Source organism: Podarcis pityusensis (genome assembly GCF_964106645.2).
Source record: "Podarcis pityusensis genome assembly, chromosome: 8".
Classification (NCBI taxonomy): domain Eukaryota; kingdom Metazoa; phylum Chordata; class Lepidosauria; order Squamata; family Lacertidae; genus Podarcis; species Podarcis pityusensis.
This window is the reverse complement of record NC_138033.1, coordinates 85,245,251-85,315,289: the sequence shown is the minus strand read 5'-3', so window position 1 is coordinate 85,315,289 and position 70,039 is coordinate 85,245,251. Positions and strand designations below refer to the sequence as shown.

At 47.9% G+C, this 70,039-nt stretch overlaps 4 protein-coding genes across 9 annotated transcripts in view; 3 read left to right on the top strand and 1 right to left on the bottom strand.

Moving 5' to 3' along the window:
• The first annotated feature begins 33,471 nt into the window (after nt 1-33,471).
• On the top strand, nt 33,472-39,651 carry FAM136A (family with sequence similarity 136 member A). The gene is made up of 3 exons (XM_081017639.1): nt 33,472-33,632; nt 35,805-35,945; nt 37,320-39,651. The coding sequence occupies exons 1-3, from the start codon at nt 33,546-33,548 to the stop codon at nt 37,506-37,508; spliced, it is 417 nt and encodes a 138-aa protein (XP_080873765.1). The 5' UTR covers nt 33,472-33,545; the 3' UTR covers nt 37,509-39,651.
• Nucleotides 39,652-41,115: 1,464 nt separating this feature from the next.
• On the top strand, nt 41,116-44,729 carry SNRPG (small nuclear ribonucleoprotein polypeptide G). The gene is made up of 4 exons (XM_081017654.1): nt 41,116-41,249; nt 41,613-41,635; nt 42,243-42,367; nt 44,556-44,729. Exons 1-4 carry the CDS (start codon nt 41,218-41,220, stop codon nt 44,604-44,606), a joined length of 231 nt encoding a protein of 76 aa, XP_080873780.1. The 5' UTR covers nt 41,116-41,217; the 3' UTR covers nt 44,607-44,729.
• Nucleotides 44,730-45,367: 638 nt separating this feature from the next.
• On the bottom strand, nt 45,368-56,759 carry PCYOX1 (prenylcysteine oxidase 1). Its single transcript, XM_081017440.1, has 6 exons — nt 56,632-56,759; nt 53,836-54,042; nt 51,618-51,792; nt 49,827-50,038; nt 46,844-46,999; nt 45,368-46,542 (listed from the first exon to the last, which is right to left on the bottom strand). The coding sequence occupies exons 1-6, from the start codon at nt 56,732-56,734 to the stop codon at nt 45,893-45,895; spliced, it is 1,503 nt and encodes a 500-aa protein (XP_080873566.1). The 5' UTR covers nt 56,735-56,759; the 3' UTR covers nt 45,368-45,892.
• A 3,550-nt stretch (nt 56,760-60,309) lies between these two features.
• Nucleotides 60,310-70,039, top strand: part of TIA1 (TIA1 cytotoxic granule associated RNA binding protein) — a 31,574-nt gene continuing 21,844 nt past the window's right edge. The window contains exon 1 of one of the 6 annotated variants that reach the window (XM_081017482.1): nt 60,310-60,547. In XM_081017482.1, coding sequence (XP_080873608.1) covers nt 60,522-60,547 — 26 coding nt within the window. In that variant the 5' untranslated portion in view covers nt 60,310-60,521. The remainder of the gene's footprint in view (nt 60,548-70,039) is intronic. The other 5 variants (XR_013989668.1, XM_081017480.1, XM_081017478.1 and 2 more) reach the window with 5 other exon arrangements.

Below are 70,039 nucleotides of genomic sequence, written 5' to 3'. Positions count from 1 at the left end.
GCATGCAGAGGAAGTCTGTCCCAGCCCAGGAGGAAATAGGAAGTTCCAACTGGCTGGTCCAGACATCCCCTTTAATGTCCACTCCAGGAATGTTGTATTTGACTGCTTTGTGTTTCGCACCCCACACTTCTTACAGGAACACAAGGCAGCATTTTCTTGCAGGTCAAAGGTGTCTTCTTAGCACTTATTCTGGTAAGTGAACACTTTCCACCTTGATTTGTCTGCTAAGGATCGCCTGGGGAGAGGCTTTCATGCACCTGTTACTGGGCAGCCTTCCCCACCTGTCAGTCTCCGTATGCTTTGGACTGCGACTCCCATAACCCTCAACCAGACTGCTCTCTCATTTCAAGGCTCTTCCCTCCAAAGGAGGCTGCCCCATGGAAGATGAGCAAGCTTGCTTTCTGCTGCTCCTGTGGACGGGACCTGGACCAGTGGATTCAATTTGCAGGAAAGGAGATTCCAAATAAACACCAGGAAATACTTTCTGAATGTTGGAAGACACAAGAACTTCCCACGCTGGAGGAATGGCAGATGAAACTGATGGACTATATGGAACTGGCGGAAATGACTGGTAGAATCCGTGACCAGGGAGAAGAGTCGGTGGAGGAAGATTGGAAGAAATTCAAAGATTATCTACAGAAACACTGCAAAATTAAAGAATGCTAGAGTGATGTTGGATTAAAAATAAGTGGTTTCCAGCTGTACAGGATTCAAAGTTATAGATAGACTAAGATTAAAGATTAGGATTAAAGAAGTTGAAGGAAATGGAAATTTGGTATTTAAGAGGTAAAATTTTAATGCTATATTATATTAAGATTAAAGATTGGGATTAAAAAAGTGGAAAAGAAATTGCTGGACAAACAATTTGGACTGGAATACAAAAGAGGGAGGTATGAGGAGGTCCAGAAAATAAGTAAATTTAAAAACGGAAATGAAAAGGTGATATTGTTTTTAATTGTTCTGTTTCTTTTTTTTGTTTTTTGTTTTCTGTGTTTTTTATTCTTCTTTGGATTATGTACTGTGTATTTGTGTATTTCTTTTCTATGTTTTTCTGTTTAATCTTTTACTGAAATCTTAATAAAAATCATTAAAAAAAAAAAAAGAAATACTTTCTGAATGTAAGAGCTGTTCAACCATGGAACGAACTGCCTCAGAAGCTGGTAGACTCTCCTTCACTGGAGGTTTTTGAAAAGAGGTTGGATGATGGCCACCTGTCAGGGCTACTTGAGCTGTGATCCCTGCCTTGCAGGGGTAGGACTAGATGATTCCTGGAGTCCCTTCTGATTCCCCAATTCTATGAAAGAGAGGAAAGGAGGGTTAAGTGTGGCAGATAAGATGCTGTCCCACAGAAGCAGTGTTTCTGAGGACGCTAGGATCCTCACTGAAGTGACTCAGGGGACCATTTATTTCCCACAGAATATTGCTGCTTCCTGAAGGAGATCCAGAGCTCCTCTGCACCTCTGTTCTTGCCACGAGCAGCAACTGCAGAGAGAGCCCGGCTGTTTCTCCCCAGAGGTAAGCCAGGAATTGTTCCAAAGACAGGAGCAGGATGGGGGGGGGGTTGGGGCTGCATTTCCAGGGCTTAGCTGGAAAAAGCAGCTCACAGGCCACATGCGCAATCTGAGCCCATGAATCAGCTTGAGCTGCCGCAAAGACACCCGCCTTCGGTGCCCCCCTTACCTGTCATCCTTCCTGCCCCAACCCCACAGAAACAGGATTTATCCATGCAAGGCCCTCCTCGGGAACAATGTGCTCCTTCAATTAGTTTACATAGGTAGATTTTTTGCCACAAAATGACTCAAGACAGACAGTAATTCCTTATAAATTTTTTTTTAGCATGGCACAGGTGACAGAGTTTGTTGACCATTTTGGTCATTCCTGTGCTGCAGGGTAAATTGGTTGTTGTGGATGATGCTTTGTGGAGGCATCACTTATCCTATAATGGCCTAATCCAGACAAGCAACACTTGAAGGGCACAGCAGCACTTCAGATGGAGGCTTTCCCCAGGGAAGACATGTGCAAATTCCTTTCATGTGCAAACTTACAACAGCAGGGAGTTGCTTCCAGTTAGAAACACCCCCTCCCACCACAGAAACTTGGGCCCAATAAATGTGGAATACAGCATTTATGGCGTGCCTAACTCACCATCAGAGGGCGATAAGAGGGATATCAAAGAAAGATGGGTTTGACTCCATATGCTCTCAATTTATATCATTTATTAACAATAGTGCAGCACAGTAATAATAATAATTATTTTATTATTTGTAGCCCGCCCATCTGACTGGGTTGCCCAGTAATCTCCCTGCCACCTCAGTTGCAGCAGCCGCTGTGGAGAAATTATCTCAACTCTCTAGGCTGTGAGCTTAATCTGGAATCTAAAGGATTTTCCTAGCCTGTTGTGATGCCATGTGGATGACTGCATACAAGATTTAACATCTGTGCATGCATTTATGCTGGCAAACAACACTCTGGGCTGGAGCGCCCAGGAGGAGGATGGAGGCAGCCCCCGCGGGTGGCACAAACCCTCCCCTGCCACCACAGCTGCTGCAACTTCTCCTGTGGCAAGGGGTGCCCTGACCACCCACTGCTGCTGCCACCAAAGAGGCAAGGAGAAGCGACTGCAACTTCCAGGTTTGGGCAAGATCTTGCGGAGCTCTCATGAGATGTCGCAGGAACCCAGAAGTTGCAGCCAGGTGGCCTAAACTTAGGTCTGAAGAGCTGCTCATAATGGCCTTCAGAAGCTGGCCCCTGTCACCTGTCACACACCTTGCCTTGGGGTCTCAACACCTGGCACGATATGCGAGAGCCTGGCTCCAGTTGCACAAGCCTTGGGGGGGGGGGGAACCAAACAGCAGGCCTCCAGGTTCAGCTCAGCATTGCTTCCTGCAGCCCTAAAGGATGGGATGTTGTACACACTTGGGATGGACTCGTTCCAGCATCTTGCCATATAAGGCCAGGCAGTTAGTGAATCGATGCCAGAGGGAGCCCTGGAGGCCTGTGTCTCCCCAGACCGAGTAAATGCCCAGGATTCTGGTGCAATGACTTCACGGCCCTTAATTTAGACCACTCCTCACCCCGGCTAATGACCAGTAGCTGTCAGGAGGTGAGTAACCAGGGGGTCACTCCTCCTTCCTTCGGGTAAGGATCCAGCCCCGGTACACCACCGCCAGTCTCTTGCAGTTATGCTAGGCTGTCTATGGACAGATCTGGCTGCCCCCTTCTCCCTTGTGGCTTCACAGCTGTTCTTCCTCCAGTTATGGCTGCCTGCCATATATTCCTGTGGACAGCGAGGAACAAAGTTGAGTGCACACCACGAGTCAGCAAAAAACAGAAAGGGCACAGGGTGTTTTTCTGGGGCAGGGATGCAGAATTCAGTTTCCTGAGCATTCTCACATTCATGTTTGCTTTGAAAACAAGTTTCTAGCCCTTATGTTTTGTTTTGTTTTAAATAAAATATTTTTTATTTCTTGCATTTTCATCCCGCCTTTTTCTGCAAGAAACTCAAGGTGGCAAGCACAGCTTCTCCCCTCATTTAACAACAACCCTTTGAAATAGAATAGGCTGAGAGATTTAGTGGCTGGCCCAGGGTTCTCGAGTGCGGTTAATGGCTGAGTGAGGATTTGAACCCTGGTCTCCCAGGTCCTAGTCTAACACTTCCACCACTACACCACACTGGATTTGTACTGCTATAATGCCTGGCAAGGTCTCAGAGGGCTGCTGAATAAAATTTCACAGTGCCCTTCTCCAACTCTGTAACGAGTGAGAGCAGCAGAATAAGGGGGGCTTCCAAGCCATGGATTAATTTGCAAACAGGTTGTTGAGACGGCACAAATGGATATGGGGCAACAGGTTTTTTTTTGTTTTTACTCATCAGATTTCCCCTGGAAAGGGTAAATCTGGATTAAATGTGGGGGCAGGGCGGAATACAGGATTTTGAAACCACAACATGCACGCACAAGAAGCACAGTTGTCACAATGAACACCTGTCTGGAAGCACCCGAAATTGTGCAAAATACAAAAGGGCTGCAGAATCAACCCAACTGCCCAAGAAGCACAGAGAAGAACCTGCCATGTTTAAAAGACTGGGACCTTCTCAGCAGGGAGAAGCTGCCATTAGATGGGGCGAGGCAGCTGGTTTTGAGTGCTTTTAGTTTATTATTCTTATTCTTATTCCTCCCAGGGAGAACGACTCATGGGATTCTCTGCTTCAGATGCCAGACTAGCTGGGCCAGTCTTGGGCACAAGAAGGTATATTGCACCAAATCTAGGACAGCCTGGATGGTGTAGTGGTTAGGCTGCTGGACTAGCACCTGGGAAGCCAAGGTTCGAATCCCCATTCAGTTCTGCCACTCCCTGGGCGGCCTTGGACCAGTCACAGCCTCTGAGCCTAACCTACCTCGCAGGGTTGTTGTGAAGAGAACAATGAGGAGGAGGAGGAGGAGGAGGACCATGTAGATAATAAACGCAATAAAATGCAATCTTGACTGGAGGACAGGGGAGACCATTTGCTATGCGGCCTCCAGCAGCCACCCGTCTTGGGCCAGCCTTGGAGTCAAAGACCATTTCCAGCTGCAATTCCAAGAGGCTCTTGGAAGCGTTGAAGAGCTTGGACACTGCCTCCTCCCACCCTAAGCCTGTCCACATCTGACGGCCCTTTTCAGAAGCCCTGGGTGGGTGATGGCCTCGTTCAGCGGAAGGTCTTAATTTAAATCAGTGGTTTCCAAAGTGGGCAGTGGGATTACCTAGGAGAAGTTGGTAAGAGGCAAGTGGAGGTAGGGGGTGCTAGAGATGCAAAAGACCAGTGCTTTTGTTCTGGGGGTAGACAGGGGCATGCCTACCCCTAAACATTTTGTGAATCTTTGTACTTTTTCCCATTTACTGTATTTATTTCCCCCGATTTGAACTATAAAATGGAGATTTTCTTGAGCCGAAATGAGAGTACCCCTAAATGTTGTTTTTTGGGGGGGGAGCACTGCAAAAGACTATCAGACTTTGAAAAGATGGTCTCACTGGACCAAGTTAATGAGTTGAATTAATTAAATTACATAGTTGTAACTGGATGTTGAATAAATGCGCAACTCATTGTTACTGTTTGGAATTTTATCATCTTCCTTAGTGGGTCATACAAACCACTATTCTGAATAATGTTTTTAATAGGGCAGGGGCACTTGGGATGAGTTCATGGACCGGGGGGGGGGGTCCTGAAAAAGTTTGGGAACCATTCTGAGTCAGAAATCCTTTGTGATTGGCTGCAATTGTAAAAAGTTTATGTGAGAGTTTGCTCACCATCGGGGGGGGGGGGGTGGCGTGTTGTTGTTGCCGAGTTCTGCCCCTATGGCAAAATGTATAGATCTGGCATTGTTTGGTTCCCCAGAAGAGCTGGGTGATCAACCCACAAGCAGGTGGTGGAACTTCATCTCTCTCAAATGGCCTGCACTGAATTAAAGCAAACCGCAGCACTTGAACAAATGTGGAGGGTGTGTGTGTGCTTTCTCTTTCTGCAGTTTTATAAGCCCCGTCCCTGGAATCTTCCCTGGTCCTTTGAGGCAAGGGATGTGTTTTTTTCCAGGCCTGAAAATATGGCTCAGAAATAGAAGGCTGCAGGCTGCTTGAAGTCAGATGTGGCCCAGAGATGGAGCATTAAAGGGATGCTCAAGAACAGGGAACAGCGCTGCATGCCCACATTTAATTGCATGTTTGCTAAATTGGCACCCAAAAGGTTTTGGTTTTGGTTTGCTGGCTGCCAAAGGAATAATTCTGGTTCAAACAATAGTTTGCAGAATCCAAATATCACGAGCAATTAACTATTCCGCCCCCCCTGCGCCCCCCAGAGAGATTCTGCAGCTCTCGTTTCTTGAGTCTTGACTTGAGAGAGAGAGAGAGAGAGAGGTGGTGACAGTATGGCCTAGGGGTTATGGTGTCAAACCAGGGTCTGGGAGAGACCAGGGTTTGAATCCTCCCCTTGGCCAGAAAGCTTTCTGGGTGGCCTTGGGGGCCAGCCACTGCTTCTCAGCTTGACCTCCCTTGCAAAGATAAAATGTTGCAAAGATAAAATGGAGAGGAAGAGAACCAGGCATGCTCTATTGAGCTCTTGGAGGAAAGGTGGGCTATAAATGCTGGTTGGCAAGCGTCGTGACACCCGGGGCGGGGCGTACATAGCAACACCACACATGGCAGTTTGCCAGCAGCAGTGCTCAAGTGCCGTATGGACGGTGTCAGGATCCTACGTTCGCAGTTGTAGTGGCGACGGAGGGATCCCACCGCCGTCTGTATGGTGCTCCAGTAGCGCCGGCGGCAAACCGCTATGTACAGCGCATGTGCAGCGGCATTACATACGGCTCATGCATGTGACGCCGCACATGCGCTGTACATAGTGGTTCGCTGCCAGCACCGGGATCTTCTGCTTGCGGCTGCAGTAGTGAACAGAGTTTCCCCCACATGTGGCTGCAGCGGCGTGATGGCTGCTTGTGCCTCCGCGAGCCCCCGCAGGGTGGCTTCTTGTCGTCACCCCCCCCCCCAGACATGGCACCCGGGGCGCACCGCCCTCCCTGCCCCCTGTTGCGACGCCACTGCTGGTTGGTTGGCATCCATCTGTCCTGGGAGACCATGAAGGAGTGTGCCTTTGGAGGTGAAGCCAAACCATTGGAAGGTTGCAGCCCCTGCTGTGGCTGTAGAGACCAACACGGATGAGACATGTTTTGTTGCAGCTGGGGCAGATGTGGGTGTTCGATGCCCCGTGCTGTGTCTTCTCTCTGCACTCCTCCCATTGGTCACTCCTCCTCTGTTCACTGCCATTTGTAACATAGAGCTGGTCTGGCAACAGGCCTGGTGCCTGAAGCCAGCTCCCCCTAGAGCACATCCTTGGGGATCCTGCCTTCTCCCATTCTGTGGACATGGCCAAGCCAGCAAAGATATAAATGCAACAAACAAACAAACAAACGTGTGGTTTTGGCGTCTGTCCCGCTGGGCTCTCTTCTTCCTCCCGCTGGCTGCTTCTCAGCAGCACCACACATACTGTTTTCCACCAGGCACCTGCGGCTGGACAAGAGAAGTGATCTTTAACGAGGAGACCTACACAAGACCCCCTATTGAATCGACAGCAATGGTGAGCCTTGGATCATGGACTGTCTGCTTCTCACCTCTGCCAAAGGACAGACTTGGAGGTTGTGGAATCTACTTTGGGATTCTATTTTTACTAGAATCCTGAGGCCCAGCAACTGAGATTAGGTGAGAAATGGTGACTTGGGAGGTAGATGCTGATGCAAAATGGTGGTTTACCAGGGGAGCAGAGCCCTTTCCCTCCTGTATATACACCAGTGGTTGGGAGACCAGGATTCAAATCCCGCTCAGCCATGGAGCTCACTGGGCCAGTCACTCAAGCCCACCTTGTAGGGCTGTTGTTGTGGGGATTAAATGAGGAGGGAGAGAGAACTATGTGTGCCAACTTGAGCTCCTTAGAGAAAAAGGTGGGAGAGAGATGCAGCAAATATTGATAATAATTTTAATGCAGCTTCTCAGAGGGATCTGATATAATTGACTTCATTTCTGGGAAATTAAAACCCTGAATCTCATATAGCTCCTGTCGAGCCATTTGGAGGCAAGATTTGCCCAGCCACAAACAGAACTTGCGGCCCTGAATTCTTCAGTGTAAAGCATGACAGAAATAAAACACTCGGACAAATCAAGTAGGAGTTCTGCTGCTATAAAAAAATAAAAATCTTTTCTTAACCGTTATTTCCACAGAATAGCTTTGTGATGTGGTTCCCCCTGCTGGAAATGGGGAAGCCACTCAGAGTCTGTCTGCTCCTTTCGGATGCCAGAGCTCTTCCTCTCACACATCCCGCCATTAATCCACAAAAGTGGCTGCTGCAGGGTGTGCTGATGGCTTAGATTCCTTCCAAGTGGGGGCTGTGGGGGTGGGCAAATTCATGGATGATAAATCTATCAGTAGCTACTAGTTAGGGGCTTCCATCAGGATCAAGATGATTCTGAATCCCGGTTGTTGGGAATCCCAAGTGGGGAGGGGGCTGATGAGAACAGGATGCTGGACTGAGTGGGGAACCTTTGCCCCTCCAGATATTGCTAGGATACAACTACATCTCTTGCTCTCAGCCTACTGAAGCTGATGGGAGTTGTTGTCCAACAATGTTATGTACTGAGTTGAATAGGATCCAAACTGTAGCAGTCTGATTGGTCCTAGAACAATAGGATCCAAAATGCAGCAGTCTGATTGGTCCTAGAACAATGCAGCAGTATGATTGGTTGGCAGGAACCACCCAATCCTGCTCCAGATAGAAGTGAATCCACAACCTGATTGGCTTACAGTAGAATTCCAGAATTAGCCAATCATGTGCAGCCCATTGTGTAAATAATGTATATAAAGCAGATACTGTGAGGGGACAATTATTCATTCCTCCTCACCACTATGAGCTGAATAAAGAGCATGAAATCACTTGGCGACTCTGAGTATATTTCACTGGCGACGAAGGTGGGATCCCGCTGAGCTGACTGCCACACACAGCACCGCAGCACCGCCAACTGCCGCACCGCTGCCTCGCACCGTGTATCCAGGCTTCAGCTCCGGGGCACAAGGAACTCAGAATGGCAGCCAACAGCAGCTTCTCGCCATTCAACCCAGCATCTGGAGACTGGGAAGCGTACGCCTCCCGTTTCACCTTCCTCCTAGAAGCCAAAGGGGTCACCGACGAAGAAGACGCCAAGAAGAGGGCGATATTCTTCAGCGTCTGCGGAGAGGAGACGTTTGAAATCGCCCGGGCTCTCCTTGCGCCTGAAGACGTCGCTACTGTTCCATACAAAACAATAATGGAACAGCTGAAGGGGCACTTTTCGCCGCAGCCCTCAGTGGTGGCTCGTCGAAATGCCTTCTACGCAAAGCGGCAAGCCCCTGGGGAAACCATAACTGGGTTTGTGACCTCTCTCCGCCAAGCCGCCCGGTTCTGCAACTTCTCAGAGCTGGAGAACATGCTTCGTGACCGCCTCGTCGGTGGCCTGAAGGATGAGAAGCTGCAACGGCGCCTCTACGCTAAGAAGGACCTAACGTTCCAGGTCGCTCTGGAGGAGGCCCTGGCAACAGAAGCTGCCGAGAGGTCGACCCAAGAGGCACGGCCGAGCCTGCCATCCCAACCGAGGGTCCACCATGAAGACCTCACCGACGACTCAGGATCCGACAGGGAGGAGGTGCACCGAGTACAGCAGCGCACTCAAGCAGCGCACAGACCACAGCTGCCTCGACGAGAAGGAGGGAACTGCGCAAGCTGCGGGGAGAGTCACGAGAGGAGGACCTGCCGTTTCCGCAACGCAGAGTGCAGGCAGTGCAGAAAATCGGGACACATCGCCCGGGTGTGTCGGGCTCGGCCCACCCGACACCAGGCATCAGATGACCAATCCAAGAGCCCCAGGTCCCGGGGCCCAACGCACCAAGGCAACTCGACGGAGCTCACGGACTTCCAGGTATACCAGTTGCCCCACCCCAACGTAGAGAAAATTTATGTAGAGGTACAGATAGAGGGGGCCCCATGCCGCATGGAGCTTGACACGGGTTCAACTCTATCCATAATCTCGGCAAGGACCTTAAGGAAACTGTGTCCCACTGGGGGTCCCAAACTCAGGCCGGCCCCATTCACCCTCCGGGACTTCCAGAAACGTAAGGTCCCCACAATGGGGGTGGGGACCTTCAGGGTGCAATACCGAGGGCGGACGCGGCAACTGGACTTGCTTGTGGTCAAGGGCCCCTACATTAGCTTACTGGGATTGGCATGGTTTGGACCACTGGGGCTAGCTGTCACCGGGGTGAACCACACTAGCTTACAAGTGGACGTGGACGCCATATGCAAGGAATTTCCAGGGGTTTTCGATGGGAAATTGGGACAGTATACGGGCCCCCCCATTGCGCTACAGCTTGACCCCGCAGTACGACCGGTCAGGCTCAAGGCCCGCCGGGTCCCGTTCGCCTTGAAACCCCGTATAGACGAGGAATTGGACCGACTCGTAGAGCAAGGAGTGCTGGAGCCGGTGCCTAATGCTCCCTGGGAAACCCCAATCGTCACACCCGTCAAGCCTAATGGTTCGGTCCGCATCTGCGCAGACTACAAATGTACCATAAACAAGGCCCTCACGGCCCACGCATACCCAGTGCCAGTGGTCAGCCATGTCCTTGCCACCCTGGCTGGGTCGAAAATTTTTGGCAAGCTGGACTTGGCCCAAGCATATCAACAGCTGCCAGTAGATGAGGCCACAGCAGAGGCACAGACGATTGTGACGCACAGAGGAGCGTTCAGGGTAAAGCGGCTGCAATTCGGTGTCAGCGTGGCACCAGGCATATTCCAGAATATAATGGACTCTCTCCTTAAAGGGATTCCTGGCGTCACCCCCTTCTTCGATGATGTGTTGATTGCCGGCCCCACACCAGAGGAGTTTGAGGACCGCCTCCGCACCGTTCTGCACCGTTTCCAGACGGCGGGTCTCAAGGTGAAGCGGGAAAAATGTCTACTAGGAGTGCCTCAGGTGGACTTTCTGGGATTTATGGTGGACGCAGAAGGGGTCCACCCGACTGGGGACAAGGTACGGGCCATTTGTGATGCCCCAGCGCCCAAGAGCAAGACTGAACTTCAGGCCTTCTTGGGACTATTGAACTTTTACCATTCCTTCCTTCCCCACAAGGCGGCGGTAGCGGAGCCCCTACACAGACTCCTGGACAAGCGGGCCCCTTGGGTGTGGGGCCAGCGCCAGGAGGCCGCATTCCAGGCAGTCAAGGACTTGCTTGTCTCAAACTCGGTCTTGGCACACTTCGACGAGAGGCTGCCGGTGGTGCTAGCATGCGACGCCTCACCCTATGGCATTGGAGCTGTCCTGGGGCACCAACTCCCGGATGGAAGAGAGGTACCGGTGGCGTACTTTTCCCAGACACTCAACACAACCGAGCGGAACTACTCGCAAATCGACAAGGAGGGTCTGGCAATCGTAAAGGGAGTAAAAAAATTCCATGATTTCTTGTACGGGCGGCCCTTCACCGTGGTGACTGACCACAAGCCGTTGCTTGGCTTGTTTGCCCCCGAAAAGCAGACCCCCCAAGTGCTGTCTCCTCGCGTCCTCAGGTGGTCAATTTTCCTTGCCAGCTACCAGTATGCACTGATTCACCGACCTGGGAAGGCGATGGGCCATGCGGACGCCCTCAGCAGGCTACCACTACCGGAAACAGGCCCTGACCCAGCACCTGCACAAGAGGTTATGAGCCTGGAGCTGCTTCCCGACCGCCCCATTCAGGCACAAGAAGTTGCACACCATTCCAAGAAAGATAGGGTCATCTCCCGGGTCCTGGACTGGGTGTGGAGGGGATGGCCCAGCAGCAGCCCCGGGCCAGAATTCGCCGGCTACACAACCCGCAAACACGAACTGTCGGCCCACAAGGGGTGCCTGTTATGGGGAAGCAGAGTCGTTGTTCCCCAGCCCCTCTGCAAAAGGGTCCTCACAGCCCTACACGAGACACATCCAGGGGTAGTAAGAATGAAGGCCCTTGCCAGGAGTTATGTGTGGTGGCCGGGGATCGATGGAGAGATAGAGGCCTGGGTCAAACACTGCCAGGCCTGCCAAGAATCCCGCCCAGATCCCCCAAGGGCCCCAGTCCAGTCCTGGGAGTCCGCCCGAGCACCATGGTCACGCCTGCATGTGGATTTCGCTGGCCCCTTTCAGGGGAAAACATTCTTCATAGTGGTGGACTCCTACACCAAATGGCTGGAAGTCGCACTGGTACCGTCCACTTCCACGTCCGCAGCCATCCGGGTACTACGCAGGCTGTTTGCAACCCACGGGCTCCCTGACACTCTCGTCTCAGACAACGGGACTGCATTTACGTCAGGAGAATTCCAAACCTTCACAGCGCAGAACGCCATCCGCCACATCCGTTCGGCGCCGTTCCACCCTGCCACCAATGGCCAAGCAGAACGCATGGTGCGGACCACCAAGGACACCCTTCGCCGCATGACGCAAGGGGACTGGGAGTACCGCCTTGCCACATTCCTTCTAGCACAGCACAGCACCCCCAGCTCAACGACTGGCCGGAGCCCCGCTGAACTACTAATGGGTCGGCGCCTTGCAATCAGATTGGACCGCCTTCACCCCGATAGAGCTCAGGATGAGGTAGTGGTGGGGGAAGGCAGGAACCCCCGGACCTTCGAGGCCCAGGACCCAGTGTACGCAAAGAATTTTGGGGCAGGCCCAGCATGGGTACCCGCCACAATCACCAGGGTCACTGGCCCCGTGTCGTACGAGGTGCTAACGGATGGGGGGCAATGCTGGCGCCGCCACTGCGACCAGATACGGCGACGATTCCCGGGAGAAAACCAGGAGGAGGACAGGTCAGAGGAGTCCCAAGGGAACAGCGGGGCAGTGAGGCCCATAGAGCAGGAGGGGCCAGCAGGAGAGGCAGAATCAGTAAATACAGAGAGGACCCGTGAGGCCGAAAGGACACCGGAACCAGAACCACGACTGAGCGAGCCGGTTGCACCAGACCAAACAGCCGCATCACAGCCAGCATCCTTGGAACACGAGCCAGAACCCGGAGCCCGGACCAGGGAACACCCCAGGCCACAACGCACACGTAGGCCGCCGGCATACCTTGAGGACTATGAATGCGACCTCCCGGGCAGGACTGGAACTTAGAGGGGAGGGGTGTTATGTACTGAGTTGAATAGGATCCAAACTGTAGCAGTCTGATTGGTCCTAGAACAATAGGATCCAAAATGCAGCAGTCTGATTGGTCCTAGAACAATGCAGCAGTATGATTGGTTGGCAGGAACCACCCAATCCTGCTCCAGATAGAAGTGAATCCACAACCTGATTGGCTTACAGTAGAATTCCAGAATTAGCCAATCATGTGCAGCCCATTGTGTAAATAATGTATATAAAGCAGATACTGTGAGGGGACAATTATTCATTCCTCCTCACCACTATGAGCTGAATAAAGAGCATGAAATCACTTTGCGACTCTGAGTATATTTCAAACAACATCTGGGGGACCAGCCGTTCCCCACACCTGAGGTCATGGCAGTGAAAATAATGAATAGCGCTGGGGCAATAACACAACCCTGTTTAACACCTGATCCCACTGCGAATGATTCACTTTGACAGCCATTGTTATCTGCAATTGTTGCTGTCATATTATCATGGAGGAGCAGAATGGTGTTTACAAATTTATCTGGGCAGCCAGTTTTCAGAAGGACAGTCCACAGGGCATTACGATTTACAGTGTCGAAAGCCTTAGTCAGGTCAATAAACGCCATATACAGGGGTTGGTTTTGCTCTCTGCATTTTTCTTGAAGCTGTCGAGCGGTGAAAATCATGTCCACTGTCCCCCTAGAAGGCCGAAAATCATTTTGGGATTCAGGAAGGGTCACCTCGGATATTGTTAAGAGACTGTTTGCTAAGATCCTAGCAAGAATTTTGCTGGCCACAGCTAATAGAGAGATGCCTCGATAGTTTCCACAATCAGTTGTGCCACCTTTTTTAAAAGAGATTGATATTTTTGGCATCCCTAAAGTCTGCTGGGATCTCTTCTCTTTCCCAGATTTTTTCAATGAGCTTGTGAAATGGTTGTGTAAGTTCAATTCTGCCCACTTTGAAGATTTTGGCAGGTATCCCATCAGGTCCACTGGCCTTGTTGTTTTTCTTTTGGTTAATAGCTGTACACTTTGAAGACACTCAAACTCAGGATGCAAGGGAGAAACATGCTAAGAGGAAGGCACGCTTGGCAAATCCACACCGTGATCAACTCCCACCTGGAAACCAACGTCCCCACTGTGGAAGGACGTGTGGATCCAGAATTGGCCTCCACAGTCGCTTACGGACTCTTTGTTAAAACCGTGTTTATGGAAGACAATCTTACTCGGCTACAAGGGATCACCAAAGAAGAAGAAGACATCTGAGGTAAGCCTTTGGTCTGAGCTTGCGGGGATCCTCTTATGATCTTGTGATGGGATTTCTCTTGTGTGGGCCTGTGTCACTGAGATCACACAGGAGACGTTTCATCAGCAAACTATCCTGTATGCTTTGCTGTTGCTTCAGTCATTGCAGCATGATGGGTCTTCCTTCCCCTTTCCTTCTGCGAGGACCCTGTCTTGGTACTTTTTTTCAGTGGGGATTATTTACTTCATTGAGCAACAGAGCTGGTGCCGCAGGGAGGTTAAGAGCATGAGCTATGAGTCTGTGATCTTAGCTCAGCCTTAACAGAAGGGCCTTGTTTGCACATCATGGTAGATCCACTGTTCACTGTTTGCCATAAATGCTCCTCCTTGCTAGCGTATAGCAGACACAAAGCATGATCCTCGCCTTAGCATCACATCCAAACTGGGCATTGGGTTTGCGCTGCTCCAAACCAACCATGATTTGCAGCTGTGCTTTGCTCTTGGCTTAGTGGTTGCGATTTGCTTGAGTTATGATGCATTACCAACAAAGATGCCATTCTTGCATAGTATTTGTATATTGTACTGTGATTTAGATGTACCGTATTGGCCTGAATAGAAGCCGCACCCAAATATAAGCTGCACCTTTAAAATTCAAGGGGGGGGGGGAGAAAAAAGACAATACCACCTGAATATAAGCCGCGCATTTAAAATTCCACAGGCACTCACACCCATTCTGTTTTACTGTATATTTGTTTCAGCAGCGATATCATAAAAGCCAATTTTTGTAAGGTCGCGAATTTAAGCCGCGCTTTAACTTTCCAAGGTCGGAATTTGGGGGGGGGGGAGTGAGGCTTATATTCAGGCCAATACGGTATCGACACAAATGCAGATTCTACGATTCTGAGAGTTGCTACTATCTAAATAGCAATCCAATGCATCTCCCCATAGTGAGGAAGACCCCAGGTGACTTGTGGGCTGCCTGGGATGCCCTCTAGGGTTTGCCACTTGTGGGACACTTCAAGTCTCAGCTGCTCTCCCCTTTCACAGTTCCTCATCTTTGAACCAGACTTGCACTGGGAAGCCCTCAAACAGAGGGCTGCCCTCTGTAAAGTAGGACACAGGGCCACCTTCGTTTCAAGAAAACAAATGCTGGCCCCTGCCCGGGACGCAGTGCTAAGTCACGGATTGTTTCTTCCTACTTGCTGGCAGTGGAGGAGAACAGGCAAGATCAGCACAGTTTGCCAGGCTTTTACCATTTAGCTGTGATTCCATACCCGCCAACATTTTTACCTTTGGATCTGGGATACGTACATGATGCCTGCCTCAAATTGCCGGAAGCGACAGGGAGAAGCAGCAGCCGCAGGAACAGGGCTGCAACTCTCCTCCGCTGGGAACAAGGGAGGCAAGGACGGCCCCTGAAGGGAGGTCATCCTTGCAGCACCGGCAGCAGCACGGGCAGAGAAATCCGAGGGCTCCCTTGGACAAAAAACAAGGACACCAGCCAGGAAGACCAGAGCAAAACAGCAGCCAATAGGCTTGGTCTTTATTGAAGACTGTCGCGACAGGACTCCCACCTGCCACAAGGTGGAACAAGATGGAAGCCCCGAACAAAAGAGCCCCCAAACTTTTATTAGCTGCTAATCCCCATGTTACACCCCTCCCCAAACTACATCACTAATACATCACGGTTACATCCTGAAAGGAGAGGTTTGGTGGCAGTAATCTGAGCATCCTGAACCCTGTCCCATGGTTCCCCTTGCCCTCCACCAAACACCCATCAAGTGTAACAAAAGAGATATTTACATTTCCCTGTTTCCCAGCCACGTTAATCACACCCTTTTGTCTTCATCTGGGTTTCTTATTTCTGGAATGGCTACCTGTCTGGCACTCAGGTATCAGGATGCCAGGAATTATCACTCAGGCAGAGGGGCTGCTGAGTAGCTGAGCTCACCTGTCTATATGAATTTCTGAAGTTTTCCCAGTGAGCCAGTACACATACATTCATCGGTGAATTGTTACATTTGGTATTGTGCAGCAGAGGCCCTTTGGATAGGAAGAAACTGTGATGAAGTGTTTTGTGGGGACAAATCACAAAAGTCACAAAAGCGATTGTGCTGATTTTGGTAGTGGGCTGCATGTGCATGATATCTGCTGGAGGGGCAACCCCCCCCCCAACCTATACATAAATTCCTGCAACAAAGGGGAGCCAGAGCTGCTGGTTCCGGGACAGAATTTGGGGCTGGGCTGCGGCAGCGGTTGTCTCTCTTCTTCTTCCCTCTCTCCAGGAGCTGCTATGAGCTGCTCAAGGCTGGCAGTGGTGCCCATGGAGAGGCTCTGCTGGCCGGCTCATCCTCCTCCCCGAGCTCGGCGGCAGCGGTGCTAGAGGGGGGAAGTGGGACATTCCTGCATCCAGACGGAAGTTGGGATGCTTCCATGACTCGGGGAGTGTCCCGCTTGCAATGGGGCAGTTGGAGGGTATGTGATTCTTCCTGCACTGCAGGAGCTGGACTTGATGATCCTTTGGTTGCCTTCCAACGCTACAGTTCTATGAATCCATGGCCACGAGGGGCACCCTGGGCTGCTGTGTTCACCATCACACTCAGCCCCCCCCCCCCCCATAATATTGAGGAATAAATATAATAATAATAATTTATTATTTATACCCCACCCATCTGGCTGGGTTTCTCCAGCCACTCTGGGCAGCTTCCAACGGAATATTAAAATACAATAACCTATTAAACATTAAAAGCTTCCCTAAACAGGGCTGCCTTCAGATGTCTTCTAAAAATCTGGTAGTTGTTTTTCTCTTTGACATTTGGTGGGAGGGCGTTCCACAGGCAGGTGCCACTACCGAGAAGGCCCTCTGCCTGGTTCCCTGTAACTTGGCTTCTCGCAGGGAGGGAAAGGCCAGAAGGCAGTCATCCTTGCTTTGCATTCCCAAGGAGCAACTTGCTTTGCAAAGGTCATTTCCACCACAGAGTCGGGTTAAGACCCACCTCCCCAAATTGCCTTCTGCCACAGATTCCGCTTAATTTCTGCACTTCTAGTTTAGGAAGGAGGTTGGCGTAACAATTCTATTAGCAAAGCAAGCTTACACAGAAAGGATGTGGGTGCATTCAACCACCATTTCCTTTGGGTGTATATCATACCTGCTGCTCGATACAGATTCGCAACTTTGGCCACTCATTCCTGGAGGGGCTCCCCTCTCATGTCTCACAGCCATACTGCCTTGCTGTCATCGTTGACTCATTGCCTACCCTTCGTGCAGCCAAGTTGTTGTCCAATATTTGCTTTCAACATCTCCGCTTCCTGAGTGCCCGCCATGCTCACCCGTGCCCTTTCATCTCCTTTCACCCACAGCAGCCTTCCGGACTACGACTCCCATCATGCAGCTGTTCTGGGAATAACAAACGGCAAGGCAGAGTGGTCACTGCAGGAGACGGTTCCAGAAGACGGGGGCCTCAGTGGCGGCTGATCGCAGGCCAGACCGATGGAGGGGGTCTTGCTGTCTCGTGTCCCCCTCCACTGCAGCTAGGTGGACTGGTCCCAGTTCTGGAAGAGGCAAATGGCAGTCCCTGCCAATTTATCAAAGGCTTTATTGGGGGGGGGTCCAAGCCCCAGACCGTTGATGCCAGGCCATGGATCTTGTCCTCCTTTCACAGAATTGGGACCCCAAGGGTCATTCTGTCCAACCCCCTTGCAATACCGGGTTTCTTTCCTCATAAAACAATTATCTTTTCTTTTTCTTTCTTTCTTTTGTAATTTTTTAAAATTAAGTTTCACATAACAAATTTAAATTCAGACACATCAACCACCTCCTCATTTAGGATTCTCTGAATCCCTTGACTTCCCTCCGCCCTTCCATGGTTACCATTATCAATCCAATTTTCCACCTGCTTATCTTATTTCCTCTAAGTTGTTAAAAGAATATTGTCCATTTTTCCTTTTTTTTGTCCATTATAGTGGTACCTCTTGTTGCGAACGGGATCAATTCCAGAGCCCTGTTCGCATCCAGAAGCAAACGCAACCCACGTCTGCAGGTGCGCGGGTCGCGATTCGCCGCTTCTGCGCATGCGCGTGATGTCATTTTGACGGTATGCGCATGCGCGAGTGGCGAAACCCAGAAGTAATTCGCTCCGTTACTTCTGGGTCGCTGCAGCATGCAACCCGAAAATACTTATCCTGAAGCTACTTCAACCCGAGGTATGACTGTACAAGCATTACTCAAATCCTGCTAAAGTTTTTAGTTGTTTACAATGTTCTCTTAAATACATAGTGATTTCCACCCCCACCCCCCATTCCTTCTTAAAATTCTTCTCTTCCTGGTTTCTGATTTTCCCAGTCAGTTTCTCCAATTCGGCGTTGTCCATCACCTTCATCAGCCGTTCCTCTCTGGCTGGAACTTTCTCTTCTTTCCATCTCTGGGCCAGTAGTATCCTCACTGCTGTCATCGTGTACATGAATAGGTACAGAGATTCCGAGAGAGCAGAAAAGACTATTCATGATTATCTTTTCTTAAAGGGTTGCTGCTGGTGTTATAAGAATGTTAAGGTCTTGGATAAAATCGTGCTATGGAATTATGGAAACATCTAGGAGAGATGAGAGGCAGGACTGTGATTTGGAAAATGCTTCGGAATTCAGACCGTGGGAAGTCGTAAAAATAAGATTACAATTTGAAGACAATTGGACTTTTTTATTTTAGTTTTTTATTTTTATTGGATTGTGATTTGATATGTTAATTGGATGTTTTTATTGGAAAATTAATAAACACTCTAACATAACAACAGAAAAAAAGAATGTTAAGGTCACACACACACACACACACACACACACACACATATATATATAATGTTCATAAATGTACCAAGCAAACACATACATAAATATATGAACTACATGTCTGAAACCCACAGAAAAAGTCCTGAAACCATTTTGTCTCTCCCCAAATTGACCTCAAATATTTCTCTGCAAGGCCAAAGGAAATGGGAAGCCTCCCCATTGTTTCTTTGTTCACAAATCCTGCCTCAAGGGCACATTTAAGGTGTGAATAGGGTGAGCCTGTGACCTGTGACCTGGATTCAGGAATTAAGTAGTTATCATAACAAAAGAGTGGCCAAAACCCAGGTAATGCAGTCAGGTAACTTGGCAGACAGGAGATGAACAACACACTCAGGATTCTGTTTTAGACCGCCCCTTCTCTGATGTATGTATAATGTATGGGGGTGGTCTTGGGCTCTAGGGCGGGCCATTTAAAATGTCTATATAAGGGCTTGCGCGCCTGGTTCAGGGTCCTCCTCCTCTCTCTTGTGTGGGGGGGGGAGCACCCTATTGCAACAGCATTAATAAAGATCAAGATTACTAGCTGCTTTGCTTCTCAATTCTCTGGTTGGCCTCGGTTATTTTCTCCTACCGATGGAGAACCTACAAAGGACTCTATAAGAGCTCTTGTGTCCCCAATAAGGGAAAAGGAGCAGTTTTTGTTTACAACATGGTTTTGAGGTCTCATCAGCCTCCTGCCACCTTAATTTGTCCAGAGGCTTCCACTGCCCTGTGCAAATTTGTGCCACGATTTTATGCCCTGAGTCCTTTAAGCAGCTAGCAATGCTTAGTTGGATGAGGAGCAAAATATAACCAGCCAATTATATTTGTACCAGTATGGGAGCACCCTTCACTTCTGGCACTGATACGCCTCGCTTGAATCGGCATGTTTGCTTGAAGATCAGTCACTGAGTGTTCACGTTGGTAGTTCAGAAGAATTGCATTCATTGGAGTCTCCCAGGCAGGGTTTTCAAACAGAATCAATATAAATCGTTCTCTCGTGCCGACCAGCCTTCTTCCTTGGCTCCCTTTGAGACTTTCCAGTGTGTAGTGAGCTGTGTACATCTGGAGTCTCTTAAACTCTTTGACCCTACCTTCACACACTGCGGCCTTTGAACGGGGGACTTTTCCATCCATTCCGAGCTGTCACCCCTTGTTTTATTTTACCGGGATGGAACTTTTGCAAATATCATGAATTAGTTCATGTCTGCAAGAAGTACTTGGAAGATGTAATGTGTTTTCAAGCAGCAAACTGTTCATGTTAGAGACTCAGAAATTGCTTTCTCTGTCAAAGCTTTGCAGAAAGAAACTTCTATTCGGTCTTGCTGGAAGGTGATCTGATATTAATTTAATTTTATTATTTAGGCCGCTCAATCAGAAGAATATCTAATGAGAGTAAAATAAATAATAAAATAATTATCAATAAAGCACAGTTAAAGGCAGCAGTCTTAAAAAACAAGAACAACCAAATACAGATGACTGAATTATACGCCTGAGAAGGCTGTATTCAGATATGTTTTACTCAGAGTAAACCTAACTTAATGGACTTAACTCAGTCACGGTTATTAATCTGAATGGGTTTACTCTGAGTGAAACTTAGTTGCATGCCACCCATATTCTTAAAAGAAGGGAGGCTTCGACCCAGAATTGGTTGACCTTTTCCCTGAACGGGAGCAAAACCAGCTGGGAAGAGGCCTGTGAGATCCTGCAGAGGCTGCAGTGGGTGAAAATGTCCTCAGAGATGGGCAGCACAAAGCTGTTGTTGTAAGCAGCCCAGATATTAAATCAGCCGTGCATCTGATCTCCTCCTACAGGTCTGCTGGGAATTCTCATGCCTTTGGACTCCCACTGACCGGCATCTGTTTATAAGCATTGGAGAGAGGATGCTCAACAAGTTGGAGGCCCCTGTCCCGGGGGGGGGGGAGGTGAGACGCCCCTCCAAACCAGTGCGTTCCAGGCCAGAGTGGGAGTGGAGCTTCAGGCTGCTGGCTTGGAGGTGGGCAGAGATGCCGGGTCTAAGTGGGATTGGAAGTTTGGGGTTTTTCGGCCTCCAGTCTGAAATCCCAGAGAGTTGCTGGCAGTCAGTGTCGACAACACTGAACAGGATGCTCCAATGGTCTGAACTGATATACTGATTCCTATACTGATTCCGTGTGGGATGCACATCCGCAACCCGCAGCGTCCGCAACCCACAGCGGTGTGTCTGTGCATGCGTGGGTAGCGATTCGGTGTGTGATAGGAATTTTGTGGTCTTAGATATATGGTAATGTTCATAAGTGTACCAACCAAGCACATACATAGATCAGCACAGGAAGGCCAACCTGGAACCATTTTGATTCCTAAACTGAGCAAATGTTTTCTCTGCAAGGTCAAACTGGAAAAGCCTCCCCATTGTCTTTTCCTTCACAAATCCTGTCTTAAGGGTATGTCTGTGTTTGAATAGGGTGTGAGCCTGTGACCTGGCCCAGGAACTAAGTATTTATCACTACAAAAGAATGGCCAGGCTCCCCAGGCAATCCAATCAAGTAACCTGCCAGACAGGAGGTAAACAACGACAGGAGAAAAACAATATTCAAATTTCTGTTTTAGACCGCCTTTCTGTGATGTAGGTGTGATGTATCTGAGGGGTGGTCTTAGGTTACACCCCTTCTGTGATGTATGTATGATGTTTCTGGGGGTGGTCTTGATCTACAGGGTGGCAATTTCAAAAGTCTTTATAAGGCCTTGCACACCATTTTTCTGGGTCCCTCCTCTCTCCTGCAGGTGAGGGGAGCACTCTGTTGCAACAGATCATAAAGGCCAAGCCTACAGGCTGCTGTTTTGCTCCAAGTTATCCTGGTTGGTGTCTTTGTTTTTTGTCCAAGGGAGCCCTCAGACTTTCCCGTTAACAGGCGCGTCTGCCCATGCGCAAGGCACGATTTAGCGCTTCTGCGCATGTGCAACCGCCAGAACGCGGAAGCAACCCATTCCAGTACTTCCGGGTTTCAGCAGTCCGCAACCCAAAAAAACGCAACCTGAAACATCTGTAACCCGAGGTATGACTGTATTGCTATGATTTCAATAGTGCGTCTTCCAGTAGAATTAATACCTGCATCAAAAAAAAACTTACGCATGTAACAGGAGAGCACCTCTTCAGGTGTGGTTGCCCCCTGCTCCAGCTCAGTCCCAAAATAACTAGTGTAAGTAGCAATGCCTTTCAGGGGGTGAGAACCAGAATGGCTGGTACTTAACCCTCATTTGATCCACCTTCATGTAAGCCTCTGCGCATCACCGAAACTCAACATGAGCAGTCTTGTTGGAGGAGGAGGAGAACACCAGGGCATTGCCTTTGTTTGCAAAGTGCTTGACGTCAGTCAGTGAGTCGTGCTGAGGTTGGATAGATCCCTGATCCATGCATCTCTTTCAGCAGAAAGCAAGCACATTTGCTGTGGAAGAAGGCATAGGGAACTCACCTCCCTGTTGAAGTCTTTAGGACCCTCCCACCCAGTAGGCAGGCACGGGGCGGGGATGTCAATCTGCTTGTCTGTGGACCACATCAGATTCCAAAGCACTTTGGAGCAGCCAACCATCTCAGCCAGCCTCAAAGAAGCAGTGCTGAAGACAATGCAGAAATGGTACTTAACAGCAGTTAAACTTCCATATATGCATTAACACACCTCTCCTATGTATTCCGGCATTTCAGGGGGTTGGACTAGATGACCCTCAGTGTCCCTTCCAACTCTGCAATTCTATGATTCTATGCACTGACGAGTGTGTGGGGACAGGGGCAGCCCAAGGCACATGCAGTGGGCAAGACTACAGGTGGCAAATTTTGGAGAACAAGTGTCTAAGACATGAGTCAGCAAACTTTTTCAGCCATTCCACCGTCCCTCAGACCATGTGGTGGGCCAGACTATACAGTATTTTTTTGGGGGGGGGGAATGAACAAATTCCTATGCCCCACAGTTAACCCAGAGATGCATTTTAAATAAAAGCATACATTCTACTCATGTAAAAACATGCTGATTCCCAGGCCGGATTTAGGAGGTGATTGGGCTGGATCTGGCCCCTGGCCTTAGGTTGCCTACCCCGGTCTAAGATAAATAAAATTATACATCAACATATCACGAAGTCTCCAGGGCTTGCTTTGCTGAATCTATGTGTAAATGAGAATCAGGACTTGGTGGGTAAACCAGTAATTGGATTTCTCGTACTGGCAGCGCATTGTTATAGCCACATTCAGGAAGGACTTAAAAGGGGCAAACTTGAACGTGTGGTACAAGAGACCAGAGGAGGAATGACCCCACTGGGAAGAGTGCAAAGAGAAGAATCGCTATGGTGCATCTGCAACAGCACAACCAGATGCCGCCTCTCTTCCTAGTTCAGTCAGCTGAGCTTGGGACTCCACAGTTCTATGAAGCTCCACAGTTCTATGAAGTCGTGAGAGGTGGTCCCCATTTCAAACTGCCTTCAACTCCAGAGGCAGTGTGTCCCATTTTGCTGCCACCCTGCGCCACCCTCACCTGGGAAGCTGAGGAAGCAGCGTCACCAGTGGGGACGTGGCACCAGCAGTGCTGCTGGTTTTGCATGAGATCTTCCCAGAAACCAGTGGTGGAGGTGACTGGTTGGGGTGGCAGCAGCGCCAAATTTACGTATAAGCTAAGCAAGCTATAGCATGGGGGCCCCACTCTCTTGGGGCCCCCGAAAAATATACTTCTTCTTATTCATATTAATATACTTCTTCTTAATTGTATTTCAGTTCCACAATTACTTTGATAAAATACATATTTTGTTATGTGCAAATGGCTTTGTTGTTGTTTAGTCGTTTAGTCGTGTCCGACTCTTCGTGACCCCCTGGACCAGAGCACGCCAGGCACTCCTGTCTTCCACTGCCTCCCGCAGTTTGGTCAAATTCATGCTGGTAGCTTTGAGAGCACTATCCAACCATCTCGTCCTCTGTCGTCCCCCTCTCCTTGTGCTGATACCTATTAAAGGTAAAGGGTAAAGGGACCCCTGACCATTAGGTCCAGATCCGACTCTGGGGTTGCGGCACTCATCTTGCTTTATTGGCCGAGGGAGCCCGTGTACAGCTTCCGGGTCATGTGGCCAGCATGACTAAGCCGCTTCTGGCAAACCAGAGCAGCACACAGAAACGCTGTTTACCCTCCCACTGGAGCTGTACCTATTTATCTACTTGCACTTTGACGTGCTTTTGAACTGCTAGGTTGGCAGGAGCAGGGACCGAGCAACAGGAGCTCACCCCATTGCAGGGATTCTAACCGCCGACCTTCTGATCAGCAAGTCCTAGGCTCTGTGGTTTAACCCACAGCACCACCCATGTCCCAGGGAGGAGGAGAGGCCGAAGCAAATTCCTCTCCCCTCTCCCAATGTATTACCTCATCCATTTATTAGGTCCATAAATTATAGCATATATTCAACACAAAAAACAGTGACAATTTGTTGTTAACAGAGGACAGCTGGACATATAAAGGGCACCATTACCTTCAGTAGCTTAGGGCCTCGTCAAACCTAAATCCAGCCCTGGGTGGCAGTCTCTTCCGCTTCCACCACCTGAGGCAACTGCCTCGTCCTGCAGGCCAGCCCTGTTCAACTCCCCCCTCCCCCGAGCGATTATGTGTCTCCAGTCTTTGGGTTTCTTCTCTGGACACTGAATCTTTGGATCGCCCGTGTGTGATGATCATTGTATATCTGATGCCTTGGGGACATTCCCAGTTAATGCACCTTTGATTTGACAAGCAGCAGCAGACCGACATCACACATCAAAACGATTCTCTCTAGACAGCTTCCGAGATGCATCCAACCCAACATCTGGGCTCAGCGACTCAGCCGCTACGTACAAAGGGTGGAATTTGGAGTTCGGTCCTTTTCCACCACTTGTAACCCCAAGAAATGAGAGGCAAGCTAATCTTCAAAGGATCCCCCGGGAAGACTTCCATCCAGATGTCTCCCTGACCTGATGAACCGTCTCAGGGCTGCTGCCTTTGGCCCCCTTCATCCTGTTTTTAATATGAAGTGCTCAACTAATATCGACTAAGATGCTGTCAATGTTGGCAGGTCCTACAGAGCAGAATTATCAGTTTTCATATCCGTCTGGCCCAGGGAGACACTTGGCATCTTCCTTCAGAGCCCCCTGGGGAGATAAAGAGCAACAGCTCATCCAAAGAAGATAACAAGCAAGAGGTGAGGCACTGGGAGATGATATCTCCCTGTAAGTCTCAAGTGATGGTGGAGGACCATCTTGGGGATCATGATCACCAGCCTTTGAATTCTGTCTGGAGATGTCTCGTTGGTTGCCTGCACCCTTGTAGCATGTGCTGGCTGCCAGTTTGATCCCAGGCCAAGTCAAAGCTGTTACTATTAGCATATAAAGATCTTAGCAACTTGGGACAAGGTTACCCATGAGATCGCCTTATGGAAAGCGTAATGCTGGTGGTCAACAAAAGAAGTTTGAAGACTCTCGCAAGGCAAATCTAAAAAAATGTAGTATAACTGGGAAACACTTGCCTGCGAGTGCTCCAGTTGGAGAACAGCCTTTACCAAAGGTGTCATGGGCTTTGAAGATGCTCAAACTCAGAACAAAAGGGAGAAATGTATTAAGAAGAAGGCACGCTTGGCAAACCCTCACCATGATTAACTCCCGCCCAGAAACCTATGTCCCCTCTGTGGAAGGATGCGTGGATCCAGAACTGGCCTCCATAGTCACTTTATTTCTGTAATTTTCTTCTACTATGGAACCCAAAGGAAGTGGGATGCACTTAACAATGCATATGAACCCCATGTTCATGAAATTTGTGCATTTGGACCTGATGCCCATCACCAGTAATCAACAATGTCAGTTGGCTTTGTGATTATTTTTCCACGTTTAAAAGTAATAATATGAGAACTGGGTCTCCAGGAACTTGCTAAGGTTGTGCTAAGGACACCCCCTTAAGCCAGTGATGGCCAAACTTGGCCCTCCTGCTGTTTTGGGACTACAATTCCCATTATCCCGGACCACTGGTCCTGTTAACTAGGGATGATGGGAGTTGTAGTCCCAAAACAGCAGGAGGGCCAAGTTTGGCCATCACTACCTTAAGCTATGAGACCCCAGATTTCCTTGTTAATATGAGAAATCCCCCTGGTTAATTTTTTTGCTCCGTATTATAAAAATCATTAAGAGCAAGGACTTAATTGGTTTTCCAATCAACTGGTGGAGGGAAATATTTTGTGATATACAAGTAATGCGTCCAGATTGAGAAAGAGCCCACTATATTCAGGGAACAAAACCAAAGGGAACATAAAAAAACTTTTGCTAACTATACCATCAAGGAGGATATAACAAAAACAGTGAGAATCAAGGGACAAGTTAAGGTATATATGAAGAAAAACAAATAATGCTCTTGCAATGGCTTAACGGCTGAAACTCTAAGCAGAGAGTCTGCTGGATGAGGCCAGAGACCCATCTAGTCCAGCATCCTGTTCTCACACTGGCCAACCAGATTCCCGTGGGAAACTGGGAAGCTTAAATATTCATTGTGTGAAGAAGGACTTTCTTATCTGTCCTGAATCTTCCAAAATTCAGCTTCCTTGGATTTCCATGAGTTCTAGTGTTCTGAGAGAGGGAGAAAAACTTCACTTTCTCAATTCCAGGCATAATTTTACATACTTCTATCACGTTGCTTCTTACTTGCCTTTTTTCTAATCTAAATTGTCCCCAGTGCTGAAACCTTTCTTTGTAGGGGGAGTTGCTCCGCCCCCTTGATCATTTTAGCCACTCTTTTCCGGACCTGTTCCAACTCTACAACAGCCTTTCTTAGGTGAGGAAAATTATTCAAGGCAACTCCATACCTAATCAGAGAAGCTGGGATGAAGTCCAGGCAGGAATTCCCCTTTGCCTAGGAATTGATAGTGTACAACAGAAAGCACCGATTTTTAAATAGACCTGATTCATATTCTCACCCTGTTGCAACTGCCCGTTCTGTGGGAAGAGGAAGAAACGGAAACGGAAGAGGAAACACTTGACAATGATGTGGGAAAGGGACGGGAAGCAGCTTCACCTGAAGAACTAAAATGTCACAAACCAAAGAAGAAGCGGCACTTGATTCCAGTGAAACAAGAATCACAAGATGGCTCTGGCCTGAATGACATGAGTGACTCATAAGTGATATATGACTAAATATTATAGAGAAGGAAGAAAATAAAAACAGAAGGGTACCAAATGGGAGGCAAAATAACCTTTGAAAAGCCCGGAAGGTCTGCTATACAACAGATTGTGAGTCGAGGACCCGCCACCCGCATAAGAGTATAATAAGACACAGAGACACATTATTTTAGGTTAATGGGCAAAATAGGCCACAACTTTTATTGGTTAGAGCATGTGAGTAGTATTGGCTTAGGCACCGGATGAAATAGCAATACAAGACTCCACAGGAGACATATCAGGGTTAACAACCAATGGGAGGAGCTTGTTGATGCAAATACAACTGGAAGCTCCCCCATGATGTCACCGGGGGTCGTGCCATGGCCCTAGCCACCAGCAGGGCATCGGACAGGATCCACGACCGCCGGATTCCTTTAACGGAATACCCAAAAGAGGAGGGGTAGATGATGGCCCATACCCAATCCTCCGACACAGCACACATATTCCAGTGCCTAACCGCCAATACCAGAAAGTTGTGACGAATTGCTACGAGGAAGGCGGAAAAACCAAGAGGCAGGTGCCAATTTGCCAAATGGATAAAAAAGTCCTACCAGGCCCCTTGGGCAACCAAGGCAACCAACCGAAGTCCATAGCAAGGTCAATACGCAAAAGAAGCTGACCTAAGAGGGAGGGAGGGAGGGAGATCCGAAGAAAGCAGGAACAGGCTGGGAGCTGAGCGCTGCCGCGGCTGTTTAAATGCGGCTAGCCCCGCCCACCAGCCCCGCCTATTGGTCAGCTGGAAGGCTTGGCCGCAGCAGCTGAAGCAATCAAGAGCAGGGAGCTGAGCACGCCTTTCTACCCCTGCGAGAGGCTGCTCCCACTCACAACCCCTCCCCTCTGGGAGGAGGAGGTAAAGGTAAAGGGACCCCTGACCATTAGGTCCAGTCGTGGCCGACTGTGGGGTTGTGGGCAAGGGAGCCGGCGTACAGCTTCCAGGTCATGTGGCCAGCATGACTAAGCCGCTTCTGGCAAACCAGAGCAGCACATGGAAACACCGTTTACCTTCCCACCAGAGCGGTACCTATTTATCTACTTGCACTTTGACGTGCTTTCGAACTGCTAGGTTGGCAGGAGCAGGGACCGAGCAACGGGAGCTCACCCTGGGGCGGGGATTCGAACCGCCGACCTTCTGATCGGCAAGTCCTAGGCTCTGTGGTTTAACCCACAGCGCCACCCGCGTCCCAGGGAGGAGGAGAGGCTGTAGCAAATTCCTTGCCCCTCTCCCAACATATGACCTCATGGACAGTACCACAGGAGGCAGCAATGGTCACCAACTTGGATGGCTCTAAAAGAGGATGAGACAAATTTGTGGAGGAGGAGAGGGCTAAAGGCTCCATGGTCAGGGGCAGCAATGCTTCTGAAGACCAGTTGCTGGAAACCACAGGGAGGCCCACAGAGGAGGGCTCTTCTGCTCAAGTTCTGCTTGCAGGTTTCCCAAAGGCATCAGGCTGGTTATGGAGAGACCAGGGTGCTGGATTAGATGGGTCAGTGCCCTAATCCTGTAGGCTCTTCTTAGGTTCTTATCCTTAGAGGTGTGGAGCACTGAGGAAGAGCTCAGACACAGCTAAATTGTTGCATCGGTTGTGCTACCACCCCCGTTACACAAAGTGATGGAAGATGTTGATCACACCACAAGGTTCTCCCCTCCAGTGGGGAGCCTTAGGGAGGGAGGCAGGGTGGGGCGGGGGTTTCTTATTATTCCAGTAAGTTTCATCATTTCTGCATATTCCATAAGTTTTTGTATCCATTCTCCTTTTACAGGGACTTCCTCTTCTTTCCATTTTGGGGCAAGTAACATTCTTGCTGCTGTAGTAGCACACCTAAATAAATTTCTATACAATTTAGGTAGTTCTGTCCCTATAATTCCCAAAAGAAAGGTTCTGGCATTTTTTTAAAATAAAAGTTATTTTGTACATCTTTTTCAATTCATAATATATCATTTCCCAGTAAGCTTTAACCTTACTACAAGACCACCACATCTCATAAAAAGAACCTTCTTTCTCTTTACATTTCCAGCATTTGTTTGATTTAGGTTTATACATTTTTGCCAATTTACTTGGTGTTAGATACCAACAATATCTCATTTTCATATAATTTTCTCTTAAACCATAACATGCTATAAATTTTATATCCAAATTCCACAATCGTCCCCATGCTTCCATGTCTATATTATGACCAATATCTATGGCCCAGTGTATCACTGAGGATTTGAAACACTGCCAGTCTCTGCCCCTAGTGTGTATCAGGGTGGACACACAGAGCAGCCTTTTTTGGAATTTGAGAGCCTCAAATACAAAGGGCAGGCAAAAAGTGAAAGTACTGAAGACAAAATTAGGAAGAACTTGAGCGTGCTAAGGAGGAAGGTGGAGCAGCAATGATTCAGGAATTCCTGCGATTCTGCCTGGCTCACATTTTCTTCTCTTCCGCTCATCCCACTTGAAGCAGGAACCCTAACCTTTCCTAGAAAGAGGAAAGCCTCCTCTAGATTTAGGCAGCTGATTCAACCCATCTCTATTTTAGTCTTGCTCAGTCTGTGACGCAATGTGGGGCATCCACCTCTTCCTGGTTAAGTCTTTATTTGATCATGAAAACATGCATTTGTGATTCATTCCTTCCTTTGTTCATTCATTCATTCATCCCCTTCTGTAGTATCAGGTTCTTTTGCCTTTGACTTCATTTCCTCTGCCTATCACATCGTTTTCTGACTAATGCCTTTCCTGAAATCCCCACAACTGGAATCCCTGAGCAAAATAATTATTTTGCATGAGTGGCTCTTGTGACCCTGAAGTCTCACAGTGACCAGGACAGCGAATCGAAGGCTCCATCGTCTCTGGCCTTTGCCCTGGATGCTGGTGATCAGGCAACCCCTGAACTGGAGGGCGGCAGGCAAGAGGCCAGGAGCACAGGAGACGTGCCCTCTAGGAGACTCTAGTAGTCACATCCACACCATAAAGCACATGGTGGGATTTTTTCGGGGAAGGCAGGCACTTTGAATGTACAGTGTAGATGTGACTTGCTCTCCAGAAACTAGGAGAGATGAATTTGTAGGAGGCAGAGGCTCAAAAGGCCTCAGTTCACTCCCAACTCTTGTAGGAGCAGGTGGATCACTTGGCGTTTTCCATGGTGCCTAGGCAATTGACCTTCCTTGTTGCCCCCTGGCCCAGGGGAATCGGACCAGGCCAAATTCCTTGTGACTATAATCCTTCCCTAGCCTGGTGCCCTCCAGGTTTTATGCTGCTGGGGCTGATGTGAGCCGTAGCCCAAAACATCACCATGGTACCAGGTTGGAGAAGATTTTGCAGCAAGAACACACACATGCCATCCCCTCTGCAGTTTACAGAAATTAACCTGCAACATCTTTGCAAATCAGATTTGCTGAGTTTGTTGTTTTGTTTTAGAGTGCTGCCCCACCACACTGGAAATAATATTTAGCCAACCTTCCAGCTTCTGAAATTTTGACATGCGCACTCTCAGGTCTATTAGCATCACACCCATGAGGGCTAGAAACTAGACTGTCAGAAAAGAAATCAGGAGCGCTATTATAGTATAAACCACCCGCCATTTGGAAATGTTATGGTTAGAGTATTGGACCTAGGAGACCTGCTCAGCCATGAAGCTCACCTTTAGCTAGTTACTGCCTCTCAGCCCAACCTACCTCACAGGGTTGTTGAGAGGATGAAGCGTGTGTTGGGGGGAAGAACCATGCGCACCCCATTTGAGCCCCTTGGAGAAAAAAGGTGGGCTTATAGATACAGCAAATAATAAATATATAATAATGTAGATAAATAACTCCTGGCAAATCAGTGTGAGTTGAATGAATATGGGCACACACAACTTGTGAGGTGCAATATATGTGTAAAAAGCATTTGCAGCTGGACAGAGAGGATGTTTCCAAAATACTTGAGAGGAAGAGGCTGGGTCTCTGGCCCTTGCTCGCTTTCCTCGTTTTTCTACCTTTTTATTCCCAGGGCAGCCTAATCCTCTCCTTGGAAAGCAGTTTAGGGTAGGAACTCAAGAAAGCCGCTCTGTGCCTATTTCAGGGCAATCCTGCCCCCCAGTGGGAGACTGGTGTACAATGTACTTTCAGTCCTGCGTTCAGGGTTGGCTTCATCAGGTAGCTGGCACCAACAGAAAGGAAGTTCACCCCCTGCAGCCAGATATTTATTTCTGTGCCTAAATTGGTGGGGTTTTTTGGGGGGCGGAATTTAGGTCACAGCCACTGGCTTTGCACCTGATCTCCAAGGGGTCTTTTGCACAGGGGTCTAAGCACAGACATCCGGGTCTCATCCAGATCCCCACTTGTCCCATGCTTCCTAGGGTTGGGTCCAAGCATTCCGACTGGAAGAAACAACAATCCATGCACAACCTGTTTGCCATCTGTTCCGATTCAGCAGGAAACTGAAGTGTGGATGCGTCCTAAGAGAGACGTGTTGCTGTAATACGTTGCAAACACACACACCCTTTTTCCAGTGCATGTGGGGAGCCTACCAGATGCCTTGTCAAAAGATAGTGCAGGAGGTAATCTCTAAAAAAACTGGATACATAATACAAAACATAACGAAGATAAAACTAAAAAGTTAGAACATCAACACCAGTCAAATGTACGGGACAGTCATTGCCATTTCCACCAATAATGTTTTTTATTTTATTTGTAGCTATCTATCCATTTTATTTGTTCATACAGTTCTATCCCATGAGCTCAAGCACAGGGTTCACTGTCCATCTTTTTTCTTTTCTTTTCTTTTTTAATTTTTTTATTTGCTCAACACATAACAACAAAAACAACAACAAAAAGACATATTACACCATAATAAGAATATCATCAGTCGCACATTACAAAGAATATAAATTCCATAATCCATAAACTGTAATGGTCTCTTCCTTTTAAATCTGACTTCCTATCTACTCCATAAATCTAATTACCATTCTTTGCTGCCAATACATGTTATTGCTATCATCTCAAATCAGTTCAAAATGTATTATATCATACACCTATTGCTGGTATTATTCAAATGCCACACTGGATATATTTTAAATGCTTCCCATTTTGAAATAAATTCTTTCCTTGGTTTGTTCTTGATAGGCTGTCTAATTCAGCATAGTCAATCATTCTTTGGACCAACTCTTGTGCAAGACAAGAGTGGGTTCACTGCTCATCTTCACCACAACCTTGCAAAGTAGCTTAGGGTGTGAGACGCGATGGGCCTAAGGTCGCCCCAGTCAGGTTCATGGCTAGGTGGAGATAGCCCTGTCCACGTGACACTGAACCAGGCTTTGCCAACCTGGAGCTGGTGGAAATTGCAGTGCAAAGCCTCTGGAGGGCACCAGGTTGGCAAAGGCTGCCCTGGCCACTGCACCATGTGAAACATCCTGTGTGTTTGAGTGTGCACATGTGCAGTCTTGTGCAAATGATACTGTGAGAGGTCCAGAGGATGCCACTTCCATTCGACGCGCACACACAAAAGTCCCTTTCAAGCGCCTAAGCAAGGCTAATGACTTGGAGAGGTTTAAATGAGAATTGGACAAATCGGGGGCGGGGGGTGGGAGAAGGCTATTGATGGCTGCTAGCCATGATCGCTATGCACAGTGCAACCGTCCTGTTCTCACAGTGGCCAGCCCAGGGTGGATTTGATTTAAATCAAATCGATTTAAATCATGATTTAAATTACTAGCCAGTAAGACTTGATTTGAATCATATATATATATATATATATATATATTTACAGAAAAACGTTCCTGCTGGTATAATCTTAATATTTACAACCAGATGAAGGTTTCATTTTTGAAACAATAAGTTTCCAGAGTAGTTTTTACAGTTATATTAAAATCTACTGATTTGGTTATACCATTAGAAATACATAGATAATTGTGAAATTATTGTTAGGTTTAACGAGTTAACTGTTTATATTTGGACAACTTTTCTGCTGTACTTTATTGGAAGGAGAAAAACAATCATTTCCTTAATAACAATTTCCTTAAAAACCAACTTAGACTGAGTTTCAGCACACATGAAAAACTTAAAACAAATCCTTATTTCCTGATGAATAGTCTTTGGACTATAATGTAACTTAAATAGAAAACAGAAATATTTTTTCCTCAAAAGCATTTTATTATAAAAATCCGATTTAAATTTTAAAAATATATATCCGATTAAAAAAATATCCGATTTCTTTTTTTCATCATTGCTTTTTATCCACCCTGGCCCAGCCAGATGCATCCATGGGAGAGCCGCAAGCAGGGTCCCAGCACAAGAGCCCTCTGCCCCGCTTCGGTTTCCAGCAACTGCGATTCAGAAGCATTCCTGCCTCCGACCTTGGATGCGGAGCAGAGCCATCGGACCACCTCGCCCGGACCTTCCTTGCTCTGCTTGGGGCAGCAGAGCCCGGCTGGCAGGAATCCAAGCGGCGCGGCTTCGGGCCAGGCGAGCGGCCTCCCCGGCAGAGCGGCTGCCTGCCTGCCTGGGGCCGCGCAGTGCCGGGCGGCGGGCGCGCGAGGTTGCTGCGGAGCTGGGCAGGCGGGCGAGCTCCGCGGAAGCCGGCGCGCCTTGACCCGGGAAGCAGTGCCCGGGGGCGGGGAGAGGGCCGGGCTGCCGCCGAGGCGACCTTCCTCCATGCGCGGGGCGAGGCGGCATGGCCGAGGCTCAGCAGCTCCGCGTGCAGGAGGCCATCGACGGCATGGTGCAGGGGCTGGAGCGGGAGAACATCCGGAAGATGCAGGTCGGGCCGCGCTTGGAGCGCACGTGGGGATGCGCCCCGGGAAGGGCGGCGGGCCGCGGGAACTCGCTGCCTCAGGGCACCAGCCTAGGCTACACGAATTCATGGAGGAGGAGGGGGCTGTCGGGGGCTGCTAGCCAGGGAGGCTGCGCTGTCTCCATGGTAGGAGGCAGCGATGTTTCTGAACCCCAGTTGCTGGAACCGCAGGAGGGGAGGGTGCCCTTGTGCTCGGGTCCTCCTTGCGGGTTTCCCTTTGGGGCATCGGGGTGGCCACTGTGAGAACAGGAGGCCCCTTTTGGCCTGATCCAGCAGGCTCTCAAATCATCTGTGTTCAGAAATGGGAGGGTACATGCGATGCGTAATAGATATTGTGCTGATTTTAGGTCCCTCCCTGGTGATCTACTTGAAGGGGTCAGAGGGCAGAGAGGCAGGGTGCCGGTGGGTCTTCTGCAATCCCCAAGCAACAGCCTTCCAACCTGATGCCCGCCAGGTGTTTTAAACTACAACTCCCATCAGCCGCAACAAGTGTGGCTGAACCATTCCAGATGGAAGCTGTAGTCTGCAAGTTCTGGAGGGCGCCAGGTTAGGCAGGCACCCCAGCAAGAATGGGCCATTATTTGCCACATTTCTGTTAGAATTCCTGCTCCATGATTGCAGTCATGGGATTGTTGTCTTTCACATGACGGTGTATGTTTTGACTCCACAAAGTGGGAAGTGATGGAGATAGGATGTTTGTGTTACTGTGTTCCGTGAAGTGGGACTATTGTCCTTTTTTCTTTTTCTCTTTGCTTTCTGATGGTAGAGAGAGAGGGAGCCATGTTGCAGTGCTCCGTGTGTGTTTATATGTAAATAAAGTAGATTAGCCAAAATGCTGAGTTGCTGAGGTCTGTTACGCAAACTGCGAGCACTCTGCGGATCCCTAAGTGTGCCGATGTCTGTTGGCATCGGTCGCTGTGATGTTCGGGCAGAAGAAAGCTTTTGAAGCTCCCGAACGATCGACCAGGAGGGAGAGAACATGCCAGTCAGGCATGTGTCTCTGCCAGGGTCCTACTCGAGTGTAGGGTGAGTTCCTGACAATTTCAACCCTGCCCTTCCTCCAGAGTGGTTGTGGTGGTCTGTTTGCCCCCCCTTACACCTTGCAACAGGCTCCCCAGTCGCAGATGGCCTCAGTGAGCTTCGCTGCTGCGGATAGATTTTAATACAGGCCAGTTTATAGGGTAGGGGACACTGGGGATTGAACCAAGGAACTAAGGGGGCTGTGGCCTGAAAAAAGTCTGAGAACCATTGCTCTAGTCCATGGGTAGGCAAACTAAGCCCTGGGGGCCAGATCTGGCCCAATCACCTTCTAAATCCGGTCCGCAGACGGTCCAGGAATCAGCGTGTTTTTACATGAGTAGAATGTGTGCTTTTATTTAAAATGCATCTCTGGATTATTGGTGGGGCATAGGAATTCGTTCATTCCCCCCCAAATATATATAAAGTCCAGCCCCCCACAAGGTCTGAGGGACAGTGGATCGGCCCCCTGCTGAAAAAGTTTGCTGACCCCTGCTAGTACAGTGGTGCCTCGCAAGACGAAATTAATCCGTTTGTCTCTTCGTCTTGCGAAGCACGGCTATTAGCGGCTTAGCGGCTATTAACGGCTTAGCGGCTTAGCGGCTATTAACGGCTTAGTGGCTTTAAGAAAAAGGAAACAAACTCGCAAGACGTTTCGTCTTGCGAAGCAAGCCCATAGGGAAATTTGTCTTGCGGAACGACTCAAAAAACGGAAAACTCTTTCGTCTAGTGAGTTTTTCGTCTTGCGAGGCATTCGTCTTGCGGGGCACCACTGTAGTCCCTCTGCTCACCCTGTGACCCTACTGTTCCACAAGTTCCTTTCCATTGGACTGTTTCTTTGAAAACTGGGCTACGGAGCAGGATTTTCTTCTTCCCTGCTGCTAGAGAGAATCTTGTGGACAAGAGAAGGATGACTAAGTGGAACCACCATGTTTAGAGGCAGTCCGCCTCTGAATATCAGTTGCTGGGGGGCAAACAGCGGAGGGCCGTCGCCCGCATCCCTTGCTGCTTGTGAGCTTCCCAGGAGCGCCTGGCTGGCCACTGGCTGGGAAAAGAGGGTCGCAGGGCCAGACCCAGCGTGGCTCTTCTGTGGTTATCTTACTGACACCTGGCTCTTTCCAGGGAATCATGTTCCGGTGCAGCGCGACCTGCTGTGAGAACAACAAGGCCTCCATGCAGCAAGTGCACCAGTGCATTGAGCGCTGCCATGCGCCTCTGGCTCAGGCGCAGGCAGTGGTCACCCAAGAGCTGGAGAGATTTCAGGTGAGGAGAAAAGTGGGGGTGGGTGTAGGTGGGAGAGTAGCTGGTCAGCGGGAAGTTGGACTTTGGTCTCGATCTGCCAGACCCTCCAGGGTTGCACTCTTATCTTTCGAGAGGGCAATGGTCTGGATTGCTCAACCACCAGATTCATGTGCTTAGCATCTTAAACAAATGCATGTCTTGGGTCACATTTGCAGCATACATTTGCAGCAGTATCATACCAGTTCAAACAGTCATGGCTTCCCCCGAAGAATTCTGGGATCTGTAGTTTGTTTAAAGTGCTGAGTTGTTAGGGCAGGCATAGGCAAACTTGGCCCTCCAGATGTTTTGGGACTGCAGTGGTACCTCGGGTTAAGTATTTAATTCGTTCCAGAGGTCTGTTCTTAACCTGAAACTGTTCTTAACCTGAAGCACCACTTTAGCTAATGGGGCCTCCCACTGCTGCTGCCACGCGATTTCTGTTCTCATCCTGAAGCAAAGTTCAGGTACTATTTCTGAGTACTATCCGAGGTACTATTTCTGGGTTAGCGGAGTGTGTAACCTGAAGCGTATGTAACCTGAGGTACCACTGTACAACTCCCATGATCCCTAGCTAACAGGACCAGTGGTCAGGGATGATGGGAATTGTAGTCCCAAAACATCTGGAGGGCCGAGTTTGGCATGTCCAAAGTCTGTTTTGGAGGCCTAATCCAGCCTGCTGGTTGGTTTAATCTAGCCCCTGTGGCAGCTTATTTCCTGGGGTAAAATCCTAAAAAGAAACCTCAACAACCTCAATCCTAAAAAAAAGCTCAATGACTTTGGGGTAAAATCAGAAAACAACTTAAAAAACAACAACAACAAATGGTTGATAACTTTGGTCGGCCCTCACAGCCCTTTACTTCATCAAATCTGGCCTTCTGGATACCTGTGTTAGGAGAACCCCTATTCCCCTAGGAGAGCTACGGTTCCCAGAGTTCCCCGAGAAGTGGTCCACCCTGAGAACTGTAGCACTGGGAGGGGACTAGGGGTGTCCCAGCAACTCTCAGCCCCCTTGACAAACTACAGCGCCCAGAATTCAGGAGGGGGGGGAGACAGGACTGTTTAAAGGGGTGAATGTAGCCTTGATTTATTCCTGCATTGCCATTGCAGGGGGTTGAACTAGATTACCTTTGGAGATACCTTCCAATTCTACAAATCTATTGTTGTTGTTGTTGTTGTTGTTGTTGTTGTTGTTGTTGTTGTTGAAACAATCATTTAAAAGCTCTTTCAGAGTCCTGTTTGGATGGCAGCTTTCAAGTTATTTTGTTCCACTGATGAAGGCTGTTAATGTAACTTATTCTTAGCCTTGCCCACCTCTGATTTCTGTGTTTGTTTGTTTGTTTGTTTTGCTAATTATAGGACCGCCTTGCCCGCTGCACCATGCATTGTAATGACCAAGCCAAGGACTCCTTAGATTCAGGGAGCAAAGAGAAGCAGATCAAACTGCAGCTGGACAACTGCGTGACAAAGTGTGTGGACGACCACATGCACCTCATCCCCAGCATGACCAAAAAGATGAAGGAGAACTTGGCCAGCATTGCCCAGTAAACGCCCTGGCTTTGCGGAGGAACGGGAAAGGGAGATAATCAATTAAAATTAAGATGGGCATGATTACCCTTTCTGGAAACATAGAAAGAAAACATGGGGTGTGTCCAGAGTGACTTTTTTATGGTGTGACTGTATACTCATGGCCTCCTGAAGTGCTTGAGAATTTAGGGTTTGGTTTGGGAGAAAGGCTGCAGATTGTCAGATGGTGTAAAAGAAAACAGGCTCCTTTGGCATCAGTGATGTGTGTGTGCACAGACCCGTGTCAAACCCTTTTGTTCTGGTTCTTCCCCACCTTGTAGCAAAGTTGGGTGTGGGGAGGGGAATCCTGAAGGTGCTACCTGGTGTCTCAACAAGACAGAGCTACTGGCTGTCCGCCTCTTTCTTAAGCTGCCTTACAAATATAGACACACAGAAGTTCTGTCTCTGTGGTCTCTTCGGAAGGAGATGGTTTGATATTACATTTTTTGAAATAGCAGTGCTGAAACCAAACTGCCCCCAAATAGGAATTCCCCAAAGCTGAGGGGATCCTTATGCCTTCCACAGAATCTAGTATTAATCCTTCTTCTGGACATTACCACTTCAGACTGCTTGTTCAAAGGCTTCCAGTGTGGAAGAAGAGCAAATTGGAACCATGCATATGGGGAAGGTTGGGAGGTTAGGCTCAATTTTTCTCACTGAAATGCTAGTTTTCAGTGTGCAGGGGAAGTTCTACCGACCCAGTGAGGAAGGGGGCATTTATGACACCTCCCCACCATGCAAAATGCAGCCTGTAAAGCAAACCACTTGGATTTTGCTAATTAAATCAGAAATGTGGCTTTCAATGGATTTTTAAACACCTCTGTGTGTTTTGTTTTGTTTTGTTTTGTTTTGTTGGGCATTGGAATGACACGGCAACATTTGTTTTTTTGTTTTTATTGGGCACTCCTCACTCTGAAAGTCAGCCCCAAACTAAACACTTATAAAACTTGATTCTTAAATTAAAACCTTGTATTGTGGGGGGAAATCCTTCGTTGGCCACAAAGCACCCACAGTCCTTCAACTCCCTTCTCTTCTTCCCTGCTCAAAGACCTTCAGCAATTGTGAGGAACATTTTCCCAGTGGAACCTACTGTGGGATCCCAACCCAAGCAAAATAATTATTCCATCCTTTTTTTCATTGGCAGCTATTGACCTGTGTGCTGTAGAAGCAGTGAATGTATTGTGGTAAGGCAGGGGCAGCCAGCGTGGTACCCTTTGGATGTTGTTGGACTACAGTTCCCATTAGCCCCAGCCGAAAGGGTGATGGGAGTTGTAGTCCAAAACATCTGAAAGGCAGGCTGCCCCTGTACACTCCTTTGAGATGTTACAATAAGGCATCTAGCAGACAAAGTTGTCCCTGGGAGGAAGTTCTCATGGCTGCTTTTGCTATCTTGTAATATTTAAAATAACTTCAGATATATGACTTTAAAGGTATATCATGGTAAAGGGGAGGTAAGGTTAGGGGCCAACAGCTTTTTGTGTCTTCCTCTAAGGGGTGCAGGGAACTGTAGAGGGCTGGAGTGCTGTAAAATTTGGATGGAGAAGCTTTGAAGACTCAAGTGTCACGTTCAGGTTTATGCATAACAGTTCTACTAAAAGATGTCAGTGGGACAAGTACAGTGTGACATATAAAAGCCCCACCTGGCTCCTCAGCAAGCGAAACAATAATTCCTACCCTTGCATTGAAAACATACTTTTTTGTTTAATGCATTATATATGTGATAAAATTTATGTGTGCTGATCAACAGTATTGCTGCAGTGTTGAAACAGTTTCTCCTCAATTGCGTCTGAATTCTGTAACAATTTTAATTAGGGTTTGGATTCCCTGCTGCAGAACCAACTAGCACTACATCCTTCCAATCCAATAGTAATGTTTCCCCCTTCGGATGTAGGAGGTAGAGCTGTGAGTGCTTGGATTAGGCCCAACAACCAGAAAAATGTTGACCAGCAAACAGCATTTATTGTGAATGTGGGTGTGCTCATTCCAACAACAATGACCCTTTGGGGCTGCAAGAATACTGTTCCAAGAATTAACAAAGCCCCAGCCCCCTATTTCTGCCTTCCTTTCTTTAAACTGTGAATTATTTTCTTAAGGTTGAATTAAAAATGGTTTTTAAAAATGAAAACTGTGTATTGTAGGTATTTTAGCTGTGTTGAAAAAGTGGTATGGGTACTGGGGGGGGTGGATGCATGGGAGATAAACTGTGGTCACATCCACAACATACATTTAAAGCACACAATTCCCCACAAAGAGGACTGGGAACTGGTTTACTTTGGGGAAAGCCATATGCTTTTAGATGTATAGTGTGAATGTAGCCTAGGATTGCATTTAGGGGAATTATTATATTTATTACCTACCCCTCACCAGCAGATGAGGACAGGCTATAATAATTTAGAATCTAGAATTAATAACAGTTAAAACAGTTTACAATCACAGGAATAGGGACAGCATTTTAAGCATGGTAATTATTCCAGGGGGATGCGGGTGGCGCTGTCGGTTAAACCACAGAGCCCAGGACTTGCCGATTAGAAGGTCGGCGGTTCGAATCCCCGCGACGGGGTGAGCTCCAGTTGCTTGGTCCCAGCTCCTGCCAACCTAGCAGTTCGAAAGCACGTCAAAGTGCAAGTAGATAAATAGGTACCGCTCTGGTGGGAAGGTAAACGGCGTTTCCGTGCGCTGCTCTGGTTCGCCAGAAGCGGCTTAGTCATGCTGGCCACATGACCCGGAAGCTGTACGCCGGCTCCCTCGGCCAGTAAAGCGAGATGAGCGCCACAACCCCAGAGTCGGCCAGGACTGGACCTAATGGTCAGGGGTCCCTTTACCTTTAATTATTCCAGGCAGCAGCGGTAAAAGGATGTGATAATAGAAACTGCTTCCATGTAAGTACATTTGCTTCTATGTTTAACTTCCACCGCATGCAGCCAGAGATGCGCTTTTACTATAAAGTACTAATGATGTCAATATGACTTGCTTTCAGAATAAACATACTCCGTGCTTTTTTCCTAAAAAAAATATTTAGGGGTACTCTCATTTTGACTCAAGAAAAATTATAGTTCAAATTGGGGAAAATAAATACAGTAAATGGACAAAAGTACAAAGATTCACAAAATGTTTCTGCGTACCCCCAGAAAAAAAGCACTGAGTATACTCTAGATTGTAGGCAGACTCGCTTCTTTGCCTGTCTACTCAGAGGTAAAACCCACTGCACAAATGAGTTTTACTTTCAAGTAAACGTGTGGCTTAATTTCCCAAGGGCATAATGGAGTCCTTGTTTGTCCACTAGCTGGGATGCAATGGGAAGTCTGAAATAAAATACTTAAACCCTATACATAAACATATTAGCATATATGCAAATAAACCCTAAATGCAAATGAAGCACGGCCTGTTGCTTTACACGTGGGGGAAACGAGTCGATAGGACCCATCCGTAAAGGAAGCAGCTCGGCCGCTGAATGGTTGGCGGCGGAAATCCGAGGACAGACAGCGGCGGTCTGCTCTGCGCTGATTGGTTGCGAGGACGAGGTAGTCCACGCCCTGCAGGCGGCCCTTGCGTTGAGCTAGTCGTCCGCGCCGGCGCAACAGGCACCTCCTGATTGGGGAAGAGCTGAAGCGGCGCCGTGACGTCATACGCCGGAACGGTGCTAAGGCGGGAGGAAGACGCTCGTCGCCGGAGCCGCCTGTGAGGAGACACGATGAGCAAAGCACACCCGCCGGAGCTGAAGAAGTGAGTCCGGGAGCGCGGCAGGGGCGGCGGGGGCCGGGGAGCCCGATGGGAAGGAGGCGAGGAAGAGCGCGGGGCGGCCGCCGTTAGTCCGCGAGCGAGCGCGCGAGCGGTTGGGCCTCTTCGCTCCCATCATGCACCGCACGTCGCGCGTGTGTGTCATAGAGCTACGAAAATTTAGAGCAGCACGTGGTTCGGGACCGCCGTCGTTTTCCTCCTTAGGGCGAATTGATCATAGAACTAGGGAGGCCGTATATCTGTTTCTGTTTTTCTTTCTTTCTAAAGACATATAACTCACTCTTTCCCTGTGTTGAGATGAATTTGACTGCTGTGATGCTTAATTATTCACTCTTATTTAATTTTCAGATTTATGGACAAGAAGCTGTCATGTAAGTTGAATGGCCTTTTTTTGTTTGCTGCATTTTGGGAGGAAAACTTTACTGGGACTGTTACTTTGTCTCTTGTCGTCTTAACTTGTGCTGAATGGCAACCTGCACTCACTTCCCCCATTCTTTGCTTCTGTAGCAGTATAGTCATACCTCGGGTTACGAACGCTGTGGGTTGCGTGTTTTAGGGTTGCAGACTGCACCGAACCCGGAAGTACCGGAATGGGTTACTTCCGGGTTTTGGCACATGCGCAGAAGCGCCAAATTGCGCCATGCATGTGTGCAGTCGCGGTGCTGCGGGTTGCGAACGTGCCTCCCACACTGATCACGTTCGCAACCCGAGGTATGACTGTATCCCATATATCTAGTCAGGAAAGTAGCCTAGATTCCCTGTGATGCACAGCCAGCTGCCAAACAAACGTATGAAAGTGAGTAGTACATCTTTCCCCTGGTTTGAACTGGGTTCCACAATTGTGAGCAAGAAAGGATAAAGACAGACTACCTACATATCTGTCCATCTTAATTCCATAAATGTTGCCTTGGACATAGCAAACGTACAGTCAAGATAAAGTACCAAGAGGAAGTAAACTAACCTGACTGTTCCTTACAGTGAAATTAAATGGTGGCCGGCATGTCCAAGGAATCTTAAGAGGATTTGATCCATTTATGAATCTTGTAATAGATGAGTGTGTGGAAATGGCACCAGGAGGACAACAGAACAACATAGGGATGGTGGTAAGTAGAAATTAATTAACCTTTTAAAAGTAGTTGAAACCGAGAAAGGCTTTCTGGGAGATGATCTATAATGAATTGAAAAAGGTATTTAAATATACCTTCTTGAAGAAACCAGAGGCCTTTCTCCTGGGCATAGTCGGCCAATTGGTGCCAAAGAAGGATAGAACTGTTTTTATGTATGCAACAACAGCAGCAAGAATACTCATCGCGAAGTATTGGAAGACGCAAGACCTACCCACTCTGGAAGAATGGCAGATGAAGGTGATGGACTATATGGAACTGGCGGAAATGACTGGCAGAATCCGAGACCAGGGAGAAGAGTCGGTGGAAGAAGATTGGAAGAAATTTAAAGACTATCTACAGAAATATTGTAAAATTAATGAATGTTAGAATGATGTTGGATAGAAATTAAGTGGTTTTCAGCTGTAATACTATAAGGGAATATGAAAAATGGATTATTAATAGGTAAAAATTTAACGTTACAATATTTTAAGATTAAAGACTAGGATAAACAAAGAGGGTAAGGATTTGCTGAACCAACAAACCGAACTGGAATACAAAAAAGGGAGGCATGAGGAGATCCGGGAAACAAGCTAATGAAAAATAAGTAATGGAAAGATTGAGTTGTTTTTAACCATTTTTATTTTGTATTTTCTTCTTTTTTTATTTTTATTTTGTAATATTTTGAAAATCTTAATAAATATCTTATAAAAAAAAAAGGAAATCGAGAAAGGCAGCTAAGCTAATGTCATCCATTGTACTTGAGAATTTATCAAAAGCATTTTCTAGAAAAATATCTTTGAGTTAGATTTTTTTTTTAATATGCAGGAATTCATCTATATGGTTTTGCACTTTTGCCTGGTCCTATACCAAACTATAATCCAAAATCTTGCAGTACTTTTTTATTTTGTTTTATTAATTTTCAAAGCTTACAAAAGCTACTATAATAAAAAGAACAAGAATTAAACTAAAGAGGTAGACAAAATAAACCTCCTAAGTCCCCCATCCCACCCACTTTCACAGAACACTTCTGAAGAACACCAGGATACTGCTCCAAAGGCATGTTTGCACTGAAGGCAGGCAATATCCATATTCTTTTGTAAATGACTTGTTCACAATAGAGTATACCAAAGCTCTACTCATACTTGGCAAAAAGTGGTACAGTGGCTTTGGAACTCATCAAAGTAAGAATTTTAGGATCTGTTTGAAAGGCTGCTTCTGGGTGACTATTCAAACTGCATTTCTTCATGAAAATATCTTTTTAGCCTCAAGGATTTTACAGCACTTTTGGATCTTCAGCAACATCCTTTTCTTAAAATGAGGTCACCCAGAGCAGTCAGTGTGTGTACTTAAGAGTTATGAGGAAAATAAAGAGACCAACCTAAAATAATATTAGAGGCAGCAATCCTGAAAACAAGTTACTGGAAACCACAGAAGAGTGGGCTCGTGTGCTCAAGTGAGAACAGGATGCTGGACCATACGCCTATTGGCCTGATCCAGCAGGCTCTTCTTACATTCTTAAGTGTAGCTGTGGATCTTTCTTAACTCTTGCAGAAGGCTCTTCTCTGACTTCTCCATAACCCCTTGTTTTCTTGTCCCATGTTCCTGGGACAGCTGGTACCTTGACATTGGCCAAGGTGTATGATTTGTGTCTAGACTCCTTCAGAACTGCCTCTTTCCACATGAACTTGTCAAATCTTAGATGCGCCCTTTTCGGCTTTCTCTCTTCCCATTAGTTAATTGGGTAGGAATACATGAGATAAACTTTGGTGGTTGCGCTGCAGTTTCAGAACTTTCTCCCTAAGGAAGCTCATCTGGCACAGAGTTTGTCCTTTCAGTACAAGGTGATGACTTGCCTTTTATTTTTGGTATTTTAAGTTAGAAGATTAAGGTGCTTTGGGTGATGTTCACTGTTAGTCATAATCATAAATAGACTAATTATAATGAATTGAGTTGTCAGTGGGTTAACTCCGGAGTATGATTATTATTTGTTATTGCCCTTTAAAAGGCTTTGAGCAAATAATGTAGGAATAATAATAAGAAAGCTTAAGCACTGAAGTGTGGTGACTTTCTGCAGCTGTCTTTCGTGATGTGGGAAACAGGTCCCTTTTGTGAGTCTATAATATTCTTCCTTAAGCCACTTGGCAGTATTTGGTTGGTGTTTAACTTTCAGTGTTTTTATTTCTAGGTAATACGTGGAAACAGCATCATTATGCTAGAAGCGTTGGAACGAGTATAAACAAACCAGTGGAACAAGCTACAATGTGGACATTTGTTTTTGTATTGTAGATTTTACAGGCATGACACACTCTTTTTTTCACACTCTGTGATTTTTTTTTTAAAATAAATTGTTAAAATTGGATCAACTTGCTCTACTTTTTTGAAAGTAAATTCAGGGTGGTTTGAAGTCTACATGGTTGACTTCTCAGTTCATTAACAGGATAAAACTGAGGGCTTCTTCTGTTTTCTTCCATGTAATTCTTTCATCTGATAAACAGAACGAATTGTTCTAGCATGTAGCAGTAAACTAAACTTTTGGCAGTAAGGCTCATCAATTAAGGCACCTTACCCTTTTGAAGAGACTGTGCTAGAGCACATTGGGAAAAAGAAGATGAACCCATTACATACTTCCTTTTGCTGAGAGACTAAAAGAAATTGCCAGATTTCATTCAGAATTTCTGAATACTAGCAAAAGGTCAGTGCACATAATTTTATAGAATGGTATTCAGTGCTAGCTTTGTGCTCTTTTACCAGGCATGTTGCGACATTATTGTGCCTGATGTGCAACTAGTGGGCAGCATAAGCAGTCTGAAATACATAGAATCAGATAAACTGCATCTATGCCGTAGGTGCATTTAAGATAATCAATTTCCTACTACGTACTTTTAGTGGATTTAGATTGTGCTTAAAGCAGTCTTGCACCTCATGGCAAAAGGCTGTCAACTGGATCAACTGTAAGTAGCCTCCCTTGGTAAGCAACTAAATACACACAGTCCCCTCTCTTGGGCTACATTTGTATTTTATATCAGACGCAGCTAAACATCAGAAACCTTACTTTGTCTAGCAATAATATGGCTTGAGTTATCCATTATCACAGTGTATAAGATTGGGACTTCTGAAAGGGAGATACATAATTGGACAGTATGACAATACACAGTTCGTGGGCATCAGTATACTGATGGGAAAATCGTAACAATTTCATTTAATGTCACCCCTCCTTTTCTTTCAGCTACTTGCTGTCAGTTGCTAATCCACCCCAGCCCAGCACCTGATGGCTCTTGCATGTTGCTAACAAAGTAAAATCCTTAATTAAGCTGCATGGCTCAAAAACAGCTATTCTTTCACTCCACTGTGCCTCGTTGCTATCTTTTCCTGTAAATATAGTAAGAACTTTCAGTAGATGATGCACCACATGGTCTGATACAGCTTGCTAAATCCTCAGATCCACTCTCTTCTCCTATTCCCCCACCCCACCAAATACAGTATACCAACCTAGATTTCCTCCCCAGCCGTGTGTATTCTACCTCAGAGTTCTGTTTTGAGTCTCTCGTGCAAATCTTCTTGATCAATCATGTCTGCCTTATCATACCAGCGATGGTAGGCTAAAAGAGCAGCATTCTTGGCTGCGATTGCACTCATTTCCATGGCACTTGCAGCCCATTCGATGCTGTTGAGGTAGTACATTCTGTCATGGAGAATGATAGGGGGGCATTTCTCTGGGGGGCTGTAGTGTGGGTAGGCAAGCCACGTCTTCACTTCAACAGAATCGTAAGACGAGAAAAGCAAATTCAGTTGCTCCTTTGTGAGAGGCTTGGGTGAGAACACTTTCCAAACAGCAGGGCTCAGAAGCGGCTTAGTTTTATCTTCAACTGGAGAGACAATGCCAATACAATTGATAAACAACTTTGGGTGCTCCATTGTGAAAATGGCAGTTAAAGAGAACTTTGAAGGATCCTGGTAGCCAAAATAGGAAGTGTTAATGCGCCCATGGACAAACGTTGCCACAGTCTGATGGTAGGGCTGGGAGAACTCGGGAATGGGTGGCTTGAAGTTGCGGAAAGTTATGTTGGCAATTTTACGCTGCAACGGGGTGGCAATCAGAATGATGTCGTACAGCTCTGACATCAATCCTGACGTAGAATTGTAGGTGACTTCATACAGCTTCGCAGTATCTCCTGGGAGACAGACAAAGTACTTTTTAAAAAGCAACACTTTCTTTATTTAAAACATAATCAAGAGTAATCCGCCTGATGTAGCACTAGGCCAGTTTTCCAGCAGATTTCAGGTGGCTTTGAAGAGGAAAAAAGTTGTAGTTTCAAATACAAGTAGTCTTTCTGGCTTCTATTATCTACATCTATGCCCCTTCCTTTCATCTACCCAGCCAGTTCTGACTTCCCCTATCCAAACCAATATATCTCAACCATTCTGATTTTTTTCTACTGCATCCCAAGTGTAAGAATGTTGTAGCAAGCTCACCTAAGCGTCCCCTTTTCAGCGTTTTCTCTTCCAGAGCAATAACAGTGCCAGAAATCAGTTGTGCTTTAGAAGCATAAAGAAGGCCAGTGCATACCAGTTTGTTGCCACCTTCTACTGACCAAAGTCCAGAATCGGCACCTGCCAAAGATACGGCACCTACCAGGGAGGCAATAATAAAATTTCACACAAAGCTGCAGAACTCTACAACTAACAGTGAAGAAAAAAGCATTTGAAGATTGTATATCTAATATTAGAATATTTCTTTTTATTATTTCTTTATCACCAGAAGATTCCTGGGGGGAGGGTGTACAAAAGTGTGAATAAAACTTTACACAATGTATATAGTACATACACACACAAATAGGTAATCTACAATAAACCATAATTTAAGACAGACAAAAAACAAAATAAGGAGCAGGGGCAACCCGTCCTGTTTTGCCACCTGAGGCAACATGGGAAGGTGCCACCACCACCAAAGCCTCGCTTGCTGAGGTTGCACAGGGGCTTCCAGTGAAGTCTCGTCACAAGCCGCTGCTGCTGCTCCTTGCTTCCCTGGCAGGGGCGGGCAGGATACCTTCAGGGGTTTTGCTGCCCAAGGGATTCTGCCACCCAAGGCGGCGGCTGCCTCAGCCCATCTCACGGGTACACAGGCCCTGTATAGATGTCCTTGGGGACTACACAATGTAGCAGGCCCAATCAGAGAGTGTAACTCACAGAGCAGCCTTCCTGGGTCTCATGCCCTCTGGATGACAATCTCCATCATCCCTGTCCATGGTCCAGGCTGTCTGGGGTGGATGGGAGTTGCAGTCCAGCAACATCTGGAAGGCACCAGGCTCGTGAAGGCCAGCTTAGAGAATGTCAATCATATCCCACGTATGGGAGAGCAGAAGAGGATTGTAGAAAGGTGTGTGTATTTACCTAAAACCAGAATGACTAACCAGACCTTGTGTCTTATCAGGCCTCTGATCCTACCGACAGGACTCCTGCTGAATTCTCTGTCATTTGTGCTTTTGACTACCCAGAACCCACAGCAGGCTGGCTGGCTGGCAAGCAAAACCGTTGCACACATAGCTCCCAGTTGCCATGCAAATCACCTCATGTACTTTGGGCATGTTCTTGACTCGGATAGTGAGGCAGACAGATGCAGTATTTTTCTGTGTATAACACGCCCCTGTGTATAACACGACCCCTATTTTGGGGGAATCCAAATAAAGAAATCCCCCATATGCACTATCTGTGTATAAGACAACCCCCGTTTTAAACTTGAAAAAATAGGGGGGAAATATAGTTTTATACACAGAAAAATACAGTACTTGAAAGTGAATTTTGTCCATGAGATCATCATTCAAACATCCCCTTCATGCAGATTATTCCAGGCAGCAAAATGCCTTTCATTTGGTAGTGGCCATCAGGAAGAGGAATTTGGGTATTTTTTATTTAAAATTACAGAAGCGTCCCCGTGAGAATTTGGCCCTCCAGCATCTTTCAAGGCTGTGCTTTACAGACATAGTGAGTTATTGTAATCTTTCCCTGAATATAAGAAGAGCCTGCTGGATCAGGCCAGTAGCCCATCTACTCCAGCATCTTGTTCTCAAAGTGGCCAACCAGATGCCTGTGAGAAACCCACAAGGAGGACCGAGCGCAAGAGCCCTCTCCCCTCCTATGGCCTCTAGCAGGTGGCATTCAGAAGCACTGCTGCCTCCAACCGTGGAAGCAGAGCACAGCCAACATGCCAAGGAGCCATTGGTAGCCCTCCTCCAGGTCAAGGTAAAGGGACCCCTGACCATTAGGTCCAGTCGTGGCTGACTCTGGGGTTCATCTCGCTTTATTGGCCGAGGGAGCCAGCGTACAGCTTCCGGGTCATGTGGCCAGCATGACTAAGCCACTTCTGGTGAACCAGAGCAGCGCACGGAAACTCCGTTTACCTTCCAGCCAGAGTGGTACCTGTTTATCTACTTGCACTTTGACGTGCTTTAGAACTGCTAGGTTGGCAGGAGCAGGGACCGAGCAATGGGAGCTCACCCCGTCACGGGGATTCGAACCGCCGACCTTCTGATCAGCTAGCCCTAGGCTCTGTGGTTTAACCTACAGCGCCATCCGCGTCCCATTCTCCTCCAGGAATTTGTCTAATTCTCTTTTAAAGCCATCCAAGATGGTGGCTATCCCTGTGGGAGTGAGTTCCACAGTTTAACCATGCACTGCATGAGGAAGTCCTTTCAGGACAGATAAAAGAACATTGAGCTTCATTGGGTGTCCACAAGTTCTAGCATCATCATCATCATAAAAAATTATTTATACCCCGTCCTTCCCAGTTCAGAAAACCAGGCTCAGGGCAGCTAACAACAAATTTAAAACACTTAATTGATGCTACAAAAAACTGGTATGGTATAAAACATGAATATGGTATAAAATATGGTATAAAACATGAATAACAATAAAATCAAAAATCAGTTTGGGGGGAAAGCCATCCAATAAACATTAGATGATCACCAGGGCTAGCTGGCAATTCAGTCCTATTTGGGCCAGTGAGGAGACCAGGGGAGAATTAACTGTGGGATCCCAGAGCAGGTAATCTTCATAAAAAGGGAGAGGGAGGGAAGGAAGGGGAATAAAAGACCAGGCTAAGTTCAAATTGAAAGCCAGGCAGAATAGTTCTGTCTTACAGGCCCTGCGGAATGAAGAGGGAGAAAAACTTTTCTCGATCCACTTTCTCTGTGCCCTGCATAATCTTGTAACCTAAAAAGTCCCAAACGCTGGAACCGGGAGTCACTCCATCCCCTTGATCATTTTGGTTGGCCTTTTCTCAACACCTCTTCCAAGTCTACAACATCCTTTTTGGGGTGAGGTGACCAGAATTGCAAACGCAGACACACCATATGGATTTGTATAACAGCATTATGAAAATCAGCAGCTTTTATTTTCAATTCCTTGAACCTTCAAGATATGGCAAGATACAAATCTGCAAAGAAGCACTGCCACTTACCCACAAAGCTATTGATGTTGGCACCTTGGCCATAGTTGACTCTCATAACTGGAGTCACCATCTCATTGATGAACTTCTGAGAGAAGCTGGTCTTCTGCATAGCCTCATCAATGGTAACATTCAGCATCTGAACGAAGTCAGCCCCTCCGAGGGCATGAAGTAAACCCTCGTTGCTACTGAAGGCATAGTCGTAAACCTGATACCGATAGATCCTTTGTGCAAAAGGGGGAAAATAATTAAAATATGCGAAAGCAAAGACTGTGCAGGAGGAAGACAAAGTTAGTGACTGGTATTGTTTCTGATAAGACTTTACTTATATTGGGTGATGCCCTTTCAGAAGCTTTGTGTTGTTTTCAAACAGAAAATAAATTGACGTTCATTATTGCTTTGCTGAGTGCCACCAGTACGCACAACCACGTAAGAATATTGACCCTAATTTAATTGCAACTTATTCCAATGCACAGGACTGACAGCTAAGAAGCCTGCACCCCAGATTGCTTTGCTAGTGCTTCCAGGTATTTATTTAGGAATCTGTGTGCAGTGTTGATAGGACAGGTTTTTTTCTTTCTCCCACCTTGTACCTGACTGTAAATAGCAAATAAAAAAGGGGTCCTAATAATGTTGATGCACACTGGCTTAATGAGACAGAAAATACTGGCAGTGAATCAAGGCTTAAGGGAGAGCATATTTTAACAGGCCTGGAGTAAAGCAATTGATTTCTTGTATATATAATTTCTTCTTTGTAGGCTTCTTCCATTTGGGGCCTCAGGTAAAGACAGACTTCACTGTGCATCTCAGGTGGTTATAGTCATTTTGCAGACTTGTTCTTCTGCTTGCTCCTGAAGCTTTGAAATGGCTGTCAGAAACAGGTATCAGAGAGTGGCTGGGGAAACCAGCTTGACAAGTCCATAGTCTAGAGTGCATTGGGGGCAGAGGGCAGGCAGTATCCTTTACATTTGTGTAATCAATAAATCCTCTTGATCACAGGATAAACCTATGAGATAACATTCCTAGCTTGGCTAGCTAACAGGGTCGCTGAGAATATGGCAGAGGTCAACAACCTTTTTCAGCTGTGGGCTGGTCCACCGACCCTCAGACCTTGGGGGGGGGGGGGCTGGACTATATTTTTTGGGGGGGGGGATGAACAAATTCCTATGCCCCACAAATAACCCAGAGATGCATTTTAAATAAAAGGACACATTCTACTCATGTAAAAACACGCTGATTCCCAGACCATCCGCGGGCTGGATTTAGAAGGCGATTGGGCCGCATCCGGCCCCCGGGCCTTAGGTTGCCTACCCTATTGGTACTCTTAATTATTATTATAATTTAGTAAAAGGTGGGCAACATCTAACTTCCTAGCCAGAATGAATAAACCAGGGGTCAGCAAACTTTTACAGCAGGGGGCCGGTCCATTGTCCCTCAGACCTTGTGGGGGGCTGGACTATATTTTGAAAGAAAAAAAGCGAACAAATTCCTATGCCCCGCAAATAACCCAGAGACGCATTTTAAATAAAAGCACACATTCTCCTCATGTAAAAACATGCTGATTCCCGGACCATCCGCGGGCTGGATTTAGAAGGCGATTGGGCCAGATCCGGCCCCCGGGCCTTAGTTTGCCTACCCATGGAATAAACCATTCCAGTTTGGGGTTAAGGCAGCCTTTGCCAGGTGTTTCAAAAGTACTGGCAAGGGCTGGAGCCCCACAGGTGTCAGAGAAAGGTGCAGTGGCTATAGGTGCCTTGCCAGGGTGGGTGGGGAGGGGGCCTGCATTGAGACAGGCAGACTTACCTCATAAATTTGTCTAGCACATCCTCTACCCACATGTACATCCGCACAGGATTCAGTCCGTAATGCCAGAGGAGCTTGAGAAAATTCCAAATGTACCAGCTGCTCTCCTCAAAGACAAACTCATCTCCATTGTAGATGCCCAAAAGGCCACCTTGACTTTGATGGACGTTAAGACCTGCAGGTTTGAAAGCACAGCTTGTGAACTGGGAGAAAGCCTGAGTCGACACTGGGGCAGAAGGTTGAGAACTCTGCATCCGTTTGAGATTTGGTGGGTGATGGATGGGTGCACACAGGCCTCTCTATAAGACACAGGATTTAATGGGAACTCGTATTTTTAAATTTGAACTCCAGTAAGTCTGCTGTTCTGGGACTCGGGTGACGCTGTGGGTTAAACCACAGAGCCTAGGACTTGCCAATCAGAAGGTTGACGGTTCGAATCCCCGCGACGGGGTGAGCTCCCGTTGCTCGGTCCCTGCTCCTGCCAACCTAGCAGTTCGAAAGCACGTTAAAGTGTAAGTAGATAAATAGGTACCACTCCAGCGGGAAGGTAAACGATGTTTCCGTGCACTGCTCTGATTCGCCAGAAGCGGCTTAATCATGCTGGCCACATGACCCGGAAGCTGTGGACAAACGCCGGCTCCCTCGGCCAGTAAAGCGAGATGAGCGCCGCAACCCCAGAGTCGGCCACGACTGGACTTAATGGTCAGGGGTCCCTTTACCTAAGTCTGCTGTTCACTTGTGTCTTTTTCAGAAATCTTGAGAGGGTGGGGAATGTTCATTTCCTTTCTGCCATGTGACTACAGTCGTACCTTGGAAGTCGAACGGAATCCGTTCCAGAAGTCTGTTTGATTTCCAAAACGTTCATAAACCAAAGCACGGCTACCGATTGGCTGCAGGAGCTTCCTGCAGCCAATTGGAAACTGCGGAAGCTACGTTGGACGTTCGGTTTCCAAAGAATGTTTGCAAACCGAAACACTCACTTCCAGGTTTGCGGCGCTCAGGAGCCAAAACATCCAAGCACCAAGGCATTCGGGATCCAAGGTACGACTGTATTGCGGAACTGGTCACACTTTACGTAGATCTGATTCAGATCTCATAAAACCAGTGTTTTAAAACAACAGCACTTGTTGTTGGTTTATTTCCGAGCCTAAATCAAGGTGCTCACATGAGTATTTAAAGCCCTAAACTACTCACTAAACAACCCCAGATACATGAAAGACTGTCTCCTTCTCTACTGACACACTTGGGTGCTAAGAATGGCATAGGGGGATGCAGTCCAGGAAAGGGCCTTTTCTGTGGTGGAAAACTTCTGTGGAGAGAAGCTTCTGGCAAGTGTGGAAGACACACCTCTTTACCTTGGCTTTTGACACCTGAGATGTACCCATCTTATTCTTGTGACTGTGGCTTACAGCTTACATTTTGAGAGGAAGTAAAGCAGAGATACCCAGACTTGTCACACACAGAAGCACAGGCCCATCTTACCCATTAAGGCTAGTGGCGCGGGGTGCCAGAGTGCCAAGTTCTGGATGGTGCTAGGCGAGAGTCAGGGGAACACCAAATGAGTGCGCTGAGTGAGCAAGGGTGCGTGCGCCACTCCCGCCAAGCGTCGGCTCTGTTTTTTCCCTTTTAGCCTGCAGGCGCCAAATTCTGCAGGGCGCCAGAAGGCTAAAAGGGAAAAAACAGAGCCAATGCTTGGCGGGAGCGGCGCATGGACCCTCGCTTGCTCAGGGCAGGCCAGCTCGCTCGGTGTGCTGCCTGCTGTGGCCATCGCAGCACAAAGCGTCCAGTTGAGCCAGGAGGCGCCGCATCCAGCCTCCGCCTCTTCCCCGCCAGAGAAGCCACCCTCCAGCCGCTGCCCGCCTCCTCCAGCCCTAAAAAAAGGTCAACTCTGGGAAGGGAGGGGCGCAGGAGGGATCTTTGCACCACGGCACCGGATATGCTTAAGACGGCCCTGCACAAGCACCCCCAGAAAGAAAATGCCCCTCCCATTTCCTCCAAATTAATTATAGCAACCTTCCCAGACATTGGGCCCTCCAGATGTTTTAGACTATAACTGGCTGGAGTGGATAGGAATTGTAATCCAACACATCTGGTGGGCAGAGAAGGCTGCACTGTAGCCTTTTCATTGGCGTGAAATGGAACCAAAACAGTTTCCACTGGCATAAGAACAAAGGAGCAGGGATGAAACCTGCTCCTAGGGAAAATAAGGTGTCCATACCTAGCTCTTTCACAAAATGTTTCATGTGCAGGTTAAGGGGGTGGATGACGGAGCCTCCTGCTTCGTAGGATTTCCCTTCCAAATTGATAGTAGCTGCACGGCCTCCAACTTCTCCTCTCTCAAAGATATCAATCTGGATGTCTTTACCAAACTTCTGGCGCAGGAAATAGGCTGCAGATGTGCCCCCGACGCCAGCTCCAATCACACCTGGAATTAAGTTAATTTTCCTGTATTTAATTCCTTTCAACAGAACTCAGAATAAGGTAAACTGCATAAGATTCCCTCGGAAGGCGGTGGACTCTCTTTCCTGGGAGCTTTTTATGCAGAGGTTGGAGGGCCATCTGTCATGGATGCTTCAGTCGAGATTCCTGCATTGCACTGGGCTGGACTAGATGACCCTCGGGGTCCCTTCCTCCTCTACAATTCTGTAATTCTATAAGAACATCAGAAGACCCTGCTGGATCAGGCCCAAGGGATGTGTTTTTGGAAGCAAGGGCACAGTGGCCCGAAAGAGTTTTGAACCACTTAAATACAGTGGTACCTCGGGTTAAGTACTTAATTCGTTCCAGAGGTCCGTTCTTAACCTGAAACTGTTCTTAACCTGAAGCACCACTTTAGCTAATGGGGCCTTCTGCTGCTGCTGCGCCGCCGGAGCACGATTTCTGTTCTCATCCTGAAGCAAAGTTCTTAACCCGAGGTACTATTTCTGGGTTAGCGGAGTCTGTAACCTGAAGCATATGTAACCCGAGGTACCACTGTAAACTGTAATGAGCAATGGAAGTCCAGGCAGAGGTTTAATACAGTGGTACCTTGGTTTGCGAACAGTCTGGTTTGCATATATTTTGGATTACAAATACGTCAAACCCGGACATGCGTGTCCCGGTTTGCTAACTTTTTTTGGATTACAACCCTTTTTTTTTTGGATTACGAACAAATTTTTTTTGAAGGCCCCATTGGCGAAAGTGCTCCTTGGGTTACAACCTGTTTTGGTTTACAAACGGACCTCCGGAACGGATTAAAAGGTCTCTGACAACAGTTTGTTTGTTTAAAAAACTTACTGGATATTTCAAGGAAAAAGTAGATCTAGATTAAATAGCAGGGGGAGGGGTGCAGACTGGCATTTTAATGCCAAGGGCACTGTGCGATCACTGTGAAAAACTTGCATGCCATTTAAGAGCATCACCAATCTACCATAAAGGTTCGTCCCAGGAGTTCCTGAGAGTAATAATAATAATAATAATAATAATAATAATTTATTATTTATACCCTGCCCATCTGGCTGGGTTTCCTCAGTCACTCTGGGCAGCTCCCAACAGAATATTAAAAACATGATAAAACATTAAACTTTAAAAACTTCCCCATCGTTCTCCCCGGACACTGAGGTCCAGCGCTGAGAGCCTTCTGGCGGTTCCCTCACTGCGAGAAGCCAAGTTACAGGGAACCAGGCAGAGGGCCTTCTCGGTAGTGGCACCCGCCCACCAGATGTCAAAGCGAAAAACCAGACTTTTAGAAGACCTCTAAAGACAGCCCTGTTTAGGGAAGCTTTTAATGTTTGACGGACTATTGCATTTTAAAATTTTGTTGGAAGTTGCCCAGAGTGGCTGGGGAAACCCAGACAGATGGGCGGGGTATAAATAACAAATTAATTATTATTATTATTATTATTATTATTATTATTATTATTATGGTACATAGCATTTAGAATCCTTTATTTGCACGTGCAGGTCTTTCTCCCATATAAGTTGTCCAACTGGTGTAAGCAGTTTGGTGTAAGCATTTTCTAAAGGAAAAACTGGACTAGCTTGTTTCAAAAAGCCACATGTGGGTTTCCAATTAGGGTCAGCACATGTTTCACAAGCCCATGAGTCAATGGCGCACAGGAAGTCATGTCCCAATAGGGCTGGCGGAACTTTGTGTAGCAAAGCATTATTTGCTTCAATACAATTTTTAACTTTACACCTACCGTAACTGAAGTTTCATGTGAAATGCATGTCTGCACAAGCACATGTAGCAGCTCACGGTTATTGGGAATTGAGTTTCCTCAAAGGGTGAACTCCCAAGTACATGATGCCAGGCTCAGGAGGAGGGGTGGCAAGAAAAACCCACTTCCCTATTTTCTGCTGGTTGCCATGGCCCAGTAAAAAGGCCTCCCCTTTTTGCCCATGGTCTCCTAGTAAGGAAACTAGAATTTTAAAGGTGGCATTTTGTCTGCATTAATGAGATGCTGAAGCGATGTGTGCTGAATGTCCTGTGATTTGCATGGATGTGAAAATTCACCCCACAGAGCTTTTCCTATCACAATGGGGCACAGGGCTGAGAATTTGCATCCGCTTGAAGTTCTCCGCAAGATCTGAGGATCTCAAACTCAGTTTCCAAACTTAGTTGGGTGTTCCTGAAAGCAGATCCACCTTCAAGGACGAATGTGTGGCCAGGGAGCCAGCCCCCTTTGAAATGAAGGGACGACTCTGTTATATCTCATCTTTGTCAAAATCCGTGTGGGGAACCCCAAATTCAAAAACAAAGGCTATTGCAATCAAGATCATAAAGGCAAGATGCCTTTCCCCTCTTACGCCTGCAACACTCTGGAAGCTGAGCGCTCTGCACATGCTCCAAGCCACCTTTACATCAATGCACGAGTGTGCGCGCAGGTGCAATTGCAAAGATGTGTGTGTTTGCGTCTTTGCCCTTACGCACCTTGCCTAGTAAGCACCGAGTAACGAGGTGGCGGAGGGTCCCCTCCCCCCCCCGCCGCCCCCTTCTTTCCTCCGGCCCCAGCCGCCCTCCGCCGCTCCCTACCTATCCTGGCGGGCGGGGGGCGCAGCTCCTGGTTCCCCCGCGCGACTCCCTGCCACAGGGCGGCCAGGAGCGGCAGGGCGCGGAGCAGGCAGCGGGCGGCCATGGCGGCGGCGGCTGCTGGGCGAAGATGGAAGGAGGGAAGCGGGGAGGGACTCTCCTGGACCCGCCCCGCGGCCTCTGGGCGGCGGCGGAAACGGGAGGCGGCGCGGGCCAGAAGGGTAGACTGCTGCTGCGCCGGGAGGATTCCTGACCCGCGTCTCCCGCCCGCCCCCGCGGAAAGAAAGCCCGCAAGGCGTGGCTCCCTCCCGCCAAGCAGCTGCTCTGGGCGGGTAGACTGCCTCTGGACAAGGAGCTTCATCTCGGCTGGCTCCGTCATCACCCTTCGAGCGCCCGCCGTGGCGCATCTGGTCCAGCCTCCTGTTCTCTCCCGCGAGGACCCAGGTCTCTAGGTGGACTGCCTCTGGGCCCGGAGGCTCCATAAGGAGAGCCTGGCTGCTGGATCGGGGCCCAGCCAGATTCCCCCAAGGGAGAGCAACTCTTCGGAATCTCCCCTCCTGGGATCCAGACCCTGGAGGCAGAGCAGAGCCAAGTTGGTGGCCATCGGCACTGCCTCCTGCAGAAGCGAGTTCCCCAGATCATCATCATCATATTAAATGTTTAATAGGTTATTGTATTTTAGTGTTCTGTTGGAAGCCGTACAGAGTGGCTGGCTATAAATTATTATTATTATTACTATTATTACAGTAATAATAATAATAATCAATTGTGTGCTGCTCAAGGACTTTCTTTTAGGTGTCCCGAACCTTTCAACATTCAGCTTCATTGGATGCCCATGAGAAAAAGGGAGAGAAACTTTTCTCTACCTGCTTTTTACATGTTGGTTAATTTTATAAGCTTCTATCATTTCACCTCTTACTTTTTTTCTTTAATAATAATAATAATAATAATAATAAATTTTATTTATACCTCGCCCTCCCCGGACAGAGCCAGGCTCAGGGCAGCTTACACCAATAAAATAAAATCACATTAAAACATAATGGGAGTGCCTGATCACCTCATCTGTCTCCTGAGAAATCTCTATGTGGGACAAGAAGCTACAGTTAGAACTGGATATGGAATAACAACCTCAGATATGCAGATGACACAAAATTGATGGCAGAAAGTGAGGAGGAATGAACCTTTTAATAAGGGTGAAAGAGAGCACAAAATATGGTCTGAAGCTCAACATCAAAAAAAGAAGATCATGGCCACTGGTCCCATTACCTCCTGGCAAATAGAAGGGGAAGAAATGGAGGCAGTGAGAGATTTTACTTTCTTGGGCTCCATGATCACTGCAGATGGTGACAGCAGTCACGAAATTAAAAGACGCCTGCATCTTGGGAGAAGAGCAAATGACAAACCTAGACAGCATCTTAAAAAGCAGAGACATCACCTTGCCAACAAAGGTCCGTATAGTTAAAGCTATGGTTTTCCCAGTAGTGATGTATGGAAGTGAGAGCTGGACCATAAAGAAGGATTGATGCTTTTGAATTCTGGTGCTGGAGGAGACTCTTGAGAGTCCCATGGACTGCAAGAAGATCAAACCTCTCCATTCTGAAGGAAATCAGCCCTGAGTGCTCACTGGAAGGACAGATCCTGAAGCTGAGGCTCCAAGACTTTGGCCATGAGAAGAGAAGACTCCCTGGAAAAGACCCTGATGCTGGGAAAGATGGAGGGCACAAGGAGAAGGGGACGACAGAGGATGAGATGGTTGGATGGTGTTCTTGAAGCTACCAGCATGAGTTTGATCAAACTGCGGGAGGAAGTGGAAGACAGGTGTGCCTGGCGTGCTCTGGTCCAGGGGGTCACGAAGAGTCGGACACGACTAAACGACTAAACAACAACAAAACATATTAGGGGGAAAAGAGAGGGAGAAAAACCCCAATGCAATTTAAAATGCAGCCTCATTTTAAAATAGCTGATAAATCAAGACCATAAGGGGAGGGAAACATAAGAGTCAGACCGAGTCCAAACCAAAGGCCAGGCGGAACAGACTTTCTTCCTAGGTGAGCTGATTCATCCCTTTGGCCAATTTGGTTGCCGTTTTCCAAACCCTTTCCCAGCTCGACAATCTCCTTTTTCAGATGAGGGGACCAGAACTGCACAACTATCTCCCCTAGGTTTGATGAAATGGAGAGACACACATATTGGGGACATCTCGGTTGAACAACAACCCTATAGGGTAGGCCTGGCTAGACTGAAACTTAGCAACTAGCCCCAAGTCTCCCCTGTGAACTTGATGGCTGAATGCAGATTTGAAGCTGGCTATCACCAATTCTTCTTCAGCCCCACTAGACCCCACTTCTGCATAGGATTGCAGCCCTTGGCACGTTTTGAAAATTTAAAATATTTAGTGTGTGCCTGCAACGGAGATTGCTATATTAAACTACTCTGCATACTCAGTGAAAACAAGTTTGAATAAGATGAACCATAGTGGCTATCAGTAATGTTAACTGTTGAAGGTTCTACTAATGAAACCTACTGAAATAAATGGGGAAAACTTAGTGATTTCAGAATATTCTGGGTATTCTTAGAATTTTAAGATTTATTTCCTTTGGGTGCTACTCAGAGTTTCCTTGTACTAGTTTAATTTTCTGCGCTCGTTTCATGCTGTTTTTGAAAAGTGTACAGTATTGGATTTCATGCTGCTCTTAATTTCATAGTCTTTTACCTTGCTTTGCATTCCTTTGTTTTGATTGTCAGTGGAAGCTGCACAGAGAGCTTATGCTACTGGATTTGCATAAAAAGTACTGTATGCATTTTGCAAATAATCAAAGAACCAGATAAACACTGGTTCCAGTTACAGATAGGTCTGTTGGTCTGTGTATCTGAAGAAGTGTGCTTGCACACGAAAGCTCATACCAAGAACTAACTTAGTTGGTCTTAAAGGTGCTACTGGAAGGATTTTTTTTATTCAGATAAACACTGTTTTCCTCATTTGGGGGAGGGGCGAGACTCCCCTGGATCTTACTCCAAATGTAGGATTGCAGAGGTCTGCTCTGAAGTCAGTCCCATTTAATTCAGCGGGGTTTATTCCCAGGTACAATGAACGCAGGCTCAGAAGGGTTAGTATTGGCAAGAGAGTGGCGAGTGTCCATTGCCATTTTTTTCACCGTTCCTTTGCATACCTGTGATTTGTTGTTAAATGTTTTGCTTCCTAAGATCTATTTCCCACCCTTCTTCTCGTCAGCGCCGCTGGTGTAGTGGTATCATGCAAGATTCCCATTCTTGCGACCCGGGTTCGATTCCCGGGCGGCGCACAAGCATTTTGTGTAAAAAAACACAAAAACAAACCACCACCACAACTAATCAAAGCAATATTATTATTCAGTATTCCACTAGTTTGGCGGGGCGGGCGGAGTCGCATTTCTTTTTATTTGTAAAGGAGACGCGAAGCCGGACTTGCGCGCGCGGGGCTGAGGGTTAAGCTTTCCTAAGATTTAAACCGCACCTAAGACGCACGGACTGGCTTAGAAATCTCGCGAGAGTAAGCAAGAGAAAGGAGACGAAGCTGCAAAGAGGCCGGCGGAGGATTACGTCGGGCGCGAGAGAGCGGCCGCGGTTGGCGAGGAGGCGCCAGCGCGCGTGCGCGCTTGTCGGCGGCGTCGCGGTTGCCTTCTTGCGGCGCATGCGCCGACGGTCCTTTCCGTCGGCCGGCCCGGGCCCTCTCTTTGCCCACCAGCGCCATCTTGAGAGGCCAGCGGCGGATTTGTTGTCCGCCGCGCCGTCGTCGGGGCTCCCCGGAGGCCTCCCGCCCCGCACCCCCGCGCGGATTTGGCCTGCGGCGAGCCGGGCGCAGTTGTGACCAGGCCTGGCTGGAGGGCTGAGGAGGGAGAGGAACCGCCGCCGCCATGGAGGACGAAATGCCCAAGACGCTGTGAGTTGGGCCGGCAGGGAGGCTGTGAGGAGGCCTATTGTGAGGGGGAGGGGTCGAGCCACGTTGCGCCCCCTCCCTCCCGCCTGCTATCCCCTCCCCCGCTGCCTCTCTTTCTCCTTTTGTGCGGGCGAATCAAACCCTTCGGCTCCCCATAAAAACCGGGGCGGGGGGAGGCGAAGGGGGAAGCATTCGCCCCTCTTGAATTATTATTTTTTGGGGGGGTGGCCTTGGCCTTTTCTCCTCTCAGGCAGCGGGGCGAGCATCTGTGTTGAAAATCGCTAGTACCACAAATACTGTTAGATGGATCTTATGGGGCGAACGCAGTTGGACTCTGGTGCACAGTTCTGCTCGCCTCAACTCGAGAAAGGATGGAAAAGGGCAACCAAAATGATCAAGAGGGTGGAGCGACCCCCCCCCCCCAAGAAAGGTTGCAGCATTTGAGCCTTTTTAGCTTTGTGGCGGAAAGGAGAAGGAAAGAGGCGACAAGTTCATGAAGCCACGCATGGCGTGGAGAAAGCGGACCGAGGGAAGTTTTCCCCCTCTCTCAACACGGAGAGCTCATGTACAGCCAGCGAAGCCTAAAGTTGGCACTACGGAACTCGTTCCCGCAGGAGGCACTGAGGGCCGCCAACCTAAATGGCTTTAAAAGTGTGGGACAAATTCTGGGAGGAGATGGCAATAGATGGCTATTAACCAGCCCATGCTCTGCCTCCCCAGTTGGAGGCAGCAGTGCTTCTGAATACCCATTGCTGGAAACCACAGGAAGAGAGAGTTGCTCTTTTGCTTGAATCCTGCTTGTGGGTTTCCCAAAAGAGGCATCCGGTTAGCAACTGTGAGAACAAGCTGCTGGACTGGATGGGCCCACTTTGGCCTGCTCTTTTATGTTAATGACTGTTAATATATATATACAGTATTTTATTCTGCTGTTCTTGAAAGGAGCTCAGGGCAGCAGATATGGTTCTCCCACCCCCACACAGCACACTCATTTTGCCCACAACAACCCTGTAAGGTTGGCTGGACTCAGAGAGAGAGCCTGGGGTGCATGTAGCGTGAGTGGCTGAAGATCGCTCAGTGAAGCTTGATGGACTGTATGGATTTGAACCTACGTCTCCCGGTTCTAGGATAGAATCTAGTCTCCATTTCAGATTTGAAAAAACATTTCCTTGTGAAAAACAGAACAGCTGATAGCAGTACAATGAGTGTGTGCATAGCTAGAATCCTTGCACTGGTTATTATCTCTGTAGCACCGTATGCTCCATAGGCAGGATTACAAGTCTCTGGTCCCCAGGGAACTTAAAGAAGTGACTAGAATGTCTTATAGGCCTGCCTGAGGGTTTGCAGAGAACGTATCTCGTGAGTGGTGTGAGATTCTAGGGGTTCCAGATGCTTATTCAGAGTTCGTGTTTCCTTTTGGAGTGAGGAACAGCAGAGACAGTGGCATCTTTATGCTTTATTTATGCAAATATACAACCTGAGCCTATGATGGAGGGGTTCATAGCATTAACATCCCAAGAGAGTCCTGCTTCTCCCATAGCCACAGCCTGTGGGTAGAAATTAAACATGGCTCTCTCTCAGCAGAAATCAGGCCTGGCTCTCTCTGCCTTTCCAGTTTACAGCTTTTGCATCCAGTTTCTAAGCTCACATAACTCCACTCTCAACTCTGGCCTTTTGTCTTTCTAAGAAAGAGACAGTTGAGGGAGGTAGCGCCCCCCCTTCCCCTCTGGCACAGAGCCACTCCCTTTGTTCCCTTAAGGACCCATCTTTAGTGGTGCGTGCAACTTACCCACCCCCCAAAACCTCATAACACCATGGACAACTTAATTTCTGTGCTTGAATACATTGGAGGAGGTTTTCCTTCTGATAGCCTGCTTGGTTTCTATAGTGGACACAGAGGTGGAGCATCTGAAACTCTAGAAAGCAACTGCCAGTCAGTATTGGCCAGGTATCCTCAAACTTTTACGACCCAGGACCCACTTTTATCTCAAACATGCCTTTGGGGACCAATTTCTTAATCTTTTACAATATATTTGCAGGGTGGCAGTGCTACTGTTGTGACCCATCTTCAATTAGGCCACAAACTACTAGGGTCCTGACACACCATTTGAAGACCTGTGGTGTAGACAGTACTGAGCTAAGTGAACCAGTGGTCTGACTATATAAGGCGCTAGCCTGTGTTCCTATGACAGAGCTCTCCATCTCTCCCTTGCTAGCCCACTCCTTATTTGCATGGAATTCCATTCACCTACTTGCACTTTTTGATCTCCTGTGGCTACAGCACTAGTAAACAGACTATATTTTCTGATAGAGAGCCAGTGGATGAAGGGGGTGGAAGGCAGGAGTAAACGGAGGAAGAATGTCAGATTAAATCTGTTGCCCATAGTTAGGTTTGGGTACAGTAATTGATTTTTTACTTGCAGTTTAAAAACAAAATATGCAGCAGCATTCAAAAATGATACAGTGTCATCCACTTGTAGCTCTGAGTGGCAGAGGCCTCATTTTACTGCATAAGTAGAGCAGACCATCATCTTTCATCTCCCTCTCTCCAACAGTATGCAACCACCAATGGAAGGTGTTTCTTTAGTCCAAAATGTAGCTGATCAATTATTAACTGGGGCTTCCCAAATGGAATGGCAGGGAAGTGTCCCCTACTGCTTGTTTATTAATGTAATGATCTTTTCTGGGTGCCCCCACCTTTTGAGGGTGAGGCAGGTCATGGCCATAGAGGGGGGGCTTTTCAGTTCTGCACCATTATTGGTACACTGTCCCCGGAGTGTCAGGACCTTTTATATTTTTATTTGGTGTTATGAAATACCATATGAATTTTGCTAATTCTGTTAATCAACTATTTTATTATGCTGTCTGCTGTTTGTTTTGGTAGCTTATTCTGTTATTATAATTTGTCAGCCACTCTGGCAATAAATACTGAAGGGACATATTTATATTTTCTAAATAACATGAATAATCCTTAGAGACTAACTCTGTAAAGGAGATCTGTATTACCTTCATGCTGCGGATAAGGGTTGTGGCTGAACTACTAGTGGCTTGTTTATTGTCTTTTAACCTCTGTACTATATCAGCACTCTTCTCCACCATCACCATTTTCTGTTTTGCAGCACTATTGCCTTCCTCAGCCCTTTGGACCGTTTGCTTGCTTGCACAGTTTCTGGACCGCTAAATATATTAAAAATATATTTAAGCATTGTACAGAAAACTGAAGTGACAACTTTATAATATTACAAAAATAGTTACTGTGATGGGACGATGAGCTGCTTGTGCGTAAAATCCAAGTCCCTCAGAGTTTGGTCAAGTTTGCAAACCTCTGTCTGTAACGGAGCCCCTTAAACATGGCTCTGTCAGTCGCTTGCAGATTCCGACAGTGGTTGCTTTCGAAATCGCTTCCAACATAAAAGCTCCTTAACGGAAACACGTCTTCTGGACTCTCTGCGTGACAGTTTCCGGCGAGGAGTGGGTGTCCCTACAGGAGGTCCTGAAACCTCCCCACTGTTTTCGCTGGAAGTGTCTCGGAGCCATCCCTCTTGCTCACTTTCCCTCAGCTCAGCTCTTCTCCCCCTACTGGTTCCCTCTTCAGCTGCTGAGTCTCTCCCAACCTGTGTGAGCCCTTCCACCTCCCTTCCTTCCGATGGCAGTTCCCTGACATCCACCTCCCCTCCAGGGCCCCCTTCACCCCCTCCCGCCCCCTCCTCTATGGGCGGTGAGGAGGCAAAACCCCGGAAGGAACTTCCTTCACCTTCCGATGTCTCGAACACTTCTCTCCACCTGTTGCGGTTCCTGGTCTCGAAGTACTCCTCCTCCTCAGAGTCCATCTCCCCTTCCCCTTCCGAATCCGTGAATCCTTCCAACTCCTCCTCCTCATCGGTGGTCCCAAAGTATTCCCTCCGGAACCTCTCCACAGGCTGAGGTTTCCTTGGGAACCTTTGATGGAACGTTTCTATCAATACCTCGTCATTGATATCTTCTGCCATTACCCAAGTGTTTTCTGACTCCGGTTCTCCTTCCCACGCTACCAAATACTCCACCTGATCCCCCTTCCACCTGGCGTCGAGGATTTCTGCCACATGGCTGCTGCATTCCCTTTCTTCTATGATCGGTCCCCGAGTGGACATCCCTTCTCGTCCCCCCTCATACGGTGACAGTAACGACCTGTGAAATACTGGGTGCAGTTTCATGTGGTTGGGTAACCGGAGCCTGAAAGCCACTGGGTTGACTTGTTGAATGACCTCAAAGGGACCCAACCTCCTGGGTCTTAATTTCTTACCACCTCCTTTGAACGGCAACCCTTGGGTTGACAGCCACACCCGATCTTCCACCCTTATGGTTTCACCTTCCCTTCGGTTCTTGTCTGCCTGCCTCTTGTATTCTTCCTTCGCCCTTTCTAAGTTGAGTTGGAGCTGACGATGGATTGCTTCCATTTCTTCTACAAAATGCTCGGCTGCCGGGACGCTCCATCTCTCCCCTCCTCCCCCTGGGAATGCCCTGGGATGACACCCATAATTAGCCAAGAAGGGGCTCATCCCTGTGGACACATTCTCTGCATTGTTGTAGGCAAATTCCGCCAGCGCCAACTTCTCTACCCAGTCATTCTCTCTGTCATTGACATAACACCTCAGGTATTGCTGGAGGACACCGTTTGCTCTTTCCGCCTGCCCGTTGGTTTCAGGGTGCCGGGCAGTTGAAAAGTTGACCTCCACCTGCAGTAAGCTCATGAGCTTCCTCCAGAACCTGGAAGTAAATTGTTTTCCCCTGTCTGAGACCACCCTCAATGGCACCCCGTGCAACCTAAAAATGTGTTCTACAAATAACTTCGCTGTCTCTTCCGCCGTGACTGCATGCGAACAGGCTACAAAGTGGCACATCTTTGTTAGTAGGTCTACCACCACCATGATGGCTGTTTTCCCCTTGGACTTCGGCAGATCAGTCATAAAATCTATCGACACTGCCTCCCAAGGTCGTTCTGGGGTTGGTAAGGGTTCTAATAGCCCCGCCGGCGCCCGCCTCTCCCCTTTGGCTCGCTGGCATTGCTCGCACCCTCTTACATACTCCCGTACATCTTCCCTCACCTTAGGCCACCAAAATTCCCTGGTGACCAACCACATGGTTTTGTGTTGTCCAAAATGCCCCGCCGTGGGGCTGTCGTGCAACTGCTTGAGTACCCTCCCCCTTAAGTCTCCTTCAGGGATATACAGTGCCCCTTTGTAATACAAAGCTCCATTTCTTTCCTCGAAACCCCCTGGTTCCTCTCCCTCACCCCTAAGACCTCTGAGCTTATTCTGGGCATATTCATCATTCTCTGTTTCCTCTACCAGTTCTCTTTGCCCCACCAATGCCGCCCCACACACCCAGCGGTCCTCTGGGATGACATGTCTCTCTTCGGGTCCCCCCTCCCCTTCCAAATATTCAGGTTTGCGTGAGAGAGCGTCCGCCCTAACATTTTCTGGACCTGGCACATAACAAATTTCAAAGTGGAATTTGGAGAACTCCTGGGCCCATCGCACTTGCCGTTGGTTGAGCACTCGTGCTGTTCTCCAATACTCTAAGTTCTTGTGGTCCGTGCACACTTGCACCTTATGTTGTGCCCCAATTAATAAATGCCTCCATCTCCTGAACGCTTCATGAATGGCAAGTAGTTCTCGGTCATACACCGTGTAGTTCCTCTCAGATTTGTTCAGCTTTCGCGAAAAAAAGGCACACGGTCTCCACTCTGACTCCTCCTTCCCAGGCTGCAGAAGCACCGCCCCCACAGCCCGGTCTGATGCGTCCGTCTCCACTCGCATCGGTTTTTGTAAATCCACATGCAGGAGCTGTTCTTCCGAAGCGAACGCCCTTTTCAGTTCCTCAAAAGCTCGCTCCGCCTCCGCCGTCCAAACGAATTTCCTCTTACTGCTGAGACAGTCCGTAATGGGAGCCGTCAAGTGGGCAAAATTTCTGATGAACTTCCGATAGAAGTTTCCGAATCCAAGGAATCTTTGCACATCCTTCCTTGTTTTCGGTGTTTTCCATTCCAGTACCGCTTGGACCTTGCCAGGATCCATGGCCAATCCCTTGTCCGACAAGCGGTACCCCAGGAATTCCACCTCCTTGGCATGAAACTGACACTTCTCTAGCTTCACCCACAGCTGATTGGCTTGCAGTCTGCCCAACACTTCCCTGACGTCTTTTACATGCTGCTCCTCAGTCTCTGAATATACTAACACGTCATCTAAGAAGGCCACACAATTCTTGTAAAGCAAAGGCCCCAGGACGTGGTTCATAAACGATTGAAAGCACGCGGAGCCTGCTTGTAGGCCGAAGGGCATAACTAAATATTCAAATGCCCCCAAAGGGGTGAACATGGTGGTTTTCCATTCATCCCCCTTCCTTATTCGTATCAGGTTGTACGCCCCCCTCAGGTCCAGTTTAGTAAAAATCTTTCCCTTCCTGACCCTTGTCAAAATGTCATCAATTCTGGGCATCGGGAAAGTCACTGGTTCTGACACTGCATTTAAGGCCCTGAAGTCCACTACAAGCCTGGGTTTGTCCGTGTTTTTTTTGTCCACAAAAAACACTGGGCTGCCCCCCACCGCCCTGGACTCTCTGATGAACCCTCTCTTCAGGTTCTTGTCAATGAACTCCCTTAGCTCCTGCATCTCTCTGTCTGACATGGCGTACAGCTTGCCTACAGGGAGCTGTGCCCCAGGGAGTAAATTGATTTGACAGTCAAAGGGCCTATGTGGGGGTAGTTTGTCTGCCTCCCTCTCGCTGAAGACGTTGCTCAGGTCGGCGTATTGTTGGGGAATCTTCCCCTTCTCCGTTACTTCCGTCCCTGCTAGAGTGGCTCTGGCCCCTCCTTGAGCCTCCCGCTCTTTGCAGTGTTCTAGACAATGTGCTGACCCAAAGGAGACCACTCTCTGATGCCAGCCCACTAGCGGATCATGTAACGCTAGCCAGCTCATCCCCAAACTAATGGGAGCTCCTCCCAAGGTAGCCACATTAAACGCTATTAGCTCAGTGTGTCTTGCTACCCTCATTATCATTGGGACGGTCTGCTGGCTGACTTCTCCTCCCAGCAGCTCCCTTCCATCGATCGTGGTCACCTGCAAAGGGTTACTTAAAGGGATAGTCTGTATCTGGTGCTCAGCAGCAAACTCCTTACTCATGAAATTGCAGGAGCTGCCTGAGTCCAATAGCGCCTTTATCTTTAGTGGGTGTCCGTTAGGCAGCTCTAGTAACACCTCTATCACTAGGGCGGGTTTAGGAGGTTCCGGCGTGGGCACTTTCACTGCTCTTTGGCCTGGCTGCTGTGCCCCGACGGTGGCAGCCAGGCGTTGGCTTTTACTTGCTCCGGTACCTTTTCCTCCCTCTCCCCAACAGCTCCCGCCATTCCTTGCCATTCCTTTCTTTGGGGGCAGACTCTGGCAAAATGACCTGGCTGTTGGCAGAGATAACATTTCTTGGCGCCCTTTCCCTCCTTCTTCCGCTCTTCACTGGGCTTTGAAACCGCGCGCGCGCGCTGTTCCAATTTCCATCGGCTCTCCCGGCGGGAACGGTGGCTCTGGAATCTCTGGAATGCGAAGCTCCCTCCAACGTTCCCCCTTCCCTTCCCGCCTCTCCAAGGCTCTCGCCTCTTGGCGCGCTCCTGTGGTCAGCGCTGATTTGGTCAGCTGGTCCATAGACTCCGCCCTGGGCGCCCGGGAAAGTTCATCCTTTACCGCCGAAGCAAGCCCTTCTTCAAAGAGCATTTGAATGGGTTCCGCCGATAGATCCCACCCCAATTTATGGATCAACATGGTAAACTCAGTCCAGTACTCACGCACAGATCGGCTCCCCTGTTTGCACGCCATTAACTGTCTGCGTACCACTCCCTGCTCAATATCGCTGGAAAACATCAAATCCATTGCACGAAAAAACTTCCTCGTATCCTTCAGGATGTCATTGTTTGTTGCCATCAGGGGCCTCACCCAGTCTTTCGCCCCCTTTTCGAGATGCCCAATCACAAAAGCCACCCGCGATTCCTCATCGGGAAAGTCATCAAACTGCAGATTAAGGGCATATTGCATCTCTGTCCTAAAGGCATGATAGTTCTTGGGCTCCCCCCCAAACTTCTGCACCAATCCTGGCAACTTTCTGGCGAGCGGGGTGGTTTTCCCCTTCTCTGCATCTTGAGCCCTCCTCTCCTCGAGCCTCGCCGTCTGCAGCGCTAGCTGGACCTCCAACGCCCGGTACCTTTCCTCCAGGCTTGGACCCGCTCCAGCTCCTGCTTCTCCGGTTCCGGCTGGGTTGCTCATGATGCCTTCTCCTGCACAAACTGCTCACAGAGACTGTCGGAATGCTGTGATGGGACGATGAGCTGCTTGTGCGTAAAATCCAAGTCCCTCAGAGTTTGGTCAAGTTTGCAAACCTCTGTCTGTAACGGAGCCCCTTAAACATGGCTCTGTCAGTCGCTTGCAGATTCCGACAGTGGTTGCTTTCGAAATCGCTTCCAACATAAAAGCTCCTTAACGGAAACACGTCTTCTGGACTCTCTGCGTGACAGTTTCCGGCGAGGAGTGGGTGTCCCTACAGGAGGTCCTGAAACCTCCCCACTGTTTTCGCTGGAAGTGTCTCGGAGCCATCCCTCTTGCTCACTTTCCCTCAGCTCAGCTCTTCTCCCCCTACTGGTTCCCTCTTCAGCTGCTGAGTCTCTCCCAACCTGTGTGAGCCCTTCCACCTCCCTTCCTTCCGATGGCAGTTCCCTGACAGTTACGTATAAAAATGTCACATTAATACAAAGTTCCTAATATATATCAATATCATTTCATTTTCCTTCTGACACCCTCCCTAACAGCCTCTTGAGTTCTCGCCCAGGGTCCAAAACAAACTCTTAGTTCACCCACAAAAATCTCACAACCAGAAGAGTTCTTGGAAACAGTGGACATTGCCCTAGTCTCTCACTTTAGAAGACTTTCTTTTTATAGGCAGGCCCAAGGTGGATGGTACTTCCTCAGGCTACCAACATGGGAAAAAGAAAGTTCACCCTCTTTGAATTGTGGTTTTACATACCAGGACATAAACATTTGTTCCTTAGCAGATCTTAAGATTAGGTAAGTACAACCTCAGATGAACAAAACATGACATATTAAACCATGTAATGATTTATTTAACAAAAATAAAGCCTAAATGGAGAAGCCATGTGTGAATACCCTATGATTGTAGAACCACCTTTAGCAGCAATAACTTTAAGTACGGTAATTGTTTTCTGTATGACTTCATCAGTCACTCATCATTGTGGAGGAATTTTGGCCCACTCTTCTTTATAACGTTGCTTCAGATCATTGAGGTTTGCTGGCATTTGTCAATGCACAGCTCTCTTAAGGTCCCGCCACAGCATTTCAATTGGGTTGAGGTTTGGACTTTGACTGGGCCATTGCAACACCTTGATTATTTTCTTTTTCAGCCATTCTATTGTAGAGTTGCACGACTCAGTTTCGGCCAAGCTTCAGCTGTTGGGCAGATAGC

What these genes read in the sequence shown, in the direction of transcription:
- SNRPG (XM_081017654.1), top strand. Translation starts at nt 41,218, where the DNA reads ATGAGCAAAGCACACCCGCCGGAGCTGAAGAA. An exon ending in CACCCGCCGGAGCTGAAGAA is followed by an intron (nt 41,250 to 41,612) that starts GTGAGTCCGGGA and finishes TTTAATTTTCAG; the next exon opens with ATTTATGGACAAGAAGCTGT. An exon ending in AGAACAACATAGGGATGGTG is followed by an intron (nt 42,368 to 44,555) that starts GTAAGTAGAAAT and finishes TTTTATTTCTAG; the next exon opens with GTAATACGTGGAAACAGCAT.
- FAM136A (XM_081017639.1), top strand. Translation starts at nt 33,546, where the DNA reads ATGGCCGAGGCTCAGCAGCTCCGCGTGCAGGAGGCCATCGACGGCATG. An exon ending in AGAACATCCGGAAGATGCAG is followed by an intron (nt 33,633 to 35,804) that starts GTCGGGCCGCGC and finishes GGCTCTTTCCAG; the next exon opens with GGAATCATGTTCCGGTGCAG. An exon ending in AAGAGCTGGAGAGATTTCAG is followed by an intron (nt 35,946 to 37,319) that starts GTGAGGAGAAAA and finishes TGCTAATTATAG; the next exon opens with GACCGCCTTGCCCGCTGCAC.
- PCYOX1 (XM_081017440.1), bottom strand. Translation starts at nt 56,734, where the DNA reads ATGGCCGCCCGCTGCCTGCTCCGCGCCCTGCCGCTCCTGGCCGCCCTG. An exon ending in CAACATCAATAGCTTTGTGG is followed by an intron (nt 47,000 to 49,826) that starts GTAAGTGGCAGT and finishes CCTCCCTGGTAG; the next exon opens with GTGCCGTATCTTTGGCAGGT. An exon ending in GCTGAAAAGGGGACGCTTAG is followed by an intron (nt 46,543 to 46,843) that starts GTGAGCTTGCTA and finishes TCTGTCTCCCAG; the next exon opens with GAGATACTGCGAAGCTGTAT.